Source organism: Amblyomma mixtum, chromosome 6 (genome assembly GCF_055824585.1).
Source record: "Amblyomma mixtum isolate Tamu chromosome 6, ASM5582458v1, whole genome shotgun sequence".
In the NCBI taxonomy this organism is placed as follows: domain Eukaryota; kingdom Metazoa; phylum Arthropoda; class Arachnida; order Ixodida; family Ixodidae; genus Amblyomma; species Amblyomma mixtum.
In genome coordinates, this window is record NC_143017.1 from 74,020,273 (window position 1) to 74,091,884 (window position 71,612).

The 71,612-nt window shown below is 47.2% G+C and overlaps 2 protein-coding genes across 12 annotated transcripts in view; both read right to left on the minus strand.

Annotated features, from left to right (window-relative positions):
• Positions 1 to 7,452: 7,452 nt before the first annotated feature.
• On the minus strand, positions 7,453 to 34,876 carry LOC149339393 (adenylate cyclase type 10-like). Its single transcript, XM_089550465.1, has 32 exons — positions 34,765 to 34,876; positions 31,530 to 31,736; positions 30,037 to 30,135; positions 29,913 to 29,951; positions 29,292 to 29,438; positions 27,212 to 27,429; positions 26,217 to 26,271; positions 26,015 to 26,103; positions 24,825 to 24,972; positions 24,629 to 24,660; positions 24,388 to 24,500; positions 24,224 to 24,300; positions 23,092 to 23,287; positions 21,975 to 22,178; positions 21,596 to 21,785; positions 19,664 to 19,771; positions 18,501 to 18,787; positions 17,316 to 17,502; positions 16,144 to 16,207; positions 15,914 to 16,044; positions 15,578 to 15,777; positions 15,198 to 15,317; positions 14,269 to 14,440; positions 13,762 to 13,875; positions 12,523 to 12,653; positions 11,938 to 12,085; positions 11,364 to 11,458; positions 11,175 to 11,302; positions 10,883 to 10,979; positions 10,699 to 10,814; positions 9,448 to 9,589; positions 7,453 to 7,594 (listed from the first exon to the last, which is right to left on the minus strand). The coding sequence occupies exons 1-32, from the start codon at positions 34,802 to 34,804 to the stop codon at positions 7,456 to 7,458; spliced, it is 4,233 nt and encodes a 1,410-aa protein (XP_089406591.1). The 5' UTR covers positions 34,805 to 34,876; the 3' UTR covers positions 7,453 to 7,455.
• Positions 34,877 to 47,090: 12,214 nt separating this feature from the next.
• Positions 47,091 to 71,612, minus strand: part of LOC149339394 (poly(rC)-binding protein 3-like) — a 313,316-nt gene continuing 288,794 nt past the window's right edge. For 8 of the 11 annotated variants that reach the window (XM_089548160.1, XM_089548162.1, XM_089548159.1 and 5 more), the window contains 3 exons: positions 70,042 to 70,195; positions 67,132 to 67,251; positions 60,224 to 64,676 (listed from right to left, as the gene is read on the minus strand). In XM_089548160.1, coding sequence (XP_089404286.1) covers positions 64,355 to 64,676; positions 67,132 to 67,251; positions 70,042 to 70,195 — 596 coding nt within the window. In that variant the 3' untranslated portion in view covers positions 60,224 to 64,354. Of the gene's footprint in view, positions 56,291 to 58,251; positions 58,309 to 60,223; positions 64,677 to 67,131; positions 67,252 to 70,041; positions 70,196 to 71,612 lie in introns of those variants that run through there. The other 3 variants (XM_089548163.1, XM_089548161.1, XM_089548166.1) reach the window with 2 other exon arrangements.

Below are 71,612 nucleotides of genomic sequence, written 5' to 3' on the forward strand. Positions count from 1 at the left end.
TGCGCTAGAGAACAGCTTACACCCTTTTTACGCCATTCTGTTTAGAGTGTAGGTGCATTCACAGCTGCATACTAGCAAAAATCAAGAAACGTACTGGGTCCATGCAGAACCGCGCCGGCGGTAGACACCTCCGTTCACATACCGTATTTCTGTGAATTTCCTTCATAAGCAATGAGTGACTACTGTTGGAAGTCCATACGATTATTGCGTTCACTTCTGTCCGCGCCTGTGCGTATCGCACCCGTATGTGCATGCGCGCACGAAGGGGCAACGAACTGAACGTCACTCACGCGACGAAAACTTCTTAGGGGGTCGTCATTTACGTTTTAAACAATTCCGTATCACCTGATAAAGTATTTTCGATGAAGGAGCGGAGAAAAAAAAATCTAATTACATGGGTGAAAGCAGACCCCGATGACCTAAACAGGTGCAATACATGAAGTGCAGTCGGCTTGAGGCAAGCGTCGAGCCATACGCAGCGGTTGTGAAATTGAAAAAAAAATAAATAAATACGAGTGTGGTGCTGATGACTCAGTGACCTTCAATGATTTATCATGAAGTGGGAGCGGAAAATTCCTCCTTGTAATCTGTGTTTCCAGAATACAGCTGCCAGTGGTGGTGGTACCAATGGGGATCTATACTGGTATCCCATTCCACTTAAGTGTCCCCCAAGTTCTTCTGAAATCTGAAGGCTACAATCACGAATTGAAAATATATATGTTATGAGTGCCGTTATTTCATATAAAGACAAGAAAAAAATGTGCCTAAAATGTTAGCGTATTTTTATAACGGCTTGGCACGTGTTGTGTCGAATATTATCAGTTCTAGGAGCTCATAAACAAAAAATTGCCCGAGGTGTTTTGCGAGAAGCAGCTCTCGCCTGTTCCTTACCCTATTCCTTGTTGAGAACAGGAATACGCGTTTTGGAAGCATTGGCTGAAGCAGGATGCAGGTGGTTATCCACAAACTCATTTGATCAGCACCGGCCCAGCGCAGAGTATCCTGGGCTCTATTCTAGTACCTAAGCACCCCCCCTCAACATTACGTATCAAAGATGCAGCTGAGAAGGTGTAGTCAGCCGCCTACTCGGCTGCATCTTTGGTGCGTAATGTTGAGGCGTGTGCTGGTGTCACTGACTGGGCTCCGCGCTGGGTCAGTAGTAATGAAATGAGCTTGGGCACGATCTTCCTCAGTTGCTTCCAGTTATACTGTTCTCATTGTCAGGAAACATATTTCCAAACTCTTCCCACTTCCTCTGGTGAGTGCCCTTTTCTGTGGTGAATGCCTAAATGTTCTTCTCTTCCGGGCTTCGTTTTCAGCGCTCGACGTCCTTTTGGCATCTCTTATTGAACCGGAGACATTTGTTGGAATTTTTCGACGGTCAGTCCCGATTACGATACTGCCGACAGCAATCAACGTTATTACACACGTGCGATTTGATGGGCTTCGGGAACATTGAATAAATCGATGTGGTCCGATGCTTGAATTCGGGTCTAAGCGAATGGCGAATAGAGAACAATTCGAATAGCATGTCGAATGTTCCGACTATTCGCCCATCCCTGTCAACCGGCTTTACTCTGATGAGCGGTACAGGAAATGTAGTCTATGTAAATAAGTGTCATGTATGCGTCGCGGCTGCCTGTCAGAAAGCGTCGTTGTTAGCTATCGGGGCGGTCCGCTATCGAAGTGGAAAGAAATAACGTAACGTGACTTGCGGTCACTGCCATTCATGTAGAATTGTTTAAAGAAGTGGGGGAAATTTTTTCTTTCCACAGAGAACGAGTTACGTAAGCGCCTTGACACTCGGAACCAGTTATCCAGTTTCATTCCGAAAGAGGTTTCCTAAGAAGTAAAAAAGTTCTTGCGGAAAATCGAGCAACCCGGAAACATGTCCTTTCCGTCTTACTGTTTCTTTTTCTTTTTAATCCGTGACCCTGATTTTAAAGAGCCCTTTTCCTTGCATATGTTCGTGTGACTATGCGCAGACGCGCCATAAAAACATAGATTGCAGTCGCAAAATAAAGCAAGAGCAAGAACGCAGCTAGCTGACAGCCACTACGACCGCCCAAAGGCCCGTTGTTGTCACTCAAAATCCACGCGGCTCTGGAGTTGATGTTTTAAAACTCTCGGAGAAGACGACGACAGGAAGACAGCTGTCCGAAGCGGAGATAAAACAGACAGCTCGAAAAGAAAGAGGCAAAAAGAGAACAGAAGCACACAGGTGTCCAGTTTGCGGGCTAAAGTTCAGCGTGCTCGTGTCGGAAGCGCAACGAGCTGACATGGTTACGTCGGTGACGTCACACTCCGACACAACGGAATTCTTGCACGCGTCCCCAATGAGGCTTGCCAGCGGCTGTGCGACGCGCCGGATACGCTACTCAAGTTCGGGGGCGCGAATTTTCCGTGTTTCCCGAGCCGACGTGCGTGGCTTTCTTTTCTCTTTTTTTTTTCCAAACCATCGCGCACCGTCGGAAGTGAAACGCGCCCATAATTAAGAAATGTCGCTGATAACCTGAGCCGACTGTAGGAGCGTAACGAGTGCCGTTCGGTGAAATGTCGCGTATAAGAAAGTTCCTTGCACTGATAACCTACGTAGAAGGAAGAAAAAAACAACATAGTAAACTCTATCGGCTATTCATGGTCATTTCTTAAGTGGAAAATGTCTGCCCTCGATAAATGATATGCGACACCAGCTGCTTCGATCTTCCATAATACTGCCGACACTTGAAGTCGCTTCCATTCTGCCTGCATTTTCGAGAAGAAGCAGCGGATTACAGAAAAGGTTAATTTATTTATTCATTTATTTATTTAGAGTATCCCTAAATGACCTACAGATGCTTTAAATATATAAAATAAACGGAGGCATGCTGAACAAGAAATCATACTATGGAAGCAACGGCAAACATAATGAAAGAAAAGAACAAAAGTACTAAGATGCGAAGAGGCGCTGTCCTAGCTGTGCAGAAGAAAAACAAAAAATTGTAAGGCTATACAAAGTGGTATGGTCTAAACAAACTAGCGAAGTACAAAACAAAGCAAGGTCCAAACAACAGGCGAAGGTTTAAACACATGGCATGTCACCGAGCGAAGGGCATGTAAAAGCAATATAGCACGAGGCAAACAAAGGACCATGCTTGAAAGCAAAACATAATTAATCAAAATAAAAAAAGGTTGGAATTAAAAAGGTAGTCCCTGGGCATATAAAGTCTTGGAATTCAACTACAGGTAAGTTTTTGTTGTGGTCTGGGATTATAAGTCGTTCCGCTCTGTGACTGTGCGTGATATGAGGATCTTGCAAAATGAGGTGTGCGACAGACGACGCGTTTAGGTTTGCAGGAATGATCGCGATGCCTAAAAATAACTCGAGGTGGTTGAATGAAGCCTTGACGAAGGAATGTATGGCGATTATACAACTTGTGAGGAAGTTGCGCAGCTCAGACAGACAGAGAAACTTTATTTTTTGCAAGTGAGTTTTAGACCCCGCTGGGTTCCTGGGCCACTGTGCGGTCCCACACTGGTCACGTCAGGACAATGCGTCGGGAGCCCGAGTCACCGCAGCGAGCTGCGATGTCGGGCCTGCAGACGTGAACAAGACCTCTCAGCTCGACATGGCGTGCTGTCTCTGAGGGGAGGATCAGCAGGGTAGTCGAAAAGGATGTGGGAGAGTGTGTGGCGTGAGGGTCACCGCATAGGGAGCATGCAGGGGACGTGCCACAGTAGTGTGATAACAGCTCAGGGATGACAGAGGGCGGGTCTGGAGGCGTCTCCAGAGGATCTGTTGGGAGTGCGTAAGAGAGGGGTGGGGAGGGGGTCAAGTCCGACGCATCAAGCGGGGTGTTTGCGTGAGCTCTGCGAAAGTGTCGGCGCCGTACTTCTCCTTGAACTTCTCGGACCACTGTACTGCCTGTAACTCGGCAATTAGTTTTTGCCCATTTATCTGATGGGTTACAAACAGCACAATTCCTAATCGTGACTTCAGATTCATTATCCATTCCCGGCCACCAGTACTGTTTCCTCAACTGTTGTTTAGTCCTTCCGATGCCTGGATGCGACTCATGCGCCACCATGACCTGTCTGGAAGTGAGGGCTGCTAGGGTCTGTTCAGCATGGTAGACGTGGCAGTAGTGAATGCTACTGTGCGCACTTCTCCGCCAACTACTTGGTTTTCCTTGTTTCAGTTAGGAGGAAGGCTCTTTTAGACACGCTCATGCCGAACTATACACGAGCCGCAGAGTCTTACTTTCCGTGAATATAACAGATGCTGCAACGAAGCCTCTAACTGTGCACTTTGTGTTAGGTTTCTTAGCCAGCTTCACGCGGCAGAGACGTGCAATGAACTTTTTATTTACCTGCTTAGATGACATTGGCCTACGCGACAAAGTCTAATTCTTTCTTAAATTTCACAATTTTGCACTCTTCATTCTTCATCCAGTGAACTTTGTCGTCCCTTTGTAGGACACAGCTCTTCAACACATACCATGTAGCAATACTCGTTGATGTAATTCAGCCCAAAATTCAATGCCGTTTCAACTTTCATTCTTTTCAATACCAGTTCTTGTTTTCTTTTTTCTTCCTATAATAATTTTGCGCGCCTCTCTCCTTCTGTCTTTCTATGAGCAATTCCCTTCCCCATGAAGAGTAGCATGTCAGCAAACTTTTCATGCTAGCTAAAATCTCTCTTTTTAAAAGGATTTTCCTCTCTCTCTCTCTCTCTCAACGAAGCGCACAACTAATTTTTTTTAATAAACATTCTGAGGCAAATATATTATCTTTGCAAAATAGAGATGTCAGTGTTGGCGGACGTCAGAAAAAAGGTGAATCATGTAAGCTAGTAAGCTGGTTACTTAAATTCTAATAGCTAACCAACTTACTAATTAACGTTTCTTTTTCTGCTGTCCACAACCACTGGCAGCATTATTACATACATCGCAAAAGCAAACACTTTGCCTAAAAAAATTGCTGTGGGCTTCCCTGAAACACTTGGTATAAACAGCTGGTGTTTTGCTCTTTATGGCATGGCAAAAACACCAACTGTTTATACCAAGTGTTCGCTCTTTATGGCATGGGCACGTAAAAGAACCCCAGGTGGTCGAAATTTCCGGAGCCCTTCACTACGGCGTCTCTCATAGCCTTAGTCGCTTTGGGACGTTAAACCCCATAAGCCAAACCAAACCATCTTTATGGCATGGCTTATGTGTATCCGCGACATCCGAGAAAAAAATTAATATGAATGCAGTGCCTGGCAAAGTTATCTGCATTTTTATTTCCCAGTGCTTCTTGTCTTTTCTTCACCTCGTGCAGCCAGAAGTCTCGGCCAGTTTTCCTGATTTTCAGCTTTCCCTCAGAACTCGGTTGCTCGAACTCCTGGCGCCCTCGTTTGGCGCTGTGAGAAAGCGTAAGGAACTGCCGCGAAGCTCAAGTTGCGTCAAAACAGCGGCGTAACCTGTGACACAGTAGCAATCACCGGATCGTTGGAACACGAGGAGATGAACGAAATACTCGCTAGCTTTGGTCGACTTCGTTAGACGGCTAGACAGGCAGGGTCGTTCGCCGATTCTGCTATCAGAGGCGGGGGTGACCAAGTAATAGAAAGCAAAATAATTAATTGAGAAAAGAAGTGCTCACGAGGCCATATTTTATAACATATATTTACAACTCATTCTTCAAATCTGTTGGTCAACTCTCTTATTCTAATTTACACCGTACGCTTCGTTTTTTCCTGTAATAAAGGGCGGTACATCCGCGGAAGTAGAATCACTATGCCACCATTCCCGCCGAAGAGGACACCTGAGTGGTCACCAAATATTCTACGCAGCAGAGTATTAACGTGACTGATTTAGAGCAGACGTTCAGAGAAGAAGCCGTGCGCGTAGTCACACCAATTCAGGATAGATCGACAGGGTTTGACGGCAGACGTTGAGCTGTAAAATGATAATGATTAAAACTCGAGTTGAATTGTTTCTGTGAGGACGTAGCATGACCCAAATGTCATTAAGACATGTAAGGATGTGAAGTAAATAAATTACGCTGAAAAGAAAATTGGGGCAATTAGTCGGGCATCGAACCCATGAACCTGGGGTTGCGAGTCAGACACTCTATCCCTAGGCCATTGAGATACTTTTTTTTTCTTTATTGCCTAGTTTCGTTCGTTCACCTTTGGTTAAGGGGCGACCTTGTGTGTCTTGTGTATCACGTGGTTTAGGGTGCCTGCTTATGTATGCTAATGAGTGCGAGTAATTAGAAAGAGGTACTATTTAAGGAAGAAAGTAACAAATAACCTCTAATTCCCCGTAATACCCTTCCCTTATAAAAGTGGTCTATAGACTCTCGACTGACTTCTTATAGACTATTGCCTTCCTATAGACTTTTCATTTTCTCGTCATAGTCTATAAAGTGTCTATAGACAGAAGTCTTTTAAAAGTGTACGGCCATAAATCTGTACATTGACTATAGACTGTCTATAAGGTTTGTATTGCCTATAGACTAGTGTATAGGATTTGCCTATAGAAAGTCTATAGACTTAAAAGACAGAAGTCTATGGGCAGCCTATAGACTATCTACAGATATTTTTGCAAGGGTTCAGGCGGAGCATAAATGCCTTCCTAATTTTGAGCCGTCGCTCTGTACGCGTAGCTTGTACCGCGGTCCGCAGTGGCAGACTTGTGCAGCTTGGGTGAACGTGTTCTGCTGCGACAACCTAATTGGGCACCCCCTTGTGCTTGGAGCGATCCCTGATCATTTTCTCTAGCACTTTCTCTTTTAAGCCTTGGAAAGCCCCTCAAGCTTGCCCCATGAGTTCTATCACAATTCGCGCACTTCTGCGCTTCCACTGTGCACGGAGGTCCATCGTGGGAAGCACAGCTACCGTTGTGCTTCCGTCGGCGAAAATGCCCCTCCCCCCATATTGCAGAAGCTCGATACGGCTTCAGGGTGTCCAATTTTGCCCGTTTCGACACATCAACAGATGGCACGCGGGCCTATAACTCTTCCAGGAACTAGCTGCTCAGGAGAGGCTGTGAGAGTCTGAGGCGACCTCCAAATTTGGCCTACGCCAAGAGGACTTGTCATATTGTCGAAACGCTGGCAAGCAACTCGAGGCTTTTCCGTCCCTTGTTAACTTTGGGCTTATCAAGAACAACCTGCCCAACCTCTCTTTATCAAAGGTACACCGTTGGGCCTCATGCCAAACATGGTGGCTTGCCCTTTGACCTTTGACCTCAAATGAGTTATACGCGGCTGTATTAGGAGCTATACACCATATACACGAGCAATTTAAGGCGGTTTAATAAAACAGTAAAAAAAATACATCCGGTAATAGGCCTAATATTTTCGGCGGGTCAATCGAACGATATTTATTTTTTTCTCCGCCACGCGTACGTCCGCGCTGGAGAGAGACGCATTAGCGTGGCCGCACTCCCGAACAGCGGCAAAGCGACGACGGGGACCGGCCGGCGCCTACTTCCACTTGATCTCGGACAAGTGGCGCTGCGCCCTGCGCCCCCAGTACGAGGAGCGCCAGTGGAACGAGCGCTTGAGCTCCTTCGCCCGCCGCAGCCACTCCTTGCAGCTCTGGTCCAGGCCGCACGACGAGGTCCTGCGGGGGATACGCGCGTCACCGCAAAAAGGAGTTGCACGCTCACATCTGCACTGCCGTCACTGGATAATGTAGTAGTAGTAGTAGTATGTTTATTTGGCCATATTATATACAATATGCCCTCGAGGTGAGGCTAAAGGAGGTAGACCAAGCATGCCTCCTGACAAGGCCTACACCCCGATCACACATCATGGAAACGGGGGCCGAATGGACAAAAGATAAAAAACAATGAGCAAACATGATCACAATAGAAAATAGTTAATGATAGACAATAATAAATATCAATTAACAGTAAACAAAACATTTCATAATATGCACATTCAAAAAAAAAGCAGAACACAAATACACACTCAAAAAAAATCTAAGTATACAGAATTAGCTAAATTTAACCGGGGGGGAAAAGAATCGTCAGTTTTTTCTTGAATACAGACACAATATAACTTTCTAAAGCAATCTGAATAAGAGAATGGTGAGTGAAACTAGAAGCACTAAATATTTACCTGGGACATGAAGAGCACCGTAACGGATGGCTCCTGATTAATTTCTAGCACTGAAATTTTTAAGCTAGTTTCAACCCATAGTGTACCGCTTTGTAGCTGGGTACCCCTACCACCTATCGCCAATGCGCATGCGTACGTGGACAGTCGGGGACGTCTGCGCATGCGCTGTCGGCAGCCGGTAGTAGCGGCATATGGCATCGGTAGAGGTGCACGCTGCTCTATAACACTATTAGAAGCTCAGGGATCATGACGTCTTGCTACCGAAAACAAGTTTGCGGTCGCATTATGACAGACGCAAAACACGAAAACGCATGGCGCTGACATTTCAGAGTGCACTACGTGCCCCTAATTACATATCAGGCGCCTCATAAATGATGCGTGCGTCATAGCCCGGGTGTGGCTTTGGCAGAAAAATCCACTAGCACGAATCCCACGCAGCATTGTTGGGAGACCACCTCTATCATGTCAGTGCACGTTAAAGAACCCCAGGTGGTCGAAATTTCCGGAGCCCTTCACTACGGCGTCCCTCATATCGCGTCATAGCCCGGGTGTGGCTTTGGCAGAAAAATCCACTAGCACGAATCCCACGCAGAATTGTTGGGGGACCACCTCTATCATGTCAGTGCACGTTAAAGAACCCCAGGTGGTCGAAATTTCCGGAGCCCTCCACTACGGCGTCCCTCATATCACGTCATAGCCCGGGTGTGGCTTTGGCAGAAAAATCCACTAGCACGAATCCCACGCAGCATTGTTGGGGGACCACCTCTATCATGTCAGTGCACGTTAAAGAACCCCAGGTGGTCGAAATTTCCGGAGCCCTCCACTACGGCGTCCCTCATATCCTGAGTCGCTTTGTTAAACCCCAATAAACCAAACCTAATCCAAGAGAAATCTACTCTTCCGTCTTTCGATAAAATGTGTGGTTTTAATTCACATGGCTCCGTCCCGGTCACTTTTTGCCGTGCGTGCGTGCGTGCATGAGTGATTGAGTGAGTGAGGTGAGTGAGCGAGAGTGATTGATTGAGTGAGTGAGTGAGTGAGTGAGTGAGTGAGTGACTGAGTGAGTGAGGTGAGTGAGTGAGTGAGGTGAGTGAGTGAGAGTGAGTGAGTGAGGTGAGTGAGGTGAGTGAGGTGAGTGAGTGAGTGAGTGACTGAGTGAGTGAGGTGAGTGAGGGAGTGAGGGAGTGAGGTGAGTGAGTGAGAGTGAGTGAGGTGAGTGAGAGAGTGAGAGTGAGTGAGAGTAAGTGAGAGTGAGTGAGTGAGAGTGAGGTGAGTGGGAGAGAGTGAGCACGCATTTGGCAGCGTCAGTAGCCCCCCCCCCCCCCCCCCGCAGAAGCAGCAGTGAGCGCATACCACATGGCCATGGCCGCGGTGAGGTAGAACTCGATCTCGTTGTTGTGCGTGTACGGGGCCTTGCTGCACTGGCTGATGGCAAACTCCAGGCAGGTCTTGTAGAGCTCCTGCACGTTGTCCAGGGCCGGCACGTCGATGCCGACTGCGCCGCAAGGAGAATTAAAGCGTCACTCAATGTCTGTGGCTGCTATGCATCGATCGTGTGTCCGAAATCTGTTCTAGGAAGCAGGAAGCGGCGCCCGTGTGCTGTGCGATATCAGTGCACGTTAAAGATCCCCAGGTGGTCGAAATTATTCCGGAGACCTCCACTACGGCACCTCTTTCTCTCTTTCTTCTTTCACTCCCACCTTCCTCCCTTCCCTTACGGCGCGGTTCAGGTGTCCGCCGAGATACGTGAGACAGATACTGCGCCATTTCCTTTCCTCAAAAACCAATTTACCAAGCAGGAAGCGCGAATTCTGTCACCATGCATATGCAGTTGCGCTAGCTCGTCGGAACTCAATGCCACGCATTTACGAACAGGGGTGTATCCCGGACTCCAGTTTTATGGGGGGAAAGCTGCGGTAGGAATAAAGCCATGTTATAGAAAAAGAAAGGCGGGAGAGGTGTCGAAATCCTTCTGTTGATAATGATGAAAAGAGGAGGAAGGGGAGGATTGTGAGAATATGTACCACAAGGCTACTAACGGGGAATATAACGCTTAGAACGTCATATTTTGACATGAAAATTTTTTCCCGATGTATGCTAACTACGGTCCGCAATTCATATAGTATGCATTCTCTTTGTGTTATCTGTAGCCAGAGCGCCTCATAAAACGACGGTTATAGTTGGCGCGCGCCATCGACAAAGTGAATTAACAGTTGCCCACTACATGACCGTGCGGTCACACGCGCGTCAAATCGCGTTCTCGACCAAAAGGTGACGCATACGCTATCATGCGTAATTGGACTCCCTTCATTAGCTCGCTGCAACTTTAGGGCGCTTCGTGTGAGTAACCTATCACATCAACAACCTTAACTCAAATTAGCGTGCCACCACTGCAGTCTCCGGTAGCTCCACGGCTCCAAACCCAGCTGATAGTACTCGCTTCTTCAGAAAAACATCGCCAAATGTCACTATATAACTATTTAGACTAGCTGTTGAAATATCATCATCCTTCTCTTCAGGCAAGCAACGAAAAACACATCACATCGAAACCGACCGTCATGCACCATAATTCTCAACAGGTCTATAGGCTCTGCATGTGCTCACACTGATGGACGAGGAGCTCGGCAAGGCCGCCGTAGTAGAGGGCCATGCCCACGGTGTCCTCGGCGACCTCGGCCACGTGCCGCAGGTGACTCAGCACTTCGCGGCACTTGCTGTGACTGCATATGAAATAGGTGTCAGTGTGCTCCCAGCTGGACATCGCATACCACTGCAAGCAGCCACTCACTTCTTGCTGTACAGCAGCGTCTGAGCCAGGTACGGCAAGATCTTCAGCAGCATGGAGGTGTAGTGGACGCCGAGGGCAATGCGGAAGGCTTCGTACCCTGCGCAGCGAATTGTGCCAAGTCAAAACGTTTGTTATGCTTTCCATGTGAATGTGAAGTATATTTGCGTCAAATCACTACGCGCAATTCGAGTCCGTGCGGCCCGATTGTTTCGTGGTATTTAAGCTTTAGGCGCAGAACGCAGTCCTTGTCATCCTTGCATGGAGCTTAGTCGTCACGTGGACCTTCACTCACCGACGTCGACGGCCGAGGTGATTTCTGTGCGCAAGAAGCGCACCTCGACGATCTTGATGAGGGTGTTGAGCACGGCCACCAGGTCGCTCACCCGGGGGTGCTTGTCGACCTCCAGCGAGTGGATGCAGCTGTTAAGGGGAGGCTGGTAAGCACAAGGGCTCCGAGACACCACCGCAAGGAGACACTCACTCTTTGATGGCCGTGTCTTCGAGCTTCTTCTGCTTCTTGTACGCGATGTGGACGTAGTGGCTGCTCTCGATCACCAGCGAGATGGCTGGCATCTTCTGCGGATTGCGAGAGAAAGAAATGCACTATTTTTACACACCGCAACATTCGATGAATGAAGCATCGATATTTTTCCCGATGGCTTTTTCAGAATTAGCTTCAGTGCCTGCCTGCAGGCACTGAAGCTGCGCCGCTTGTCTTACATTCAGTTTTCAGATTTAATTGACTGCATGTGTGCAACTGAAGGCACATGCCTTGGCTGTCTCACCTAAGCTATGGCTTTAGAAGGATGTCCTTAAATTTGCCACATTTTCTCGGCATAAATAATGCACGTCTGCCATGGCAATGTCCGGAACTAGGCATATACCATTCCAGGTAATTTCTAAATTGTTACTGATAAGCAGTGTTCCGAACACCCCCTGTGTGCGAGCAGCGGATTCACAGGCGCTGTGAATATAGGAGCACCACCAGCCCACTTCTCTCTTGTTTTCTTGCTATGCCAATCTTTCGCGTTGCGTGTCACCCTAAAGTTGCGCACCTTGTAGAGCGGCGCGTTCCGGCAGGTGACCAGCTCCCAGAAGTGGCTGGACACGTCTAGGGCCACGCGTGGGTCGCGCCTGTTCAGGAACACGCGCGCCGCCGTCTGGAGGCAGAACTCCTCCTCCTCTATCTCGTCCACGCGGCAGCTGCAATATTGGTAGTCAGTAAGCAAAACCACCAAGTCCATTGCAGGACGAATGCCTCCACCATTTATCCCCAGCTACACCTGGCATGCACCACCCGAAGCTACCGTGTATGAGTGAATTTGCATATCCTTATCTCCCTACCCGACTCTCTCTGCCACCCAAGCCTGCGTTTCCCATTCTTTGAAAATCAAAACAGTTGCTTTTCTGTTTTAAGTGTCTTAAGATATACAATTAGGTAAAGTTTCCCTCCTCTATACTCTGCTGATTTTCTCTTAACATTGCCATCCCCATTTATTTTCCATGGCTTGCTGCGCTGTGCTTAGCTTCATTAGAAGCTTCTCCGCCAGCACCCAAGCTTCGGCAACATGGACGAGCAGTGGCAGCGTACATAGTTATGTTTTCATTCAGTAGAATACTGCATAACGCAGAACACGCACCACTGGACAACGCGCAGGGCGTAGTTGGAGGCGTTCTTGCGGTAGTCCTTGGGGATGTTCCTGCCCAGCCACTGGAACGCTAGCTTGATCTCCTGAAGCGACGCGTCCACATTGCCGTAGTACAGCTGGATCTGCGTGAATGGTCGATTCTTCATAAAGTAGCGAACAGCACTATCAAACTTGGCTTACACAGTGCTACGCGGGAGCGAGTGAGGATACTCTTTTTCGAGCGGCTTATGGTGGCGGTCTTTACGACGTGATAAAGGGACCCTATGTGAACGGAATTCGGCGCCATGAAAGTTCCCTGGTACATGGAACATTCCAAGCACACGTTTCATATTTCGCAGATATCGAGCCAGCTGCGGCGCTTTTAGTGTTCTAAGTCATCATCATCATTATCAGCCTTACTAGGTCCACTGCAGGGCAAATGACTTTCCCATATCTCTCCAATTAACCTTGCCCTGTGCTAGTGAGGCCCCCTAACCCGGCAAACTTCTTAATCTCATCCGCCCATCTAACTTTCTGCCACCCCTTGCTATGCTTCCATGCCCTGCTCAAGCCCATTTCTTCCTCTTAATTTCGACTAGGATGTCATTAACCTTCGTTTGTACCCTGACCCACTCTGCCCTATTTCTTCCTCTAAAGGTTCAACCTATCATTTTTCTTTCCATAGCTCGCTGCGTAGTCAACTTAAGCTGAACCCTTTTCGTTAGCCTCCAAGTTTCTGCTTCATATGTGAGTACCGGTAGGATACAGCTGTCATATACTTTTCTCTAGGGGTTGTTGGTAAACTGTCATTCATTATCTGAGAGAACCTGCCAAATGCGCTCCACCCCATCCTTATTCTAATTACTTCTCTCTCATGATCAGGATCAGCGGCCACTACCTGCCGTAAGTAGACGTATTCCCCTACCACTTCCAGTGTCTCGCTACCAATCGTAAACTGCCGTTTCCTTGCGAGACCGTTTAACGTTACTTTGGTTTTCTTCGTATTAATTTTAAGTCAACCGCTCTGCTCTGCCTCTGAAGCCATTGGTCATGCTTTCCAGTTCATCTTCTGAGTGACTTAGCAAGGTAATGTCATCGGCGAATCGCAGAATGCTAGGGCATTCTCCTTTAACTCTTATCCCCAACTGTTCCGAATCCCGATTCTATGTAGTGCGCGGCAACGACGGATACCGGCTTCATGATTTCCATGTCATGCACTGCGCCTGACAGGTCGAGTTCCCGATCACTTACTGTCGCTCTCATGCGGCTGATCGCGATGCGCTTGAGCTTCAGGTAGCGCTCGTCCACATTCTCCCAGCTGGAGGCCTTGAAGACGTTCTCGCTGCTCTCCAGGTACTCTTCGGCCTGCGGAACGCGGCGCGTGCTTACGTTTACGTATTCCATCGTTTTTCTTAACTTTGTTACTGAATTACTTCTTGTTCACTATATTTTCACTCATCATTCACCGCCTGTGTGCATGGCGCGAGCACACGAAGGGCTGCGCCTTTGAAACTCAAGGAACAGAAAGGCCCAGGAATCAGACACTTGAGGTCACTTGAAGTCACTACTGACCGAAGTATTATGCCTGAGTTCTGTTTGTTGCTGCAAAAATTTGTACATGGGGCCAAGGCCTGGTCAGGCTCTTAGCCTTTAGCCTTGGCCTCCTCTTAGACACTGTCTGAGGAACAAATAAAGAAAAAAAAAACTTTAGCCAGCAAAGACCTATACAGTTTGTGCAATTCACTGAGCAACACCTACCTTTTTGACGTCGTCGACCTCGAGTGAGCACTGAGCAGCCGACAGGAAGGCCTCGAGGGCACGACCCCGCATGCCGGACATGTAGTAGTGGTTGCCGATCTGCCCGTACGCATTCGCCTTCGTCTTGTGGCACTTGCACACGCGAAGATCGGCCTTGTCCGGAGGCGACTGCCTGCAGGCCAACAACCCGCCCACAAGGGGCCAAGGTTACGGTAATCCGGCTGTTTTCATGTACTAAGAAGTAAATTTCAGGTTCTTCTACTCTCCTTGCACCAGGGGTGCCCCGTCGGAGACGGTTGGTTCCAACTGGAAGACTGAAGCTCTTCGCACCAGGGGTGCCCCGTCAGAGACGGTCTTGTGTTCAGTTGAGACGCAGGGGTAAGGCGAACACTTCAAATTTTATGTACAGTATTTACAATAGATACAAGTTAAGGCACTAGAGACAAATTAAAACAGCAAAGGACAAACAACAAAAAGGGTGGAACTGGCTAATACTAGGGGAGGCCCCTACTCGGCGTGGCCGAAGATGCGTAGCACCTGACCTTAGCGCAGAACCCCGCTTCCGGCTCCGGGGTCCGGTTTTAAAGACCTAAAGGCCCAGCCCAGATTTCGTAGCAACCAATCATGTTACACTCCTCACATGATTGGTTTACCGAGAGCATGGCCAGCCCTCCAGCTTCCGTAGGACAAAACGCCCTTTACATTGCACAATAAAAGTGAAAAACAAAGACAAATACACTTTCGCGCCAGCACGTGCGCGAATCGGTTCCGCGGGGCGGGGGGACACCCGTACTTGCCGGCGCGTTCGCGAGCGGCCGCGTTCCAAGAAAGGAGACGCTTCGCTTTGAGCGCCCCCAGCCGCGTTCCGATGACCCCGCGTACGCTACCGATCCCTTACATAAGAGTTGAAAATCAGAGATATGCCTCACATGAGGAACTCGTCTGTAGCCGAAGAGTACACCTCGACGCTGAGGTACTCCTTGCAGAAGCGGCACTGCAACGCGTTTTCTTCGAGGCACGTGGCGATGTCCTGGTGGATCTCGGCTTTGCTGTGAGAGTAAAACGGAGCTAAACATTAATTCACATTTTGGACGGGGGTCGTACGCAACAGGTTGCTATAAGTTGAGGTCTACGCAATGCTGTCTGGATGACTATATGAACTACTTTGTTAATTTGAACAGCGTAGTCACGATTCCTGCACCTAGCCCCACAAAGCTAAGCACTTACCCATCACTACTTCAATACCACAAGAGACTTGATAATTGTTGGTTTGTGTTTATAGGTTTACAAATCGCGAGTGGAGCCGTACCTGTCGTAGGTGAGTGTGCCGTAGATTGTCTTGTGCACCGCCGCAGAGTGGAAGCGCATGAGGGAGCCGACTTGCCCGCACTGCGGGCACTCGGGGGAATCCTGCACCTTTCCTTCCAGGAGGTAGACAAACGATGTCGTCGTGTTGGCCGAACATGTCACGAAGTGCTGCTCCACCAGCTTCTTGATGGCGCCGTTGATCTGTGCCGGGCGAAGTGATGGAATCGTATAGAGCATCTGTTCCGCTATATATCCTAGAGCGCACTATTGAGGATAACAAGTGCGCGAAATAATGTCTGCACGCCGCGTAGTTGCGGAGGTAAACGCGTGTATTCACCTCAGCCGTGGTGATGGTGGGGCTGAGGAGTTTCAGCAGGGACACCTCGAAAGCTTTGCCGCACACGGATGCCTTCTTCAGGAGCACGATCTCCTGCTCGTTCAGCATCTCCATGCGCACCACGGTCAGGGCTGCGCAAAGTGGGGTGCTTGTTTTAGAGCTGTATTTCCAAAACCGCCGCTCTATATTTCTAAAACCGTCGCTCTATCAGCGCATCTTGCATGCCGTACCTTGAAGCGAGTCGGGGACCTGTACATCGTCCTTGAGTCCCTCGCCGACGACGTCACAGATCATCTGGGTAAAAATAATTATTCCATTTAGTAGGACCAGTCGCGACAGCTGTCGAGAAATTGAAGGCACGTCCAATACTTCGGCGTCAAAACTGCCAGTAAACGTGTTACGCCGCCTGCATAACTGAACTTAGCGGGCCTCGAAAGCACCGGACTTGACACAGAGGTAAGACGAACGCTATAGTCTTCAGCAAAGCGTTACTACACGCACACGTAAAATATATTAACTCTAAGTACTCGCAGGGTGCCTTGTTTCATCGAAACGCTGAAACGAAATTTGGAATTGACGCGGTTCGCATTGTACCTTACTAGCAAGGCCGAGCTCTTGAAACAGACTCTAAAGTATAACATCAAATCATGTTCCAGCAATACTTTGATTTGAGCTAGTTGGTTGTAGCATGACATGTTTACGCAAAAGGCGTACTGGCGCTAAAAAACGAAGACAACACACACAACAGGACAGGACTGGCGCACGCCGCATGGACAGGACTGGCGCCAGTCCTGTCCTGTTGTGGGTGTTGTCTTCGTTTTTTAGCGCCAGTACGCCTTTTGCGTAAACATGTCATCAAATCATGAAGCGGATAGCACGTGTTTTACGATTTTATGCATTGCTGCCTTTAGCGGAAATTGGGTCGATGTTATATGAGGCAGAACATAATGATTTATCAAATATGCGGCTTTTAATCTCCGGCACAAAGGCGCGCTTCATCTCCCGTTGCGACTGAAAATGCGCGGCAGGTGTGTTGCACCTGCCAATCAGTGGGTCGGCAGAGACGTGCTTAATTCCTCTACCACAGCACACTGAAGGAGTGTGCAGGAAGGACGCGCGTCATTTCTCTGACTCCAGAAGTCCCTAGCGCTGCATCCAAAATCTGCCCCCAAAACAAGTCGGACCGCCCGGTGAAGTAAATTTAGCTGTGCGTGGTATACCTGACTTCCAGATTTTTGCAATCCGTCCACAGAGTGCGCAAGAAGCATGTTCAAATACTCTTCAGTTTTTAATTTGTGAAAAATGCGTACCAGTGACATTTTTCGAAAGTTCAAAATACGGCAAGTCCCGCAAAGTGCTCGAAAGCGAGCTAAGGCGCACCCTGAGACGGTGGCAGACTCACATATCCTTCTCCCGGCCGATGTTCTCGCAGCTCGTGCTCGTCCTCCTTGGCCAAGGTGAACTCCCGCTTGAGGCGCGCTTCGACGACGGTGGTCGAGTTGATGTTGTGGATGAGGCCCTTCTGCTTCAGCACCTGGAGGATCTCCACCATGGCCGCGGGGTTGCCCTTGGTATACTCCTTCAGCAGGCTGTGACGCGACAGCCTCACTATCAGTGCAAGCGCTACAGTTCTGAACGCGTCGCTGAGCTCTCCCTGTTAGTTTGTTGTGCGCTCTTTGTGAGAAACCGAAAGGAACGCTTGTCACACTGTGGAGTTGTGAATCGCGTTTCAAACTTTTAAATCATGCGCGGTAGGGGTCTAGACCGGATCTGGAGAAAACGCGTCGAACAGTGTGTTTAGTGTGCAACAATGACGCGTAAAAGCAGCAGCCAGCCGTCTGGTATTTGTTCTACGCTAATTGGAATTGTAAGGACAACCCTCCACAATTATCACACGTAGATGAATACAACCTAAACAGAAAGCAAATGGGAGCAAGCTACCCTCTAGCGCAACCCGTTTTATTAAAGGGAGTGCACTAGAGAACAGCTTACACCCTTTTTACTCCCGTATAGGCGTTTCCATGCTTAGAGTGTGCCACTAGTCAACTGAATGTGCTTATTCCATTGTCGGCAGTAAAAACTGGAGGGGGCATTAAGCTCCACCTTAAGGGCATGACGTGGTAGTGCTAATGGGTTGATGCCCATACATGCGGAATTGGTCATTCTCTGCTTCGCATTCACAGATCCCTGGGAGTCCTCATTCCAATCCTGCCGCAGTGGTGCTGCCATCGGTGTGGCTTGTGTGATCTAGGGTTGCTATTCTCGAGCAACCTCACAATCCGGTAACCAGGCTGTGATGACGCCACAAAGTCGCGTGACATAGGCGGCCCACCAGCCACTTAGGTTGCTTCTCTAGGAATTTTTCGTGGAATTTTCAATCCCGGTCAAAGAAGCCGACGCCTATAAAGAATTCCGACGCTCGCGAAGACGGCTTTTCTGCGACAGCGGCTTCTTATCGCTATCGCGTTACTATGTAATAGATCTAGTGGTAACTTCTGTGCGCAATATTCCATTTCCATCGATAAATGATTCACGTTTCTTGCTAGATACGTTTTACAAACATTTAAAGTACTGCAGGACGTCGTACCGCAGAATCTGGTTGTGTATTCCCTTGATCTGCAGCCTCTGGAAGCAGAAGTCGGGAATGTATTCCTTGCTCAGAGGCTGGATCTCCACAATGAGCACGGCCTTGGCCATGATCTTCTGTATCTGGAGGGGCTGCTGGACGCGCTCCGAGTGCGGAATGGACGTCATGGCCACCACGCACGGGTACTGGCTGGTCAGCTGGCCGAACTTGTCCAGCAGCTCCCACGACAGGGTGTCCATGTAGTTGGCGTCGTCCACGGCCAGGACACACGGAGCCCTGCCACACAGCTGCGCGCCGCGGAAGGAGCTATAGAGCTGTCGCTTTTCACGGCCCGCTGGGAGCTATGAAATCGCCACGGAGGATTGATTGAGTCAGAAGAGCAAGCTCATAACGAGGACGGCCACTTTCCAACCCCATTAGTACACGAGTACCGGGTCTAATATATGAACATTGGGATGAAGCGTCCAGTTTTGAAGCAAAAAGCTTCACTACGTGGGTCAGAGCCGAGTTTCGCGTGAGCCGAACTGGTGAGTTATGCGCATGCGCGAAACCGAGTGACGTCACGCGCCGCGCAGGTGGTCGCTCCTCGCCGCTGCCGCAGCCGTCGCCGCCGCCGACTCAGTCGCCTGACCTTTCGGCGCAGCCGCGCGCTACTGCGCATTGTCTCCTCCTCCGTCTCCGTACAGGCAGTGTGTGGATGGCCGTCCAACCAAGCAATACTGAAGCTCTTCGCTTGTATATCCAGGCTTAATCAGAGCTAAGCCACTGCCTAATTTTTTGCACTGCAATAAGCAAGGACTGGCACGTAGGCATCGTCGCGTCCGTCTAGCTAAATGGCCGACAGACTCGCCGCTACAAGCACTCCAAAACTTCACTACTAACAGAGCGCAGTTGGTTGAAAAAGTAAATCGTTGCGTTTTGGGCTTGCTGCCATCTGACATTGCCCCGGCAAGGTCATAGCCATGATGACGCTGAACGGCGAAGGCGGTACATATACAGATGCGCTATTTGTGGGCTGTACTCCCACCGACATTTGTTACCAGTAGCCCATCTGCCACCGCGTTAATTTGCTCTCACTTAAATTTACTCACTGGACCCAAGCGCAAAACTCGCATTGCAGCAAGCTTACAGGCTTTGTATAAAATGTTCCGCGTGCAACATACCCACTCCGCGACCGCTATAAAGTGGTCCTTAGCCTGGGCCAAGCTCTTGTTCTGCCAGGAGACATCCGCCAGGCTGCCCGCTGTCGCCAGTTTGAGGGTCGGCGCATTCTGCAAGAAAAATCAAGAGGAAAACACACGTGAGTGTACAGAAATCCTCTAAAAGAATAAGAAAAACTCCACCCGGCGTGGTGGCTCAGTGGTTGCGACGTTCGGCTGTTAGCACGAGGTCGTGAGTTTAATCTAGAACGAGGCTGCCGCATTTAGACAGAGGCGAAATGCAGAGTCACCTGTGTGCTGTGGGATATCAGTGTACACCCTCCCACTTTTTTAACCTGAACGCGCGAGCGTCGACTGCACGGTGCAGCGGTGCACAGGCGAAGCAGAGCGGAAATTGGGAGAGGGGACGAGCATGTGCGCCGATCATGTCGCTGCAGCTATCGTCGTCTGCTTGGCTGTTCTGCTGCGTGCGAAGCAACCCCTGCGAAGCCATTTGAGGCAGGGTTTTGAGGGCGTTTGTTTCGTGTTCTGTCTGACGCGTGCATATGTCTCTGGGATGGTGCAAATGCGTAGCGTTCCAGGCACGACTCTAGACCCGTCTTGCATTTGCGGGTAGCGTCTCGAGAGCATTTGCTTTAAATAGCGAAATTAAAGCGTCAATAGCGAGGGCCCTCTTCAGTCAGTTTTTTTTAAGCAACGGTTGCCACTGGTTTCTTGGGCATTCTAGGCTGTTCCCAAATATATGCTCTTTTCAGAATCACCCACGCTACATGCAGCGGATAAAATCAATTGCTCGCAGCTTTTTGGGGCTCCAATGCATAACAGCCGATGATGGGCAGGGGTTTCTTCGCACTAATCAGAACAGCCTAGCAGACGAACCTTACTCCAGCAGCATGAATTGTGGGCGTGCTGTTGCCCTCGCAGGCGTTCTCTCCTTCTTCCGGCGCCGCAGCGCCGGGCAGTCGACGCTCGCGCGTTCAGGTTAAAAAAGTGGGAGGGTGTACATTAAAGAATTATACCCAAGGAGGTCGAAATTCAACCGGAGCCCTCTACTATGGCGTCCCGCTCAGCTTTGGGTTGCAATTATCGCTTTTTAGTTTTTCAGAAATCCCCGGACTTGTTTCGGTGTTCATTTCAGTGCGAAGTTTTCAGCGGGGTTTGTTTTTGCCAATTAATATTTTATACGGGTGAACTGCTGGTCTTTTTCGGTGGTGTAAGATGGTATTCCTGGGCGCTCAAAACTCCCTTAGTTTACCCTACAGTCTTTCATTCAGCAACAGCAGTTGATTTACCAGTTAACGTAAAATGGTCGTACTTAGAGCTTTGGTTGCAGAAGCAAGTAACGGAAGTCCAATGATATATAGAGCAGTGGGTTATGCTGTCGCTAGGTTGTTATGCTGAATTCAAGGAGTGTGTGGACATCACGTGGTCTGTGTATTACTGGCAGCATTAGAATTGCCCCAGAACCGTTGAGGTAGCCAGAACATAACATTTTTCGTAACTTTTTTTCACGGTTTCACGTCTGCGATCCTACATGTACTGCAGAAACCTACTCAAGCAACTGACTTCCCTATCGGCTAATGACGCTAAACAGGGCTTCGCCAGCGGAAGGCCAAGAAGTAGAGCTCGTCTGCCTGCAGAGGTCTTTATGTTAGCGGAGCAATGCCTCAAAACTACGTTAATCCAACGGTAGCACAGCCTCGCCACGCTTCTGCCTTCCGTACGTTGTTATTTCTCTCAGTCGACTAAGTTTAACTTCTACTCGAAAGCCAGCTAGCTTTGACGTGCATGTCAAAGACGCGACCTTTTTCATTTTTTCCCCCTTTTAGACCAAAAAGTTCAGCCCTTACTCATTCTCAACGTGTTGCTTCGATACCTTAAACCACACACGCCAATGCTAGGCGAGCGCCGCGACTGCCCTGGTTTGCCATTCACCTTGAGCCGTATGATGCCTTTGTTTATGACAAGCGGCGTGGAGGAGTCGCTCCCGAGTATGTCGTCCAAGATGGTGTTGTTCTCTTGCTGCGGGTTCAGTCCGTAGCTGTCCAGCAGCCGGCTGAGCAGGAAGCACACCGAGCTGAACGGGTTCCGCATCGTGCGCACACTGGCGTGACAGGTGCCCGTCCTGCGAGCACATCACTCTTTTTTTTTTAATGAATAAGGCCTGCGCAGTGACTTCCGAAGCAACCCTAACACAGCACATGACACGTACGTTCAGTCAAGGCAACCCCAGAGAACAAAATGTTTGCGCTAAACACCACAACAGAGACGGCAACCGAGCGATAACAAACGGCGCCCAGCATCGCTGCCTCACTTGAATCCCTTCTTGATGGCGAGCTTGACGGTCACTGCGAGCAGGTGGCTCTTGCCGCAGCCGGTCTCCCCTCGCAGCAGCAGCATGTGCTTGGGCATGCGCCGCTTGGTGAGGAAGTCCGTGAGGAAGCTGTCGGCCACCTCTCTCTCGTGGATCATGCCCATCATGACGTCTGGAAACTCGGCGATCTCGTCCATCACCTCCCTGCAGACCAGGGATAAGACTGTATTGCGTCTGTGGCAACACACTGGACACGCGTAGTTGCGCCTTGCGAAAAGAGTCAGTCGATTGCAAGGAAAAATACATAGTACTGAATGGAAAGTGTTCGTCTCTTAACATTCAACCAGAAAAGCGTCACTTTCAATTGCGAACATTAGGCATGCTGCTCAGTGCTCTTGCCCGTTCATCAGTGAAAAGCCTCCGCTCCACAAAGGGGCTGACAATAATGATTTCGACAGGTTGCATATATTCGGTGCCCACTGGTCGGTTATCAGTCATGTGCAGTGTATTTAAATATCATATTCTTTTTCTGTCGTAAAGTGAAAAAAAAAAGATCAGAGAACAGACGACAGCAAACTTTAGAAACAAGACGTCACCACTAACTGCAAACTAGTGCGTGGTTCTCGTCTCGCCCCATCTCATAGCGCTGCATGTCATCCCACCCAGCCTAATGCATCTATCTTTAGAAAACAGTGTAACGTTGACAGCCTTGTTGAACGCTAGTACAATGCTCTTTTGGCAGACGTCCACGTTACGTACTCTATTGCAGAAAAGCCACTTGATGTACGTGCCACGAACATTTCCCTTTTCTTCTTGAAGTCGAGCGAACAGTTTGTTAGTCGAGATAAAGCTGCCATTTAAAATTGTTAAAATTCATGATCTCGCAGTGGCGGCCACCAGCGATGGAAGATCTCGCGGGTGCTCACACATTCTGAGCGCCACATTCAGTGGCCAAGCAGCACAAATCGCGGAATGAACAAAGCATGATCGGAGAAACGCCATTCTGAGTGGGGCAGAGTTTTTTCACACATAGCAGTCTAGGGACAATCTTAGCAGAGGCGAATTTCAGCACAGTGCGGCGTCGACTAAGGGGGTGGAGCTTAGAAGTGTTACTCACTCCTCGGTGGTGATCTTGACCTGGAAGACGCGGCCCATATGCTCGATACCCTTGAGCTTTCGCCACTCGAGCTCCTTGAAGTTGTTGGGCCCCATGAGGAGCACCGAGCGCTGATAGGTGTCCTCGTCGCACACCATCAGATAGTCCGAGTACTTGCTCATCAGCCGAGCGGCCAAGTTCACCTTACGGCCGATGACTGCAAGCAGGGAGGGCACGCGATACTTACTCAGCATGCCCGCCTCCCTCCCTCTACACACTCTAAACATAAAGGAGCAAAAAGGAAATAATCTGTCCTCCCTTTTATAAAATGGAGTGCGCCAGAGGACAGCTCTCTTTTCACTCCCATATAGGCATATGCGCGTTTAAAGTGGAAATAATTATCTAGGCAATTTCTTCTGGGTTACGACATCATTATCAAGGTATGTCGTAGCTAAAAACTTCTACGTTTCCCGCTGCCCATGGTGGACAAGCTTATCAAAAAAGGCCGGGTGAGCAGGGAACTTTCGAGATTGTGCCCTGTGCGTGGACATGCGATACAGAGGAGCGTGAAAGTGGGCTCTCTTATTGGGTGGGAATAGGATAGCAAATAGCATGTGATAAGGGGATCCCCAAAATACTTTACATTTTTTTCTGCATTTGTTATTTTATTTAAAGACCCGCCGCGGTGGCTCAGTGGCTTTGGCATTCGGCTACTGATTCTAAGGTCGTGGTATCGAATTCAGATGTATTGCAATTCGATGTAAGCGAAATGCGAAAACGCCCCGGGTTCTGTGCGATATGGGCGCATGTTAAAGAACCCCAGGTGGTATAAATTAATCTGGAGCCCTCCACTCTGACGTCCCTCGTAGCCCATGTGTAAAACCCACACATCAATACCTATTTCATTAACAGCCCCTTGTCTGCAAAGAGTATTAGCCTTGCCTTTGTCACCTCACTAGAAAGTATTTTAATTTTGACCAGGAATACAGGTACATGGCAGTGACGACCTCTCCATGCATAAATCTCGTCTGCTTCGTTATTCGTTGGCGGCATGTGATATGTTAATGAAAGCCTGCAGTGGTGACCACGTACGCACGAGAGGCGCGCACATTGGCAACGCACACAACGCCACTCTACAGCTAACATGGCGCACCTGTGTACTCTTGGCGAAGCGGGTGTCCAATGATTCCGCAGAATGTCATGCCTGAGGTGATCCCGGCCGTCACCTTGCTGCAGGAGAGAGTTGTTTTACGTCGTGCTCGCCGTCGGCCTAAGGTTGCATCTCGAAGTGACGCAATACGAGCGAGACATACTCACATGTTCATGGCGCTGACCTCGTGCACCAGCTTGTTGCAGCACATTAGTGCGTTGCATGTCTCGTTTTTGCCCTTGTATCCGGGCAGGCCGAACACGGCCAGGAAGGAGCAGCCCTGCGGGAAAGATGCACGACACAATGCTTCGATGGCAGCACAGTTGCTGTCAACGATCGAGGTGTGGAGAGCAACGACAACCAATGGGTGAAGTGCACGCCTTTGGCCACAGGGGCGAGTGAGCTTACTTTATCGAATGTGATGACCTTGTTGAGGACACCTAGCGTATAGGCAAAAGTGAAAGCATCGTATGAACAACTTGCTTTTGACGAAAGTTACAGTGACCAGACTGGGTTTCTGAGCCGTGTACCCTTTCGGCACACTGTTATATTTGTATGCAACAACTTAAGTAAGCGCGTTGTAGGTCGCCTTGTTTGCACCTACCGTCCGTCTCCTTGAGAGCGGCGCTGACGATTCTGTACAGCGCGGAGAGTGTGGGCAGGTCGATGTCGATGAAGTCTGGCATGCAGACAAACACGATGGTCACGTGCCTCATCTCGGACAGGAAGATGAGTTCCTCCTGGGTCTTGATCTGAAATTAAGAAGTGACACACCAAACTTATTTTGCAAGTGCATTGGTGTGCGTGTAGCTGAGAATGAGCGAGTACGTCTACCACGCAAAATTTGCGAATATTTGCATTTTTTTTTTTTTGCGCCAGAAGTCAAGAATTATGTTAAAAGGAAAGGCCTCCTCTACAAATGAAAGGAAGGAGTAAACATTGCACTATATGTACCGGTCCTACCTGTGGCGTTGTCCTACTGTTTACTATCTGCGCAAATTTTGATCGCAATCAAGAAACAGGATGCTTCAGGAGAGGCGAGTTTGTTTGCTCACAAGGCTCTGTGATGGTGCAGGGCAGCAGCCCAGGCAGGGAGACGTTACATCACAGCTAAAACATTTCCTTCCTTTAGCCCGTTTACGTCGACTGCAGGACAAAGGCCTCGCCCATTGATCCCATCTGCCAATCTGACAAACAGCCGTGTCCTAAAGGTTTTCCTTCCATTAGAGTCTGCTCTGTTACCTTAACGGACCATCGAATACCCTACATTGCATATCACACCAATGTCCATTTCATTAAAGCAACTTCGTTTTCTTTTATGTTACGACGTTTGTAATAAGGTCCTTTGTTTCCTGAGCGAACTTTCCAGTACCCTACATATCTTCCCCACGTCTTACTTCAACCGTTCGGCTCGTGGTCATAGTGGTAAGGTTGTGATTCACCGCCTCTATGCGATAGTCGTCTCCCTCAGTCAAAGCGGAATATATGTTGTCTAGCGAAGCCCTGAACTGCTGCGCTTTTGCCCTTACTGCTAATTCATTTATTTGTTTCTTCCGGACTACTTTTCTCCGCTGGCTTCTCAAGGCTAAGCAAGTTATAGATCTCACTGTCCTATGGTCGCTACCCCAGGCTTTGCCTAACACCTCGACATCAGGTGAAATTCGTTTCATTTTAGCCTCCTCATTAGGCATTTTAAATGCCCAGTTCCTTTCTCGTGCAGATTACTCGCCGGTTCTTATTACAGGCACTACACAGCGAAAGCACGGCATAGCCCACGTAAAACGGGACACTTACGTTGACGACCACGGGCGAGATGAAGCGCTTCAGAAGAGGCGCGTCTTCGAAGTTGAGCGCGTAGAGGGCGGGCCGCACACCGGTGAAGGCTGCAAGAGTGGGGCAGAGTAAGACGCTTCGCCTCTTCCGAAGCCCCCAGTATAATCTGCCCCCTTCCTTGTTTCCCGTTTGGGTGCTCGGCTGTAGCGTACAGTCTCCTTACCGCTTGTGAAGGCCATTCTGTCTTCCTCCGTGACGCCAGGATCAAAGCACAATACCTGTCATCGATAAACCAAATGTGCTTGTCTCTTGCGTATGAACGAGTTTGCGATTACATTTATTTATGTTCGGGAGGTACCACACAGGCAACTAAGGACACTGTGGCAAAGAGTTGCCACACAATTTTTTTTTTTCGAGTCGTGGTTTCATTAGGTACTTAGTATGTTCGAACATGTAGTCCCGTGAGAATGCAGCCACTGCGTTCAAGGAATGACGAGATTATTATTAATTCGTGCAGAACCCAAAAAAACCCCGCAACAATTTAAACAAGGTATAATTATCCACAAGATGGGAGGGAAGAATGAACCGGCCTAAGCATGTCGAATGTCTTTTTTTCAGGTTACGCAGTCGCTGTTCTCCCATCGACTTACACGAATATTCACGAACATGAAACACCTACCCAAGAGACAGTTGACCACCGCCAGTCCTGACAATGGTTTCTGACGTGGAACCCACAGTACGTTACAAATCCAACAGCTAGTTCCTCAGGCGCCAGTGAACCGATATTTTTTAGGTTAAAAGGCGCGTTAATGAATTAGTGAGGCCATTTATAAGACGAGCAAAATAATGAACTACCTCCGTCGATGAGCTTGGTCCCGCAACTAAGTTCCGCAGGGAGAACAGAGCAAAGAATGAAAATAGTTAGCAAGTTCCACACAACTGCGGGCTCATGACATCTCTAAATAACCCGTTGAGACCATAGCTTGTTCGCCTTACTTCTTTAAAAGGGCCTCCAGAAAGAAAAAGTGTGCTAGAGGCTAGGCTGCATCGCCGTTCAATACAAAACTGTTTCAACCACTCCTATTCGCCTGAAAGAGCCAGAATCAGTATTTAATGAGAACAATAGTTGGATGGAGTTGCCCTGTGTGTCCCTTAAGTTTCGTTCACTGGTACCTACACAGAGCATCAGGTGACACGTGAATAATTAAGCCCGCGTACCTTGACCATGTCCTCGGGCAGTGCGGTGTACGTGTACCGGGTGTGGATGCCCTTGCTCTCGAGGTAGCGCCAGGCCTCGGTGGTGAGGATGGTGTCGCCGGCCGTACAGAGCATCTCGGCGTTGCGCACGTACTCCACCACCGTGCCGCTGGCCGAGTAGTGGACGGAGTCGTACTCGTCGTTGAAGAAGTGGTACTCGAGCAGCCCCGTCGCGATCCCTGCGGGACGAAGGATGGTGAACCGGAAGCCACGGGACGGGCGTCGTTGGCCACGCGGAAACGGAAGCATCGAGACTGCATCATATACGCGTATACCTTGAAAACCAAACATTATATTACCACGGATCGGGGAGACAGTGGAAAGCAGGAGCCTCAAGGCGAGTTGCAGTTTGCGCGAAGCGAAGAGGTCCAGAGATTAATATTGAAGTAAGCGGACAGATATTAACTTGAACACACTCATAGACGAAATGGAAACGTGAAACGGTCACCACTGACCCCCTCTCGCGAACATTTTGAAGCGAAAAGCTTCACTAGGCTAGTCAACACCGCGCTTCGCGTGAGCCACACTACAGATTTGACACTTCTGCGCATGCGCGAAACCAAGTGACGTCACGCACGGCGCAGACACTCGCCATGGAAGGAGAAGAAGAAGCAACAGTCGGACGGTGCAGAAACAAGCAGAAGTGCCAGTGCGACCAAGGTCTTCACGGCAGGCTTTCTGAACAATCCGTTCGGCTACGTGTGTGACGTTTGTGAAAGACTATGACATTTGCGGGATCTTAAGCCGGTAAGTGATGCCATGCGGCAGACATTGAGCTTAGCATCTTCTCAGTTGAGTGAAACCGTGGGTAGCGTGTGTGCCTCACGTAGGGCATTTTTAGTCAAGAGAAAGAACATATGTTCAGCGTTTGACCTTTCGCCGCAGCCGTGCGCAGTGCGCATTTGAAAGGAGAGGTATAAAAGGCAAGGTGCTTGCCCATAGGAAGGAGAAGAAGAAGCAACAGTCGGACGGCGCAGAAACACCGATCCAGAAGTGGCAGCTTGAGAGAGAGAGAGAGAGAGAGAGAGAGAGAGAGAAAAGGACGGAAAGGCAGGGAGGTTAACCAGGCGATGCCCAGTTGGCTACCCTACACTTGGGGAGGGGAACAAGGGGGAAAAAAAGGAAAAAGAGCGGCAAGGAAATGAGTCTTCTAAGTGACCAGCGACCACTATGTCTCAGGGACAGAGGGCGTGCACTGAAAACTTAAAAACTTAAAGATTATAGGCGGGAATGCAACCCCGAGTCCCTTAGGAAATTCAGGAGCGCTTTCTAGTTGGCTGAAAAGCAGCGAGAGCTTTTTCGCTTCGAGATACGCGGCTTAACCTTAGCTAAGTCACAGTTTTCGCAACGCAGACGCAGCCCTGAGTTAGTATGATAAAAGTGTTTCTTGGTCAGGTGGACTATTCAGTGGCTGAATGAAGATCAAAATCACGCCCCTTCGGGGAAGTCTCGCGCTGCTGTGAACGCGCCGTTAAGTTATTTTGTTCACGGTACACAGCTCCGACGCCAACTTCTAGAGGAAGCAGGATGCAGCGGCTCATGTAGCGTCACTCAAAGGTACGCAAACGCGTCAAAGCCATGTCAATGTCGCTGCAACAATGGCTTCAAAAGCGCGGAATTCACTAAGGCAAGAATGTTCTTAGAAGCGCTAGGCACACTACAAAATTGCATGGGTAAATGCGCCAAATATCCGCATCTACACTCTAAACTCGAATACACCTATATGAGAGTAAAAAAGGCGTGAGGTTTCCTTTGGTACATTCCTTTTACAAAAGGGCGTGCGCTAGAGGAAAGTTTACTGCCTTTTTACTCCTTTCTGTATAGAGTATCTGTATAGAGTAAAGGAACAATGTTTCAGCAGTTTCTATCCGCCATGCTAGTGATCTAAGGATGCTATTGATTCTCCATGCTAGTGGTCCTCGGGGAGAAAGGAGAGCTGTGAGTAGGTCACGAGATTAGAGTCCATATGAAATACCCACAGCTTCAAACTTTCTGCGAATTATTGCCCAACACCACAACAGCCGAACGCTCGCTCGCTCACCGATTTTCACGCGCAGGGTAACCCCGATGCAGGTGGGCCACTCGCCGTAGTTTTTCTGGATGTTAAGGCTGCAGTCCACCACTGTCTGGATGGTCTCGGCCAGTGTGCTGTCGTCGTCAACCTTCCAGATGCAGAACAGGGCGTCGCCTGCCAAATGCGCGACAAGCGCCGGACAAACGCCAGAACTCTGTATGCGTCAAAAGGGTTCGGGTCACATTTTTATTTTCAAACACAGGACACAAGGAAACCCTGAACTGTGTGAATTCAGAATCACGAATTACTGCGGCATTCTAGATGCATATGCATATTGTATTTTGTGAGAGCGTGGAGAACGCACGCATCTCACAGAACGTACAGTCTTTGTCAAAAGCAACCAGCCTGCATGGTTTGATTCTAGCTTCTGTAGTGGAGCCCTTCTGACTTTCCTAAAGGTCAAAAGTGGTTGGAAGATAAGACCGTCAGTCCTTATCTTTAACAACTATTTTAGCTCCAGGGAAGCTGTAAGGGCTCCACTGTACGAGCTAGAAGCAAACCATGCAGCCTGGTTTCTTTTGACAAAGACTGTACAACCGATTCTACACTGGTTCTACAGATGAACAAAGACGAGAGTATTCGTCTTACCGGCAAACTTGAAAATGTCTCCTCCGGCAGAGAAAATATCTGCGCAAAAGCAACCGCGGGAGTAGGTGAATATTGGAATGCAACTTGACGTGTAAAGAAAATAATCAGACGACACTGTACGTACGTTGAATGATGTGCCCAAAGAAGTGGTTTAGTGTCCTTGTTAACGCCTCAATGCCGAGAGCGCCAGTGAGGGAGTACGTCTCGGTCAGCGCGGTGAACCCTGGACGCATGGATAACACAGCAGCGAAACGTAAGGACATGCGCTAGGCAGCTTAAACACGCAGACATTGCTTTGTTTAGTTCAGGACGGAGCGCATAAATAGTGCGAAGCTGTGTACGCAAAGTAGAGCACGTCTGAATCGTACGAATGGTGCGTTAAAGTTTCGCTCTGCATGTCAAACCAAAACTTTGCGAGACGATTACCATCGAGCCACTTATGCTGCTTACAGTTTGCAGTTAATTCAGCCTTTGTAAGTGTACAGGCCAGAGGATTTGCTCCAGTACTACGATGTGAGGCGCGCTCGCAAAATTGCTAACCTCTATGCAGCTCTATAGAAGACGGTAAGAAGAGCCATGCTTCAAGGCTGAGAAACAAATTTGGTTGCCTGTATGTTTCTGGTAGAGGTTGTGCATTCAGAATTGAGAATGGCTGCAGTAGTTTCGTAGTTATGCAATCTTTTTTTGCAGCAGCGTATCTGCGTTCTCACCGCCTCAAGCTTACGGTGCAGAGGCAGAGAGCAGAGGCAAGCAGGGAGGAGTATCAAGCAAAAGCACACCAAGGGATGAAGGAGCAGATTATCTGCCGCTGTAGCAGTCACTGGGTTCAGAGAGCAGTATGTCACGTGAACGTGGAACGGAGTGGATTCCAAGAGAAAGCAAACGTAGCAGGGGACGGCAGAAAGTTAGGTGGGCGGATGGGATTAAGAAATTTGCAGGAATATGGTGGCCGCGGCTGGCGAAGGACAGGGTTAATTGGAGAGACATGGGAGAGGCCTTTGCCCTGCAGCGGGCGTAGTCAGGCTGATGATGATAATGATGATGTCACGTGACCACGTGTGTTTCCCCATCAATCTTTGCGTGCCTGCTAGCTACGTGAGCATCAACCCCATTTTCCTGAACCGCGGCTGCCGGAGTTTGCGGTTGTACACCGATACTCCGATGCTTTGGCGTTTGTACATTTCTCCAGGGACCCAGAAAAAGCAAATAGGCCAGGGCATGAAATAGAATTCGAGGTGCCAAACTTATCTTAATGCCCAACTGCGGGCCGATCATTCTTTGATGCCACCATTTGCTGTGTGCAGAAAAAAATATCAAGACAGCGAGGATATGACACTTTAATGTCACGTAACTTCCTCCGACCTCTGCTTTTTACGAGAGAACAGCCTCGACCGCTTAATTCGACTTCTCCCGGTGCAGCGAGACCCCTCTTATTCTGCCACTGGATGAAAGTACAGTTGCACCCACTACTCTTCGCCGGCTGGAAGGCTCATGCTCGCCCACTGGAATAAGCTATTAGACAGAAGACTAAATATGTGCTTGATTTCGTGCTCAACCACCCAATGTAAGGGCTACTTTGGAAAACCGTGTGTCCGTGCTGTGCGCGCATGCACTCACCCGAGATGTCGGCGAACAGGACGACCGTGAGAGCCATCTTGGCGAAGGGCAGCTTGGAGAAGGCGCGGTCGTGCACCACCTCGAGGCAGATGTCAGGCAGAAAGGTGCCGTTGAGCAGAGTGCCGCTCACCGTCTCCGATACCACAGGCATCAGGTTGAGCAGACAGCGGGAGGCCGTCTTGTGGTCGCAGGGGACGGCCTGCTCGGCTGCGCACGCAGACAGAGGATGCACCCCTCTTATTGTGTGCCTGCTGTGCTGTTCTGTGCCACATTTTATATTGGACTTATTGCACTAAAACACAATGTACGGTCCAACTTTATATGGAAGGCGTAGTTTTATTTCACGACTGTCGTTTATGCATGCGTTACAAACTCACTTGCGCGTCCCCACATAAAGTATTTCTAGAGGTGCATGTCTCAACAGTAGTATTCTCACGAAGTAGGAAAAACAGTACTAGCTTTTTAGTATAAACCGAACGTTCTTCATAAAATTGGAGTACGCTGTCGGTGGAGCCGTACCTTCGTAATACTAGCTGCTCAAACAATGACAATTACATTTACAAGTACAAGAATTGTTTTTCAATCCCACTGAAACGAATAGGAGTAGAGTGGCCTCTAAAGGAAAGCTATATGTTCACACACAATGAGTAGAATAATTGTGTGTGTGTGTGTGTGTGGGGGGGGGGGGGGTTGCTAGCAAGCATTGTCTTCGTTAGATCGTTCTATCGCTTACATGGCAGGTACGAGGCGTGTCCGGAAAGAATACACCGCGCGCCATCCTGAGAGTTACAAAGCTTGCCGAGAGATGGGAGCACTGCTGCACACTTTGGGCCTTAAAGGGCCACTGACCAGGGTCCGGACATTTTTGAAAAACAAGCCCACTGCATAGATGAGGCATCGAAGATAACCTCTGCAAAATACTAGAGCCATGCGCGCCCCGAAAAGCTGCGAAAATTCAAATCAAAGCCCGTTCGTTCTTTCCTTCCTTCAAAAACGGGCCCCGCCCACTACTCTGCACCCCGCTGACGTCAAGGGTGGCTACTTTCGCTAAAGGCACTCCATTGGTGCATCGTTCTGACTGACGGGAGAAGGTTGGGCGTAGCCTTGGCGTCGCGTCGTCTGCACAAGGCTTTCCGCAGCGCCTTCTGTTCTGGCTCATGCCTCCAAACCCGCATGAAGGAAAAAAAAAAAAAACTGCGGAGGGAGCGTGCGGCGACAGCCTTGAACCCTTCCCATAAAAAGTAAAAAATAGTAAAACTGAGGGAGTTGGTTCGCCCCCCCTCCCCCCCCCCCGCCGTGATCACGTCACGAGAAGCTCTGCGTGGGCGCTCCCTTCTCAGTTTCTTTTCTTCTATGCGAGCCCCCCCAAAACAAGGTTTTAATTAGTAGTGCAGCAGAGCCTTTCCCTCGCTCGTCCACTTGAGCGCTCCGCATAGACACCGCTTATCCTCCATGCATCTTGCGTACGCCCTGACTCCAATGAACGACATGGGCTTCGGAGCGGAGAAAAGACACAAACACACAGAACACAAACACACATGAAGAAAAGCAAACGGGCGGTTGCCGGGTCCGCACTTCGCCGTGTGTTTCGAACAGAAACGACTTCCGCCCATCCGCTCGTGAAACGGTGGGGAGGCCTAAAAAAAAAAATGAAAAGGTGGCTCGCTAACTGGGAATGACAAACAGATGTATGAAAGGGTGCGCTCGCTAACAAGTCTAGGTGGTCGAGCCGATCGCGCCTCTCGATCGTTCAGTGTGCGGAGAAAATGCGACGACGCTGTTTCAGCCCCAGCAGCAAAAACCAAGAAAAGAATTCTATTGAAGGCGGGGCCATGACGTAGCCCCGTGACGCACTCCACAGACACCACGCCTCCGGCTTACATCGGAGAAGGAAGGGGTGATTTTGCCTTGCCGAGCCTACTCGACGAGGAGCGGGAGAGAAGAATTTCGAGGAGGGAATGGAAGGAGAGGAGGCTCGCTGAAAGAGAGGTAGAGAGTGTCTGCTGAGCTGGGGTGGTCCGTGGCCCTTTAAGCTTCTCTGTCCCTTCCGATTTCCGGTTTACAGTTCTCATCCAGCGTGCGGTTGAGTAGCACACTTTACAAATATCTGCGCTGATCCTGACTCCCGCCAAATGTGGGGTGCAATCCTTGAAGAGCCTTCTGAATGCAAGCAAGAGGCGGATCACCAGTGGCCATTCACAGTCTGACCTGTGCTGTTTATAATGAAGTTAAGAATCGACAGAATGTGGTGAGGTTGTGCCGTGAATTCTTGCAAGGCAAAGCCGATGTTCACGAAGAAAAAACGGGTGGGAGCCCGTCTGTTGTCACTCATGACATTTGCAAAATCGAAGATTGAATTCGTTCGAATAGGCGGGTAACGATGGCGCACATATTCCATGAACTCGAACTTAATGCCACCATGCACAATAATTAAATCCGTTGCATTTTTCCCATTTTCAAGATGAACATCCAGAAGTAGCCCAGCTTGCCGCTCTATTTAAGAAACTGTGGAACAGTTACGACAGTGCATTCAAAGCAAACGGAAGGGACTGTTGATATGTGGCGGACGCCTGCTTCATGCCAACGCCTGGGTCCATACTGAGCACGCCAACGCCTCGCTTCTGACAAGATTCAAGTGAAAGATTTCGGAGCATGCCCAGCATAGCCCGGACCTGGGGCCCAGTGACCTCCACCCGTTTGTTCATCTGAAGAAATATCTCGCTGGAAAACAATTCGCTGATAACAATAACAAGAGTCATGACATAGTTTAGTTTAGACGGCAGGCGGGAGACTCCTATGACCGCGGCATCCAGAAGCTGATACACAAGCTAAAAAACGTTTTAATGACAGCGGCAAATATGCGGAAAAATGACAAAAAAAGCAAAATGATAACTTCTGAGTGAAAGTTTTACGGTGTAAAAATTTTCCACAGCCTAGAAGTAAATGCTGCTGCAGATGCAAGACGCTCTTGTGGTTCCTATACTCGTTATTTATCAGCTAACCACACTAATATGAGAACCCGCTGCACAAAAAAAAACACGGTTAAGTACTGTTACAACTACCCACACTTCAATGCGAATAGACATATCGAATGCGATACTCTGCTGTTGGCAGAAAAGCAATGAGGCAAGCCGAGCCACAATTGGACTGTAGGGCGAGATCAGTGGCGTATGGTGATGTCAGAGGCTGACAACGTCACATCAGTATGGAAACAAAGAGGTGGTCGGGAACTTACGTTCATCCTTCTTTTCTTCCTTCTGAAGTAGGTTCTTCATGCTGGCTTCTGAAAACGAAAGCTTATCAGTACCCCACTCAATGAGCGAAGCATGCTCGCCGGTTGATATGTCGAGCAAAGACTGAAAGCTCCCCTCGCATAACCCGCAAGCAATGCCGTCTCCAAACCGCTTCTAAGGTTTTACGCCTGGTGCACACACACACACTAGTCTGTCATCGCAGCTGACAGGAGACACCAAAAAAAGTGACGAATGCGCGAAAACTCGACATAAGCAAGCGTTAAATACGACTCTCCACATGACATTAGTAAAAACCAGAAAACATGCGCAGCCTTTCTTTTCCTCGCGCACGTTTTCCGGCCCGACGGTAAGATTAGCAGACACTAAAGCCTCGGAAGCAAACATCTGGTCCTGCGTTTCGACATGCTGTGTTATGCTGTCAGCGCGGTGATGTCCTTACCAGCCTGTTAGCTGCGGCTCCCGAGAGCCCAAGGCGCGACTCGGAGGAGCTGGCTAAAGTAGCAACCTTCAGCGCAGCTGGAACGCAGGATCCAAAGGTCCACTGCTCGTGCTCGGGTCCGGCTCGTGCTCGTCCCGAGTCGCGCGCACACCAGCGCGCAGCGCAGACCGGGGCGCGTGTTCGCCAAATGCAGCCGGTACAGCCAGCGATGACAGCGCCGCCCACCGGCAGGTAGCAGCCACATTAAGGCTGGTTATAAATATTCATTCAGAACGACGGCTTGACATCGCCGCTATGGCGCAGTGGATTAGCAAAACGGCAACCCGAGCGCCCTCACAAAATTTAGTAGCGGAGGAAAAAAAGTACCGAATCAATTAATAAATGACAGCAAGTTTACTGAATGAGTGAAAGCGTCTCTTCTCGTCGTCGCGAAGCCGATCGCAACCAGCGGCGGCGCCGGGTTCCAGAGGAACAGGAGTAGTGTCCGCCATAGTTCGATGGCACGCTCTGCAGGCGTGGGAACCAGACAGGCCCCGGGACGGAGACCTCAGGCTCCAGTCTGTAGCGTCAATTAATGATTTGCTGAGAGATCCGGGAGGATGTCCGTGCTAACTTCCTCCTTATTTCTGCCCTCACTATGTGTCCAAGCTTGACTGCCCATCTCATGCTCTTCTTTCAGGCGCTTATAGTTATAGTTATCCTTTTCTATTACCTACGACCACTCAAATCTCAATCTGGTATTTTCTGAGCAGCAGCGACAAGTACGGCTGCTTATCGCTATTACCCCGCATCGAAAAGAGGGAAGAGGGAGGAGGCGTAAGAAGATTTGGAGAGAGGAAAACCATCAGGGTTAGTATGATGCGGTGTTTGTTCCTTATGTAGTGATCGGAAGTCATTCAGGCCATTTCATTGCAGGAACAGCGACAACATAACCACGGGAACCAGAACACCAGAAACGAGGATTTCGACACGGGGACAAGAGAAGCGGCAAGATACAAATGAATTCAATTATGAAGCTGTGGGTTTTACATGTATACAGCATACGAAGAGCTGCGTTGCAGAGGAAAACAGAGAAGTGAATAATGTGTAAATACGATTAATAAAAGTGCCACAGACACTATTTTCGCATTCGCGACTTAGCTCAGATCTTTTTGAAGTAGCGAAAGCCACGGTTTAGTGACGTAGTTGTCGCCATCATTTTCCATCTGGACCCTGCCGCCGCGATGGCTTAGCGGCTGTGGCGTTCGGCTACTGATCCCAAGGTAGTGGGATGGAACCCGGCCGCGTCGGCACCATTTCCATGGAGGCAAAATACAAAAACGCCTGTGTGCCATGAATTGCCGGTGGTGGTAAAACTTTATTTAGCAAGAGAATTCGAGGCCCGCAGGACTCCTGGGTCCCCGCACGACCCCACTCACGGTCTAAACGTTCATGTGGTGTTGGTCAATGACGTATGCGGCCCGGCTGACGGCGATCTTCTACATAGCCATGTCCGCTGACTGCAGTGAGGTCTCCCAGGTTCGGAGAGGCACCGGCCCGGCGGCGGGAGTGGACGCCGGGCGTGATAGGGGGATGTGGATAAGGGTGGCTTTGGGGTGGGAGCACAAGATGCATATGGAAGGTACCGGCATAAATTTAGAAAGATTGGCTGGTGTAGGCAGCGTTGGCGTCTGCAGACGGCGCCAGATTGATTGTTCTCTGGTAGTGAGGGATAAGTGAGGTGGCAGGTAGAATAGGCGCTCAGCGCGGGAGTTTGCGGTGAGCTCAGCAAACAAGTGCATACGATCCTTCGAGAAATCCCCCACGAGGTCCGACTGTGCTCGGTTTCTATGGCCCCTCGGGCTAAGGAGTCGGCGGCCTAGTTGCCGGGATTTCCGGAGTGCGCAGGCACCCAGATGAGCTCAGCGCGTCGGGGGAGGTGGACATGTGCAGCAGGCATTGTGCGGGGGGATGAACCCTCTCCTTGGTAAAATTTAGAATGACGATTTTTGAGCCACTAATCATGTAACTGGCATCTGTGTATGCCACATCAATTGGCAGCGGTCGCCTCGGCTTCCTCAGAGGTGGTGCCTGAAGGAAGCTCGAAAGTCAGGGGTGTTGTATGTGGGCTGTGGGCGACTGCATTGGCTCCGTGCTCATTGCAGGCAGCATTCACCAAAACAGCATCGGGCTCATCCTCGTGCCATTCGTGCAGCGCTGCCGCGCGCGCGTTCCTGCGACCTTGGTCACTGTAGGGGTGCATATGTTCCTATAGGTAATGGCTTGGCATATACTGAAGTGGGAATGTGGGTGCGGAGTGCTCTTAGTGATGTATATTTGCAAGGTTAGTGATGCCTAGCTGACTGTTGGTGGAACAGTGGGGCTTTAAACACAATTCAGCCCAGCGTAAATCTCTCCTTTCGTGTCCATAAATAAAAAAAAGTACCATAACGAACAATCTGCGCAGAAGCTCGCTCCCTGCCAAGCAGTAACGTATCCACTTTATCGAAGAGTGTAGTTGTATAGTGGTTTATTTCTGCGTTAGAGAAGATACCAAAATCTGTTGTTCTGATTAAGAACAATATTGTTCATTATAAATGCACAGAATGCTCTAGAGAACAAATATTTTGCCTTCACGGGAAGGACAAAGTCCAAAGAGGTGCTCATTGGTTTCTGCGCAATCAGTGTGTACTATAGGTACCTGAGCACACCATATTGTGTGTCATTCCAGTAAGAACGAAACACGCAAGCCTCTCCTGAAGGGCAGCGGGTATACACTCAGGCAGCACAGAGATGTCACGTGTTAGCGGGACAGACCCATCTGCAAGCGAAGCCGTAGATGTTAACGGCTCTAGGAAGCGCAAGCATAACATCGTTGGTTTCGATGAGGTAATACCAACTTAACATGATGTTTCGTGCATGCAAGTGAAACTGCCTCTGCCCCGGACAAATGAGTAAAACCGTGCTCGGCTCTTCGACAGATCAGTTTCTACGGAATGAACTGCAGAAAGAGAGGCACATATGACCACCTCATCACAACGTCACTTATCGCAAGAAGGCAAACGCGGAATCAGATCAGACCTTTTGGCAGGACGGAATCTCTGCGCCTTGGAAAGTATGCGAGCGGCGATTTTTTTCCCGGTCGTTTTAAAGCGCACGCGGTTAGAGCCGAGGTGAAAAAATCCCAACTGGTTCTAGCTGGCTTCAACCGGAATCAGCTGGTACCATATGGCAGCCAGGTGGTCCTTGTAGGAACCAGTCCGGTCGTGGAACGGAGCAGTGGGTCCGGAAGTGGAACCCGCTGGTCCGGTAATGGTACCAGCTGGAACCCGTTGGTCTGGAAATAAAACCAGCTGGCCTGAACCAGCTGTTCGGAAACCTTGTAGTCTGGAAATGGAACAAGACTACGAAACAGAGTAGACTGGGACTCGAGCGGGGGATTTATGTGTGGTTCATATGAGTTGATACCCACATGAGGTGCTGGTTCTTTATAGAAATGACCTCTGTCCAGGTGGTCTCCGACCGAGTGTGCAAGCCTGCAAATCATACAAACTGATGCTTACTGTGGAAGCCCTAGAGAGGTTTGGCAGAACAAAGCAAAGGCTCACAGTGATAGCTCACACTTCGTTCCACAAAAGTCCTGAGAGAGAGAAAGGAATTTTAATGAGGGAAAGGTGGAGAGGTCGGCCGGTGGTAGCATGGCCCTGGCCTGCTACTCCACACAGGGGAAAGGGAAGAGGAGGAAAAGGAAAGTGCGAATGAAGGCTGATGATGGCATAATAGTCCTTATGGTTATACAACCAGCCAGGTGAAAATAAACAAAACATCTCCTCGCTTGCTTTGCTTTACCATAAGTGTATTTCAAGTTCCCCTCCTCACACCTGAAAACCACACCAGAGGGCCGTACCTGCGCCCTCCGGGCGCATTGTCTCTCGATGTCATCGTCATTGCATCCAGTCATTTCTCTTCCTTCCCTCTCTTCCTGAGTACACGGTCTATTCCGACCCTTAAGTCGCTATCCGACGCATACAAAACCGCACCCTACCCTTTCACCCCAACAGGAGGTCGAACGAGCGGTCGGCCTTTAACACCGTTTTCCTTCGCCGAGTCCCTGGGCAATCAGCGATTGACGGCAATGAGCTGACCCATCAGCTTTCCCGTGACACTCTTTCTTGGGCACCGTTGGTCCCCTGGCCCAAGCCCTCGGAGGACGGTGGAAGACTCTCTCTGCGCCATACCATAAAGGAGGTCTACCACAAGCTTCTCCTCGGCAAACGCCTTTACCCTTCCCCTCATCCATCACTCATCGTGCTGGAGGCTTGCTTTCTTCGACACATCCAAATGAATACAGTCATCACCACCTCCCCCTCTTTCTCTATCGCTATCGATCAGATTTTTCCTGTCCCAACTCCTCTCTACCTATGCAGACTTAGCCCATAGCCTTTTCTATTGCCCGGCTGCTCAGCAGTGGGGATCCTATTCACCCCCCCCCCCCCCTTTCCTTATAAATCACCTCCTGGCACGACTGGTTTGGCGCTGAGAGGAAGAGAATATCGTCATCTGATTGCCAAGGCGGTTGATGTGCTCGGAATGTAAATTATGATTGAATAAAGGCCTACTACTACTTGCACGCTTGCAGCATACAGGGCAAAACCCATGGCCAACTGCCTTTCAAACAGTACATGCTACGTTGCTGAAACGTGAAAAGCTCCGGATGTTTAGTCGTTAAGGGAAAGGAATTGGCTACTTAGGAAAAATATATATACCTGCATCTCCGAAGTGTGCTTCGGTACTTTTGACACGGATGGAACCCGCATAGCATGCTTTCATTCCGGAGTCCCTTATAGGATGAATGTTTAAACACGACATCCCTGGCGACGCCTTCTATAGACCATTGCTCTACTCAACTTGAATCAAACGGCCCCTGGTTTCTTCGCTCGCCAGCAATATTCTTTAATTATGTAGGCTAAACGCCTCTGGGCCGCCAGAGGTTGGTGCTTCTTTTTTAATATCTCATGCTGTTAATATCTCATGCAAAGAATGCACGAGCATTCTTTGCAGCATTAAATAAATAAACTTCGTTTTTTTATTTTATTTCCTGGCAACATTCTTTTACTGCCGCCATTGAAGACCCGTTAAAAGGTGAGGAAAGAGAGGTTACACATCACCTCCCATTTTCTCTTCATAGCTCTATGTTAAATCATCATCATCATCAGAAACTTTATTAACCAGCTGAGTTTGGAGGATGTAGGCTCCCGGGCCCCCGAAAGGCCCCACTGCACTCAAGCGTTTATGTTCCTGCGGTCCATGACGCTGACAGCTCGGTCGGTATAGTGACGGTTTGCACGACCGGGTCCTTGGAGTCCAGCAGGGCCTCCCAGTCTTGCCACGTCTTGAGGTGTTCTATGCCCCACGAGGGAGAATCCACCGGATAGTGATTGATTGCTTGAAAACATCTTTGTTTACTGAATATTCTTGGAACATGTGGGTGGGCCGCCTAGTCCGGTAGACCACTGGTTAGTGCTGCTGCGCTGGCCCTCCCCACCAGCCAGTGCTGACGGTCAGGACCATCGCTGAGCAGAATAGCCTCTCACTGCTCCTCTGAGGGGTTTGGAATGGGGTCAACTAAGATATTAAATTGGCATGCCCACACCATGTGGTAGAGGTTAGCTACCTCTCCACAGTGTGCGCACTGCGGAGAGTATAGTGTAGGGTACCACTGGTGTAACTTAGCTGGCGTTGAGTATGTGTTGGTTTGTAGTCTCCTAAGGGTGTTGTTCTCTTCTAACTTACTGAGGGATTTATGTGGTTTTGGGTACTCCTTCCTGGCTGTTCTGTATGGCGCGAGATTGTCAGAATACACTGCTGAACCTATTAGGTCGCGGCACCCTTCATGGTCATCAGGGGGGTACGCCCGGTATAGAAGAGCTCGGGCATGCCTGTGAGCGGCTGTTTCCTCCTGGTAGTTCCAGGTGACCGGGAAACCAGATGATTGAGGCTTGGTTAAGGCCCATCTCCATGGACACATCCGAGGCGCACGAGCGCAGCGCCTACGCGTACCAGCGTACGCCGGAGCTGGACTGCGCATGCGCGACGCGCCGACGCGAGCCGGCGCTGGCGCTTGGCAAATATCTGTCCATGTCAGATATTCGCGCCTCGCTCGCGCCTCGCTCGCGCCGGCGCCGGAAGTGACTCGCTGGTTTGCGGTCGGTGTAACCAATCAGAGAACGCAGTTCTCTCGGCATCCGGTACGGCCCTTCGCGCCGTTTGCTTCGCCGAGCCGAGCTGAGCGCGGTAGCAGCGACAGGCCATCGAGTTGCATATCTTTTCTGACGCTTGTCGCGGTGCGGCGCTGGGCGCGTAAGCGCTGCGCTGGTGCGCCTCGGATGTGTCCATGGAGATGGGCCATTAGGTGGATGCTTAGTCAGCAATGACAACCCTGGCGTGTGAATTAATCCGTTATTGAAGTTGCGACAGGCGTTCTGGGAATCAGTGAGCACAACGGCGTTGGGGTTAGATGCTACAGCTGCCTCCTCTGCGTGAGTGGGGTTAGACGTTTCCATCACCATCGATCCTGAAGGCGTTAAGACCACAACAGTCATGACTCCATTCTTTGGTCCTGCTGCGTCCACGTAAAGGGTGTTAGGCTGCTTGTCCCATTTCTTCTGCAGGGCTTCCGCTCTTTCTTTTCTCCTCTCGATGTTATATGCGGGATGCATATTCCGCGCTATGGGGTGCACGTTGATGCGTCTTCTCACATCGCGTGGGACCTCTTCCCTTTAGTCTATTGTATAGGGCAGATTAGCATGGATCTTCTCGAGCAGTTCTCTGCCGGGTTTTGTGAGTGCGAGCCTATTGAGTTGTAAGAGATGTGGGAAGCACAATGGATCACCGGATAGTGAGAAAGGAGATGGAGAGCAGAAGCGAGAGGTTCAGGACAGAGAGTACAGGATCAAGTGAGAAAAAGGGGGTGATAGAAGGAATTTTTGGTTGGCATATGTGTCATTAAAAATCCCTTCTTTGTTTTTGAGAATCGGGCATCGAACCGTGTCCAATCGTCCGTCTAAGGTCTGTGCCATTTCTACAGAGAACAATAACAAAACAACGAGCTCGCCAAGCCTAGGCACTCCAGCGTTCGTAACATCTGACGCCTCACCGCAAAACGCATCGGTAAACACACCCATGGCTTCAGGTGATCCAAGGCACACGTCTACCCCGATGGTGTTGTGAAGTCTTTCAGATACAGGCGGCAGAAAAAAAAATTAGAAAGGACAGCGGAGTGCAAATTCGCCGACAAGTCTAACAGCCAGTTCCTTACAGTACCTCGTTCACAGAATCAGTGTAGTATTTGCGTGCATACCAAAATTAGTTTACGACAGAAATTGCGCCACGCTAATGAGCCGACTCCAAAAGTTACTGGTGTCGCAATGCAGTTGTGACACTAACAACCAGAAATTAGAGCAATAATCTGGCGTTACAGATGGCCTTTACTTTAGGCTGCAACGACAATCTTCATGCACAGAAGTGCTCAGGTGGCAAAAATGAAGTCGATGATGATGATGAAAACATTTTAGTGCATAAGTACTTAAGCCCACATTCAGCGATTTCCCCGATCTTTCGGATTTTGAACAAACTGCCCACAGTTGCAGTTCAGTTAATGATTGGTCGCGAGAGGTTGCTCGGGAAGAGCAAACCTGTGTATCACAAGTCCCACCGGTGGCAGTGGCGCATCACTTTCTTAACCTCTGCACCCCTGCGCCAAGAGTGGTATCCATGGGTACTCCCAGCGATCTATGAATGTAACGTAGAGAATGACCTGTTCCGCATATATGGGAGATAACCAGTGTTGTCGGTAACTCGTTACATGTAATGGCGTTACCGGTAACGCGTTACTTTTTTCGGTAGCACTCGTTACCATTTCAGAACTGTAACGAGTAACGTACAGTCTTTGTCAAAAGTAACCAGGCTACATGGTTTGCTTCTAGCTCGTGGAGCCCTTAGAGCTTCCCTGAAGTTGAAAGAGTTGTTAAAGGTAAGGACTGGGGGTTTTCTTACCTTGCAACACCTTTTGTTTTTTAGGAAAGCCACAAGGGCTCCACTATACAAGCAAACCATGCAGCCTGGTTACTTTTGACAAAGACGTTACTTACGTTAACATTTTCCGGTAACATGAGGTGTCACGTTGCTAGTTACTTTTTATTTCAATTGTCCCCCTCCGCCTCTTTTTCAGAAAGAAAAAAAAACGCCGAAAATGATGTTGCAAATAAACAAAATCTACAGGTGCTCCGACGACCCTTGTTGCGGCTCGCATGCATGCCAGAAGACACCTGCCCTGGACGACGCACTCAACTAAAAAAAAAAGCACGAACACGCATTCACACTTGTTTTCACCCCCAAACCACTCACACACACAACTCTCTAAAGAGTTGTGGCATGCCGAGACACTGGTGGCATGCCGAGCCACCAATGAACCATTTGCAGAAATCTGTAAGTCAGTTTCTCCGTAAGCTTGTTTTCCAACCAAAACGTCTCGTTCCCAGGCGACACTCTCGCATTCTTTGTGGAAGCAGTCCCCTCTTCTGAATAAACTCAGGAATGTCGCCAGTTTACTTTAGATGGCCCCAAGAGAGCCGTCCAAAGATTACAATGGTACAGCACAGAAAATTTGCAGTCAACCGGCTGTAGCACCGAAGTAGAGGAAAAAGAAGGAAATGGGCCTTTGTTCCTGTGCCGGCAGTAGTGAGCTACCTCATACGAACTTTCTAAAAATTTTCTGTTCAACAACACTGTCGCCCCAACTTTCTCCATTCATAGTCATACCCTAGCCAGAATGAGGAACAATTAACGCACTCCCCACAGCACTGTGACAAAGGACGGCCTCCCTCCTCGTCAAGCAGAGTGCGACCATCCGGAGTTTTCATTCGCTTGAAGAATGAGCGTGTCGTCAGGGTTTTAGATCTTTTGGTTGGAAAACAAGCCTTGCAGAGAAGACGAGGTTGCAGTTACAGCGAAGACGCACTGATGAAAATTTATGGCCATGGAGTAACGGCAAAGTAACGTGCGATACTTTTTTTTTCGGCAACGGTAACGCGTTACCTTTTTCTTGTAGGTAACGTAGGGCGGTAACGCGTTCTTTTTTTTACTGTAAAACGTATAGTTACTTTTTTTCGGTAACGCCTACAACACTGGAGTTAACCCATCAACACTATCTACAGTGTTCTAGAACACTAACTACAGTACAGTGTTCTAGAACACTGTAAACTACAGTGTTCTACCCCCTTCTAGAACACTGTACTGTAACGCTATCGCGTCATACTCTCCCCCCCCCCCCCCCCCCCCCTTCGCCGATCTTTTGCTTGACCTTGTGAACCGAGCGTCGAACCGAAAGAACCGAAACCGAAGTGCCACACGTGAACCATGCTAAATCGACCGTTTTTTATTTATTTTTTATTTTTGGTGATTGGTGCCCCTTATTCCAGGAGTCCGTTGGATCTGGCAACCGCCATCCTGCTGAGCTTTCAGATCTAAGCTGGACAGCAAGCTTCCTCCGTCCTCAGTCTTCCGTGTCCGCCTTCTGTGACAAGCTACATTCGCCTATTGGTATTTCTTCTTTCGCTTAATTCTTTTCTGTTCGTTTTCTTCGAATATTACTCGACGAAACGACCTGCTGAAAAACACAAAGTGGTCAAGAGGCCCTAGACGCTTGACCAAGCAGACAGTTTCTCCTAAGAGGGTTGGTTAGGTTAAAAAAAAAAAGGCTTTCCGAATTCGAAGAGCTCTATCTTCGGCATAACGTTACCAGCGGTGGCGTGCCTCAGAATGCAGTTAAGAAGTGTTAGCTAGCAGGCTAGATAATTGATATTGAATAGTTAACTTTTTAATTAACAGTTATGCTCCCCATTTACTGAGAAGTTTGCAGGTGATCATGAGTAATATCCACATCAGTTTTCAATTTTCGAAAGTGCCATTCATGTCGCTGTTACAGCGCAAGCAATTTTGGGCTGCATACGGACGAAACCAAAACCGTGTGGCCGCAGACAGCGCTAGCCAACCCTAAGTCCGTCGATCAGCTGATCTAGGTACTTGAGCCATGCCTACAAGCACACATCACAAAGCGGCACTGGAGTTGCATGCTCATTGCACAGCGCCCTGATGGGAGCAGTGAGCGGGCAGACAACATATGTGACAACACGGTGGCTTTGTTCAAGAATGTGGATCTGCTCAGGCCGCTTCTCGGTGTTGGCGTTTCTCTGCTGTCTAGGGCATGCCTATTAAAAGCTTTGAGTTCCCAATTCAAACTGTTACGTGACAATATACAGTCAAACCTCACATAACGAAACTTTTTTCAAAGAAATAATGGACATAACGAAGGAATAGCCATTCCCTTTGCAAGTTCCCAGAGAGGCGCATGTAAACAAAGTGAAATTTTCCTACAAAGGGATATAACAAACCTCCAATGAGCCTCACTGACCATTCCGCGCTGAGTATGTCAATTTGTAACGGCCACTTCAGTACCAGTTCGATGTGGCAGCAGTGTGGTCGCATGGTTACGGCCGTTTGGCAGTGCGCGTGGTGTATAGCTGACTGTGTCGAGGTGGGCTTGTTTCATGGGGCCGAGTGGCGGAAAACAAAAGCGCAAAACAATTTACGCTGACCAGAAGGTGGCCATCATCAAAGCCTTCGGTCAGGCATATACACTGCCCACAAAATATTCATATCAAGTGGAAAAGTGTTGGGGTCCGCATGTTCACGATGGCTCGGACTGCATAAATTCACCTCTGGCCGTAAACATATTTGCAGTCTGCACAGTAAGTATATCGGTGTCAGCCCGATCCTATGCTCTTGGTTAGCGAGCATTCTTTCCAAGCCTTTCGGATCCTACACATAGCTTAGCCTCGCTACAGGCAGCAGCAGATACCCCTCACAATTTAGTCAGTTTGCGTGTGACTTCGGGCTCTGAAAAACGCCGCCTGTTCACCGTAATGTGCGCAGCAGCAAGTGCTTGCTTACTTAGGTTTTCGCCAAGCGGAAAGCAGCATTTTTTTTCCTTCCCGCTCACATCTGCGTGAGCTAGGGTCATGTGGGGCAGAAGTAAATGAAACCTGCCTGCCTCGAGTAAGGAACGAGTGAACTTTTGCACCGCAAGCAGGATGTGGGCCTCTGCAGGAAATGCCTCATGGCAGAATATTGGGGGACACTAGTAGGCCATCACATGTATTTCATCCAGAACAGATTAGTGGTGCAGTTGAGCGATGTGAGGCTGAACTATTAGCCGCACTGCATCCTGAGCCAGTGCCCCTGCTGGAGGCAGCTGCAAGGGATTTCGGCACCACTATGTGTTCACTGAAATGTTCAGGTAGCCCAACTGCCTACAGAATACGCACACACCGATTGCTTACATCCTAAAGTTCCCAAAAACTACGCATGTATGCGAGCTGTCATGTCAATAAACAGCACACTCAGCATGCTACGATAACTGCCGGCCATGGCGTCACTTTTCCCGAGATATGAACAGCGCATCTGTATCCAGCCGAGGTGTACGCCCTAGCTCAGAGTTTGCAAGTCGCTTGTGGATGTTTAGAAAGGGTAACCTGCACGTCAGCTTTTAGTTCTCGGCTCAAGAGGGTAGCTTTGACTCTGGAACGCAAACTAGGTGTTCCCTGTTATATAATAACTTATGCATATACGTGTACTAACTTGATCTTGGTGCTACTCCACTACTCTTAGCGAGACATTTGAGTGAACACTCGCACCTACTTATGTTGAGTCACACGACCTTACCTTCAGCATGTGCTCACAGTTTGTGTCGGCTTGTCGCGCAGCTCTGCAAGCCGCGGCCGCCGTGCTCACGACGGAGCCGACAGAGATTCACACACACAAGAAACAGGGTCATGAAGAACATCTATAAATATCTCCTTTATTACCTCGAGAGTCGAGTAAATCGAGGTGCTCACACGCCTTCATCAGAGTTTATTGCATCAAATAGCGGCGCTGTTTGCGTGTTTCTTTTTTTTTTCATTTTTTTTATCCTTTCACAGCTCCCGATGTAAGTACAATCCACCAGATCTCCGCGCTCTTTTACACCACGCTCGATACGGGGTTTTAAATACTGTGTATATAATGTTTAATGCGCTTTCCTTCTCCGCGTTATACACACAATACGGGAACAACAAGCGGCAAAAAAGTGACAGAGAAAAACCCAAGAGAAATAGTGCATCAACGGCAGAACAGTACGGCTACTATGTATACACGATATATCTGGTGCAAACGAACGCAGGCGGGCTCCGTTACGATCACCGCGCAGGTCTATGTTAAGACTAGTGGCGTCTGCTTCCTGAGTATAACGAGAGACACTTCTATCATGCAGACGACGAGAAAGAAATGAAACAGCAAATAAATAACAATAGAAAACGTCCACCGGCTGGCGCGTCACGCACACACACACAGTCACACACATCTCCGCTGTACAATGAGTGAAACAAGTTCGACAAAAACGAACGAACCCATGTGTTTGTTGTATGTTTATTTCCTCCCCCTCTCCCTCCTGTTTGTGGTTTTACACACTATATTTACTTCTTTTTTTTTTGCATAAATGAGACCTTGGCATCGACGCGCCGACTTTGGCAGACAACTCAGGGCGTCGTCATCTTATTCCCTCGTTTCCCCGAGCCCCGACAGCGATCGACGGCCAACGCGGCACATACTGCACAACCACCGGCTCGCACACCGTTGCAGGTAAAAAAATGCAACGCCGACCAGCCAGCAGTCTGGCGCGGACGTGTTCACACGATGTTACGTCACAATATCGGCGGCTGTTGAGAGGTTACCTACAACTGCAACGATCACGATGCCACACAGTAGCCATGAAGCGAGCACTAGAAAGAATAGCCACACAGATTAAGCAACCTAAGTTCGGGAATCTGCCTACGGGATGCGACGTGTGGCGCACTGGGCCTTTTCTCCTCTCAGTAACTGTCCCATGCTCAACGAACTACAAATCCTCTTTATTCTCCTGTATAACAGCACCCTCACGCGCTAATCAGATACTGAGAATCTTTCACACAGATGTCCTCCTGTTACGGCATAAATCCAGTAGCGTAAACCAGCAGGTTAGCACAAAACATGCCATTTACAGGCGTTTCGAGAAAACACTGCACGTTTTCTGTGCTCTGTGACGTCAGTGAATGGTAAAGGAGGCACAGCGCATGCTTGCAAACCCACTCTCCGTAGACAATACCTTTACCATAAAGCCGCAAGACACAAGACTGGGCACGCTGCTACAAAATGACCACGCATCGACGACATCGCATTTCGAGCTCCGATTACTTTGGCTGTTGACACGCCCAACCACAGAGAAGAGGCTAATGTATCTGGCTCTTTACGAGATATTTTGCGCGGCATGGCGCTGGGAATGGTGCAACACCAGGCCAGCGCCTGCGAGAGGCACCACTGCACTGGTCGCTGCTTGCAGAGATGGCCGCCTGCGTCGGGGGGCGCGGACCGCGAATCGCTGCCGGGGCGCGCGCACACGCGCTCAAGCGAGAGCACAAGCACACTCGACGAGATATGTGAGCAAACTGTGAAAAAAGTGCATGATATGTTTTTTTTTAGTGGGTGTAGAGAGTACACATATATAGATACATATCTATATCTATACACAGCGTCGCGTTTGCTTCGCCGCCCCTCGTCACACTCTTTTTCCCCCTCGCTCTCCCGCCCAAAAGAAAAAAAAAAACAGTCATACACGGTAGTGATTGTTTGAACAAACTTTCCGCCTCTTGAGCACTGTTTTTTTGCTTTTGCACGCGCGCTTCCCTCTTCTTTTTTTACAAAAATAAGAACGCAATAACAGAGTACGATCTAATAATGTACATGCAAGCGATACACAGTCGGGCTACAAAAAGTTTTTTTCCTCCATTTCGTGCGCACTGATGCAGGAACGAAAGGCTTCTTCCTCATATTGCACTGTCCTGCTTGCTTATGCGGCTCCACTGTTCTATACTTTCTGACGTTTCCAGCTGACTGGGTGCGCACGGAGGCGGCGAGAACAACTTGAGGAGGCGTGCTGCCCCCTCCTCTCCACTCATCACACGTCATCAACAAAAATAAACTCAACTGACAACGCGCGCATACTTTAATTCTTTATGCGGCTCCTTTCGTCCGCTAAGTCACGCGAATGGGGGCAACAGCTTTGGCTTTAAACGAGATCTGTACAAGTGTGTATGCGACCCTGTGACTCGACTCATTGTGTTTTTTTTTCCTCAAGTCCCCACGAAGAGACTGCGCCGCGTGCGAGTCGACGGCGTTTTCGTTTCTTTTTCATTTCATAAAACAATCTTGGGTAGTGCAAGACGGTGGTGGGAGGCGGGAAACAAGGTGGGTGCAGAGTAGTACACCTGGTGTGCGGGGTAATTAAGGAGGCGTCACGCTGGGACAACATATGATCTCCGGTTTCACTGTTACGAGCATTTCTCGCTTGAATGCATCTTTTCTGCGAGAGTGACACGAAGCAACACGATCTGTGCACTAGCTTCTTAAAAGATGCCAGCGATCCTCCTCACTTAACGACTAGAGCTTCGTCCTCCTCGGCTAATCGTTGCGGCGCCAAAATTGATCAGTCTGGCGTTTGCGCGCCGCCTGCTCCCGCAGGAAAAAAGAAACTGGATTCTTCCAGCTTTTTCGCCAGCAGCGATCGATCGCGGACTCCATGCGGTGGGAATATGAGGGAGGATGGCAAAGGAAAAGGCAGTTGCCTATAATCTTCCCCGGCACGTGAGTCAAACAGCTGAGAGGAAAGCTCTGGACTGAGCAGTCCAGCGTCTGGCGTCGCGGGCAATATGCTGGAAAAGCAAAGGCGATCGGTGAGCGACAGGCGACTCGGTCGCGGACGCCGCTTTTTGCACGCACGGGCATGTCCTCGCATGTGCGCGGCTTTCTGTGCATGCAGTAAGTAAAGCATGCATGAAAAGAAAAATTAATAAAAAGCACAGGCCGGTGCGCGGTCACACTACACATCATGACAAAGTGCAGTGTTAAGTGGGGACGTTGACAATTTGATATCTCTCAGTAAGGACAGAGAGAAAGAAAACGAAAGCGCTGAAGATACTCACACGCGTTCGTCACTGACCGTGGCACAATGTCAACAGATAAGCTTATGCAACACTACGTGACAACAGCACTCACACACGACGCTCATATGCACGGACACGTGTGTAAATCCACTGACTAGATACTCAAGGCCTCCGTCCCTGTCATGTACGGAATGCCTTTTCTGCGCTACAACCTTCTTCTGAACGTCGCATTTCACATGCACATATCGACAGATTTACAAGAGCCGAGAAAGACTTTTTGGCCTTCATCTTGTTTCGCCTACAATGTTAAATGCGACGTTCTGGAAATGAAAAATGCACAGTCATTTGAGTCTAGAAAAAAATAAAAAGTGGGTAAAAAGCTAGCCTTCTCACTTGTGAGTCTACTGAACTATCTGTAGCTGTGTGTGTATAAAAGTGAAGGGTTCTTTGAGAGGTTAGTCTGTGCCACGCCGAGAATCAGGGAGGTCCCGTGAGCACAGATCACACACAGAACGAAACACATTCACGGCAACGAGCGCCACAACCAACTCAAGCATACCCCTCTGTTTGCACTCAGAAAAAAAAAAAAAAATGTTTAATTGTTGCCGTTTCAAAATAACAGATACGAAGGACAGCGTCCCAGTAAACTTGTTATCACAGAACGATTAAATATATGTGTAAAACTGCACACACACGGCAAAAAGACTGATGTGCACTGCGACAACAACAGACGTCAATCAGCTAGCGAGCACACGTTTGAAAGAAAACATCGCGAGAATTAGAAAACGATGGAGCAATCAATGTTGAGCATTTAAGAGAGCCACTGAATACAACCTTAGCGCTTTTTAGGCCTGCGAAAAATCTGTATCAAAGCAAAAAAAAAAAGCACAGAAACAGCATGAGCACTTGAAAGAAAAAAAGAATAAAGTAAAGGCAGTCGAGTTCGCCATGGCTGCCTGCAAAAGTATGGAATGCTTTCCCGCAAGAAGTGTGTGTAAGTGGCAAAGACGGCTTTCAAGGGAGAGGCATGCGTCGGCTCGTCGGTTGATACCTCAGAAAAAAAAGACTGCGTGCATTCCATGTTCGCGTAAATGCCCATGTTAAATTGGCAGCTATGCGCCTGCATAATTCGGTGGTATAGAAAACACCGCTGTGTCTACCTTCTCTCAGAAGCAATCGTACGCAGCTTGAACCGTACCTCTGTGACCTCGCCACAACAAAGCCATCTTGTCTTCCTACGGTGCCATGCCTCAGTGGCTCTATCATGCTAACCGTAACTACAACACACTTACACAAGGCTTGTTTGGGGCGCTTTCTCACTCTCTTTCTTGCGCGGTTCACAGAACACAGCGGACGTACGCATTCGACTGCTCTGTAGCACGGGCTTACCAAAATTCCACATGATTTGCAATCATGGCCACGTATCCACTACAGAAAGTAGTGCTACTATTGCTCTAGTACTTGCTACACGGGGCAGAGAAAGTAGTTATTTACTTCGCACACTTGAAAAAGAAACAAACAGCATACGATATCATATGTTAAGTAACAAGAAGCCCAATCACAACTACAAGCAAATGAAAGCATCATCCTATGTGTATTGCAAGTCTGTGCTGCATAGTATGTGATATGTTATTGACTGAGTGAGGGAATAAATGAACACAAGAACATGACATCTGCGCATCGTAATAGGCTTTAGCTCACTAAGGTTTCCTGCCTGAGATCAAAAAGTGTGTTAAAAGCTACGAATAATCTGCTTTATCACAAAACTGACAACGCAGGCGAGCCTCAAAGACACGGAGTGCAAAAATGTAAAACGGTGCAGTTAACAATACTCCAGCATGGCTCAAACATCACATCATAGACTTACATATGCGGCAAGAAAAATGGTGTATATAATCCAGGAGCAAGCATGCGGCAAGGACCCAAAGGTTAGTCAGAGCAAGAAGAAAGTATCTCCAGAAGTATGATGAACAAGAAAGCCTGCAGCTGCCACAACACTTCAGCCATTATGTTTTGAAAGCATAAACCACAAGGATACTTTGCCAGTGAATGTACTATGAGATGTAACAGCTTTGAGCTTCTGAAAGCACCTCCTCTGAGAGGAGCAGCAAACAACCAGCACAAAAACTTAATGCTTCCTCTATTTTGTCAAAAGCGACAATTTGTTGACAAAAAAGGACTCTAGGTGAGAGAAAAAAAAAAGAACATGCTGACACAAAGCTGCACCAGTCATTAGGTATGGCATATTAGCGCACAAGACAACCTATGAATAATCTCTTGGCATTTTATGAGATCTACTTCTCTGTTAGCTTGAAATGGCACACATGCATACAAATATGCTTGAAGACAACTAACTAGACAGCGGAGCAAGAGCACTAGTTACTAAGTAGCACTTACTCAGCTCACTGGTTCTTTGAAACAGCATGAACCATGCTATTCTTTTGGGAGGTGTGGGTTAGATTACTCCGGAACTGTTGCCATGACAAATCAGAAACAGGGACTAGAGTAGCAACATTTTTTTTTTTCTTCAGTGATCAGCATTTGCCTTGGAGGGGTCAGTATGACGTTGCTCTAGCACCATAAAAAACAAATCTACATATGGTCCTCATCTGTAGAACTGCTGGTTTGAGTGCACGCTACAACAACAAGGCATACACTTGGGCCAAATTCGGGGCTGGCATTATCTGCTGACACAACACACAACACAGTGATATTTGGAGGTGGCCACTGCAAATAAAACAAAATGCAAAAGAAAACAATTCTCCAGCAATGCTAGCAGCCAGACTAGGCACCTGCTTCTATTTTTACTCTTTAACTCACAAGACTCACTACTAGCATCATAACATGTTAACCTTAAGAAACTGTGCAGATTTGACTCCTTTGGAAGTTTACTGCCGAAAGAAATTGGGAAAACCTAGCAGAATAACAGCGCCTAGTTATTGGCAGGTAATGCTAGCAATACTAGATGCTCTTGGATGTAAGAAGCTACTTAGCATGCTGGAACATTAAAAAAATAGACAATAAGGCAATTTCAATTTCCCTCATGCTAAGGTTTGCTTAACCAAACATGCAGATGCACAAAAGAAAAGCAAGTAAGTATACGACATGCAAAGCAGGTTTTGAATTCTACAGAACATGCTGCCCGGTCTTGTATCTCTCATTTTGTACATTTATGAAAGTGCATAGTTTGACTGTAGTGACGTTTCCTTTGTATACATATACTATCTCATATATATTCATATATATACTTCAAGTGTATAGAAAATTTACATGATGAAGGGTGTTTTACCGACCAACAAGGCCATCATAGACTGAGGAATTATGCCAGTACGAGATTAAGGAGAAAGCAAAGACATGAAAGCCAACGTCATTCTGCACTTGTTCCAAGGATATGCCTTTTGTTCGTTAAAACATGGCCCACATGGTGTCTTCAGGGTGCGGTATTTCCCTCATGCTTATGTTGACACAGTCAGGAGTACTTTGTGAATATTCATAAAGCAGCAGTTGCTTACAACTGCCTCTCTTGCCATCTTTGAGCTGCCTAACAACATATGATTACCCTTAGCCTTCTGATATGTGCTTTTTTCAGTCAAAAACTGATGCTGATAGTGTTCCCTGTGCAACTTAGGAAGGTTTACAGTACGAATAGACTGCACCATTTGGAAGAAAAAAAACAAGAAAAGATAAGGCTAATAAAGGTACTAAGGATGTACTACGCTTGCCTGGTACATGGGAATAACTGTGTTTCTGAAATGTTGCCTGTGCCTTTACTAATGCAATACGATAAATGGCAAGATTTTTGGCATCACTTGAGTTGACTGACATGTACATCAAATGGAATAAAAACCATGACCTGATACACAAATTACAAAGGGTTTCTGGAAAAACTAGTCTGCTCTGCTCTACCTTGCATTCCGGACAATATCTAATAGCTACACAAGAACAGAGGCACATTCTTCTTACATGCAGAGTCATATAATACATAGCCCAAGTTGGTTCATATTGAATAAATGACTTTGTTTATGTTCTTGCTTGGCATTTAGCACTTGATATGTTTGGCTTTTAAACACCAATTTTTTTTTGCTAGCGTTAACGAGACTGAACAGATCATCTGTAGAATGCACATAGTATCACTTGTGCTTCAACATTACGTGAAAAAAAAAACCTCTTCGAAACACCCAATGAATTGCATGTGGTGTTCAAAATGATCATGTAGCATGATAAAAGCAGCAGCATGACAGCAGCAAGCTAGCACATGTACCCTTTGTAACAAAAAATTGTGACCACTGTATTCAGAGAAAACAATACATACTGGTTAGCCCTATCATGCAAATGTGACTAAAGGTGCTGGTGTGATTTGTTTCAAGCAAATATGCTTAGATTTATAAATAAAAGGTGTAGTATATGATGAGAATGCAAATGCAATATGACCTATGTTTTCTGATTTTAAAAAAGCTGGCCGGAAGCATTAAAATTCGTAATAAAAGCTGTTACACTGTTTTGAACATTGTGTTCACAGTCTGTGTATACACAATTTTAAAGTGGCAATGTTTGGAAAACTGGTATTTACTAACATAAATAACATAATCTACTCTGATATATATCGAGCTCAATGTTTTATCATTTATCATGTTCATAGAGCATAATTTACAAGCAAATAAAGATAAATGGCACAGATAAATTGCCACTTAAAAAAGTCCCCGCCTTCTATTTACCTCATGTATGAAAAACCATGACCTGGTATTAAATTTTTATAAAGACATTTTGTCATGACCACATTGGAATTTGAAAAGAAACAAATAACAGCAAAAAGCTCAGCAGTACTTTCAACCATCGACATCAACAGCAATCTCAAAACCAGCTTTGAGATTTGACATAATTGTGAAGGATTTTATAACAAAGTTTACTTGAGTATTTTTTGTGCTTCATAACCAAAGGTGCTGTTGGCACCAAATGATTCTACAAGCGTTCTTCCTCAGGTAGCGAAAAAAATTATCAGGTTAGCTGCAACAACCGCCCATAAGGTCAAGTGTTGACGCTGAAGACAAAACCATGAAAAGGTTATCAGCAAAACCTAGGCACCAAAATCTAAACTGTAACAAATAAATAGAAACACCTCTTTGCAAGATGCAAACTACACATTACTTCTATCTGCGTGTAAAAGCTGCAGTATACATGAAAAGTTTGGCACCGAATGATGAACTAACTGTTTTTGTCTACCCACACTATTTGCACTGGTTTTGTGTAATGGCAGCAAGAAAGTAGCAAAAATATTGAAGAAAAATTATTCAATGCTAGCTGAAACTTTCAAGCTGATCACACGACCATGCTTAGTGGCTTGTGTGTACATGGACAATGCACAGCGACAATGCATTGCTGTTTGGGTATTCACAAACCTTCCCAGCCCTGCTGCCACTACAGGCCGTGCTTCTTCATCATCTGTCTGACACTTCAGGACTTGCCTGCATGGTGGCGTCTCAGTGTAGATATCTGTGTTGCACAAAACCCGTATCACATGCACGCACAAGAATAGGAGAGAGAAAAAAAAGAAACACATATACAACTCTTGTCCTTTGCCTCCTTCGAGAGTAAGAGCCAGGAATAAATTAAAAACTCACAGTGGCAAAAATACGAGATCGGTCTCTAGTGTTGCAGCTACAATGCAGTGCCGGTTTGTCAGAGAACAACAGTGTGCAAGGAAAGGTGCTTCGCACTTGCTACGTGCGGACGTGTATGCTCGGTGCAGCGAGTGACAAAAAATACATGCTCAATAAGAAGAGGTGTCAAGCCATCGCGACACGCTGAGTTGAGCGCGTTTGCTCGCGTCTGTCGAAGGGGGAACGGGAGGTTTAGGGTGGTGTGTGAGTGTGTACAAGCCTGGTTGCCATGAGATATGGATCTGCATGTCATCCACTTGCTTTGTGACAGTGCTGGGGGTCTTGCTCCTTTCCTTAAGTAGCAGAAACAGTAGCGGTAACCTCTGAAGCTCCTCCAATGAGAGGCACAGAGAGAGATCAGCTGAGGAAGAAAAACAGTAGTCATTCAGGCACGCACTGGCAAGGTAAAGCCTGGCACTTGCGGTTTTCACATGATAACAATGACTTTAGATAAAAATTGACGCAGCTCTTCATGCAGCGAAACGCATGTGGACATATAATGAATCTGCTTGAGGTAGTTAAGCATTTATGTGGATTTCCAGCAGGTTTGGAGTCAATGAGTTAACCTCATGCTGGTTACGCGGGGAAAATACGCTGTCTGAAATCCATGGCTCGACGGAAACTTGTCTGATTGAGAATGTTCATGGCAGGAAAGTATCCAGCACCGACCAACCTTGCAACCTTGTTTTGAACAAGATTGGTCGGTGCTCGATACTTTCCTGCCATGTGCTGTTTGTAAGTGCAAAAAACATATTGCAGATATTGAAATCAATACCTGTGGTGAGCTGGTATGCATCAGCCAACCTACGTCAGCGATAACTCACAAGGAGCTTGTTATCTGGACAAGAGCTCAGCAACACATTGTTAATTTTTTGTTTGTTCGTCACTTACACACATGCACACGTATATGCCCACATATTCAGTATTGCCTGCATTCAGAGTTTAGCTATTTGTCGAAGAAAACATACACTCGCCAAGGTTCAAAGAAAAATAAAAAGAATTGACGTTTCGGCGCCCGTATGGGTGCCTTGATCACAAAGAAGCGAAGAACGGCTACGGGCGCCGAAACGCCCGTAGCCGTTCTTCGCTTCTTTGTGATCAAGGCACCCATACGGGCGCCGAAACGTCAATTCTTTTTATTTTTCTTTGAACCTTGGCGAGTGTATGTTTTCTTCGACAAATAACTATGAATTTCCCTCGCCAGAGGGGATTCCGTCGAACCCTAGACTTCAGAGTTTAGCTGAGAGGCAATGATGGGCATGCATTTCTTTGTTTGGTTCATCGTCCTTTGTGCCAATTTTAAGTTTCAATATTACAGAGAACTGCACACAAACACTCCACAGGTCCTGACACAGTGATGAATATGCAGACCATTTAGAGTAGCCGAGATGTAGACACCAAGAACAGGCCCTCAGATTATTTGGTTCCTAGTCACCTTCACAACCTAATGCAAGGCCACATCAAGAACGTGGCGGTCCTGCTGGCTTTCAAACATCTCAAAGTGGCCACTAGCTCTGTCCTCCTTCATCCAGACTTCTCTACTGCTGTTTCGCTACTTTAGCGAGTTCTGTCTTGGTGCCATCTAAAATGGCCAGTTTTCCTTCTCAATACTTGCTCTGCCTAGGAAATACTACAGAAAAAGAGGCACATGGCGACAAATTTTTGAAAACTGCTAGCACTTAAAGGTGCACTGAAGAGGATTCTGAACATGCCTTTTTGCCGCGGGAACTCGATCTACACGTTCCTAGCATTCTTAGAAACTGCAACTTATTGCCCTGTATGGCCATTTCCCTAATTAAATTGAATTAACGTCCGGCTTCTGCCTTTTTTCTTTTAATTCTGCCTCGTACGATGGGCGGAGTCGACCAACGCGTGAAGTTCCTTTCAGCCAGGTCCGTGGAGGCTTTGCTTTCGCTTTATTTTGCTTTTTAGGTTTCCATGAATAAATAGTTTCATTCGCAGATAATATAGCCGCAAAATAAGCCCGCAGAAATAAAAATACGCGCGGACTATTTGCTACTATGGACTACTACGTATTACTCCGCCGATGGCAGAGCGGCAAGCCGCCACGGGACTGGGTGAAAGGCACTCCACGCGTTGGTCGACTCCGCCCACCGTACGAGGCAGAATTAAAAAAAAAAGGGCGGGAGCCGGCCGTTAATTCGATTTAATTTGGGAAATCGGCCATACAGGGCAATAAGTCGCAGTTTCTAAGAACGTGTAGATCGAGTTCCCGCGGCAAAAAGACAAGTTCAGATTCCTCTTCAGTGCACCTTTAAATGCATACTAAACAATATCAGCAAATGAAATGCAACGGCTTACTTCAGCGGAGCGACGGCCATGTTCTTCCAGAGCAAAGGTAGCTGAGCATTTTGAATGCTGCGGAGCAGAAAAGGACAAAGAAACATTTTGTACTTCACTGCTGCACTTGCCTGCATCTAAAGAAATTCATCCGCCAGTGAAAAAAAAAAAAAAATAAAGGCTGCAATGTTGAGAACCACAAGACAACCAAAATACAGAGATGAGTGAACACAAGTAGCTCTCTATTCAATAAGAAATCAGCATCTCGCTTACCATCCTTTGGCACTTGCTACTCACTTCACTAACAGCAACTGATTTACAAAGCTAAAGTAAAAAACATCTAGATTTGCACTTTTGGCTCATTGGTGATGCACTTCCTCAGAAATGCATATACTGCGAAGTCCCGGAATCGCAGGCTCAGCAGTCATGAAAGGTCCCAAGCCATGGTTTCATAAAAGCTGTTTTTCAGCTACTGTTTTAACCTGTGCTGTCACCAAGCAAGTATGACTGGAGTCATAGCGTTCTCCCTCTTCAGCAGCTTCCAAACAGTCGGAGTAAGTGCAGGAACATTTTACGATAGTAAAACAGTAAAAACAGTAACCAGAAAAAAATTAAGTACATTTCAGTGTACAGTAAAACTTGTTTACGCACCCCTCAGCACTTGAAACAGTGCTACCAACACACAGGAACACACACTGCAAATATAAGGGGTCCAATTTTTCCACATGCCTCTAATATTAAACATTTTTCTGAGTACCTGATATTGCTCAGCACAAATGCAAAGTTCGGAATGTAGCAAATGATCATTCAACTAAGATTTTGCATCTGAATTATCGTAACCTAAACATTAAAAAAAAATTCACTATCTCATGCTATCCTGTGTGTAAAAGGAAGCATAAAGGAAGTATAAAAGCCTTTTTTTAAATCCCTGCCTCTTCAACCTCTTCCTTAATCCCTTCTTTCCCAATAGCCCAGGGGTACACTCACTGTAAGACTGCTACAATGCCTTCCTTTATTGTAACCTCTACACAGACATGACAGACTACAAGAGGTGTTTTGAAGCACTTGGCGGTGTCCGGCAATGACGTGTCCCATCAAGTGACAATGAAGACTGCACAAGGCACGAGTCATGGGCTGCCACCATGGGGTGGTCATGTGATCAGAGGAAAGAGCTACCAATGGTTGGCAACGGTCCCCTCTTAGCTTCTATCCTCACCCATGGATAATCTCTCATCCGTGTTTCAGGGGACATCACATATACATCACTGGCTGTAAAACATAGTAGCCTGTTGTACTATTAGCTATGCAGGCTGGGGCTTATTACCTTTTTTAGGTCAACCACTAACTATAACATGTAAAACATAGGCTTGCCAGTTGTGCCCGAAGGGATGTGGGCAGGGCAACTTTATTTTTATTTCTTTTTCTTCACCCAACTTAAGGTATGTAAAAACATAGGAAAGCAACTCTGTGTACCAGATGACAGGAAGGTAAGCTGGCCATATGTTCAGAAACATTGTAAAAATCTACTGCTGCTAATTTTACATTCTTTGAAGAAAAATAAAGGAAGAAAATGCAGACATTACATAGGAATAAACCTTGTTCCAGGACGTTGTCCTCAACTCATGACCAATTAAATAACCCAACTTCATCGAAAATGTGCGATTTCAGGCTGGCAGAATGCAGCAGCAAATAAATATGTTGTGCCTTGATGCCTGAGCACATCATCTGCTCACTATTTCATGTACAGTTTAATTTGCAGAGAGAAATACATATTTACTGCTTTTATGCCCACACCCTCAAATCTTGACATAAGACCATAACCATGTCGACATTTAGTATTTACAGCAGTTTTCATCTGACTAAAGATAATTACCATGCAACAAAAGTTTTGCTAACTGCTTGCGAAATGTGACAATGAGAACAAGAAAACATGCTCCAACTCCAGGCAGGTGCCACAAAGTGAAGCAAAGAAATGATGACATTGTACACACTGTGATATTAGAGCATCTTTAATAATATGCTTCAGAAAATGATTATTCTACAATGGAAGGGTATGGTTTTTCATTGAAACCTGTTTGGTGTTTTCACAGGTTGAGTTCATGATCAGTGCAAATGTACTACAAGGATTGAGGCATACTTAATAGTATCTCTGGTCCTAATGACAACAATGAGAACAAAAAATAAACCAAGAGCAGAGGAAACAGGGAAGGCTCAAGATTTACAGCTAACTACACAAGCTGCCTGCGACATACACCTGAAAAGCCCGCCTGTGGTTTCACACGTTTTTTTTCACCGTTGCTATTTTGCTACAGGGCCCAAAAAGCACGCACTTGGTGCAAATACATTCTGCCCAATTTCTCTGCAGCTGTGGAGGAATAATAATAAAAAAAAAAAAGACGCAAGCTCCACAAGAAATTTCATCTACTGTCAAGCAACGTTAAAACGAAAGGAACTAAAACGCGATGTGTGCAAGAGATGCCGGAACATTCGTAAGCAAAATGACTTGATGAAGAAGACAATGAAGCAAGAGACCCTGAGGCTGTGACAAAAGCAGGACTGCTACACTGCCCAAATGACAACTGCAGTGTGTACGCATGTGTCAAGAAAATAAATATTGCACATACAACATCCAAGCTACTGACAGGTCCCTTCATTCCAGCAGATGTGCGGAAATGCCGCTTTGCTGCTGGCTAGCTTTTTACCCAGCCCACTCAAGAACTCTGTGCTTGGACAACCACTGCAAGGCTCGTCAAGTCAATGTCACAAACAGCTTTTCAAGGAGATATGTTTTGCTGCATATAGTGATCGTTTCACACATCTACAGATTTACAAAACACTCAATTGACCGACCACATCACAAGTGAGCCGCTCGCGGCCCAAATTCTGCAGAGATGAGTTGTACAGACAGCACTTGAAGAGCAGTGCGAGTTGCCGCTACAGCTAGGTGGCCTCATAATCCTGTCCGCAGCAAGAAATGTGCATTGAGGAACTGCTTGCGTATGTGCTCTAACCAGTCCACATGCAAAAGCTAAAGGTAGATTTTTTCTACCAACTTTATGTTCTAGCCAATTTCAAGTGAATTTTCGCTACTATAACACTGCCATAGTGCCTCTTCAAGGAATGATGAAAAGACTTGCACCGCTTCAGAGTTCAGCTGACAGGAATTTCATGGTTTGTATGGTGCGAATTACACATAATGACACCGAGAGAAATGTAGGAGAAGATGCTAGGAGATCCAAGTGTTGCATATAAGCTTGTGGGCTTTGTTTGAAAGTTGTAGCTGACAGCAATAATACAGCCTACAACTTACACAACCCATAGCCTAAGTGAACTCAGCAGTGAGCGACAATTTGTGCAAACACAGGTTTAAAAAAAAAAAAAGGCAGGCCAGAAACATCAGATCATCGCAGTTTGTCATAGTACAAGTTTTGATTCAGTGAATCACTATTCCATTCTGTCATGAGGCTAGGCCAGTACACGTGAAAACCTTGACGAAACCAGTAAGAGACAAGGCTTTTAGGACCACCCTAACTGACTCACAAACAGAAATACTGAAAACTCTTCCCTTCCATCTTTGATAGGTTGTACCTAGCGTACAGAAAATGAAAATGGGAGGAAGATAGGAGAGAGGAGGGGATAAAAAAAAAAATGCATGCTATGTACATAATAATAATTATAATAAAAAGACAGAACGGAGCTCCTCCAACAGTGTGAAATACTACTCACATCAGAGTGCTGGGCAATTACCCTGACTTGCAATATCAAGACACAGTTAGGAGGACGTCGCACAAAAGGTATCAACCGTACAAGGATATAGCTCACAGATGAGAGTGCAGGTTAGCTTAACACACCGAGATATCTGAGGCATGTGACTTAGAACATGGATATTATTACAGCTGTTGAACAGACTATGATACAACAAAGTTCCTCTTCTCCAGATATCAACAACGAGAATAAGACCAACACCTACCACTAAAAAATTCATAAAAATGCACAACTCTAGTGCACTGAAAACTAGTACATGCACTTCATACCTAGACGTCATATTAGGCCGAAAATAAAATCTGGACTAGCTAACACTTGTACCTCAAGAATAAAAACGAAATCATCCCAGGTTTAACTTGATTGCTTACTGCATCACACGCTGTTGGCAAAAAAAAAGATGTTGAAAATCTGTGGCTTCTCTGTTTTTGCCCATGCTCGCCACTTTTTACAGCTGTGTGGCCACCAGAGAGATAATGCCTTGTCTCCAAAAACCATGCTGCTGATATGTCTACAGCACTGAATGCAAGTGCCCCAAAACATCATCATCTACTTCTGAGTCGTCTAACTGCAGCTACATCACTATGTTGGTGGTCATAGTACAGTGTTTTGTCCCATAAGCTTGAGAATAAGAATGGCACAATATATATATATGTCTGGACATTTCCGAGTCGATGAGTGAACAAAAAAAAAAAAGGAAGTGTCAAACAAAAATGCTAATGCCTTTGCTGGGTGAAAGTGTGGCTGCTGGTACCACTGAGTCATCATTTTCTCCATGGCAGCAGAAAAAAAATAAGGAAAAAAAATGGACTCCAACCAAAACAGGGTTAAAAGCACATACCAGTCACGTAAACACATGGCAAAAGGAAAGCTGTGTCTTAAGCTGCAGGCAAATGCATTTGCTTTCGTGCCTCGATATAAGCTGGTCGTACAAGGACTCTATCAGCATAGTGTCATCATCCTCTACACCAGAATAAAAAGATCTTTGGTGAACAACAACAACATAAGAAACAAGCAATACTGAAAGAGTAAGAAAAATGCCACAGCCATTGCACAGGGAAAAATGACACCCTCTCCTGCCCTCCTCATGGAGCAGCCACCGTCCACACCTATGCAGTGTGTACGCCCCCATCCTCCCACACCAAAACACAACCACCACTCGCGACGGCGTCACGCCAACAGTCCCATCCACCACCACCACAATATTTTCTTCTTGCCACACAGTCCTCTTTGCAACAGTCTCTGTGCAAGCTTCAACAATGTATACTACTCGTCACATTGGTCAATCAGTATAGCACAGACCAAGGGACACCCCACTGCCTGGTCACTTCCTGCTGCTTCTCGTGAGCAGCAAAAAAAAATAAAAAAGGGCAGGACTGTGCTATGTGGACCACATTCGTGAAAAGCACAATTTCCAGCTCTGCCCTCATTCTTTTTGCTGCAAACTCGCTCCTTTCTAATGCACCAACAGTGTCTGTTGCGACTTTCAGTTTCTAGCACTACTAGTTACAATCAGTATGTGCAAAACAATGGTTTCTACAGAACCATAAAATGAATGCTACAAAACTCAATGACAAGAGATGACTGCAAATGATTTCATTCACTATGAAACCTAAGTCAACAAAAGGCAGACTGAGGAAATCCCTATGCTGCATCTCAGCTATTTGCTGCAAAATACTCATCGAAGGTAAAATTGGTTTTTCAAGTTTAACTTCATTAGTGTGCTACTCATGGGAACGAACAACACTGGATGCAAGAACCACAAAACCCCTGTCTGTATTTGGGGCTTTTGCGTCCAGTGTTGTTCATTCCAGTGAGCAGCACACTAAGCAAAGCCAGTGAAAGCCACAAACAGATACAAGATCCAGCTGCAAGGACTTGACTAAGGCAAGGATAGATAAGAAAAGTTGCACTGACTTAAAATGTGCTTCCAAAAAGCACTAGTACGACACATGAGAAGGTAAAATGCTTAGGACCGAAGTTTACTCATGCCTATGGCTCAAATGATCGAGAACGTTCCTTGCCTCGCTGCTTGTATGTCCATCTGCGGACAGCTCTGCCAGAGGAGCAAAACAGAGAGAGAAGCACGCCGGCAGCAAGAACGCGCCGGCAGTGGGGTGCATTTCCCTAGAGAGAGAGTAAAGCTCCTGGTTCCCCGTAGGGCCCTTCACCTTCCACCATTGGCCTCATGTGCCTCACAATGTGTGTTCAGTGTCGAGAGAGGGGAGCAGGTAGAGAAGAAGAAGAAGACGAGAAGGTGGACGCAGAGACGGGACAGAGAAGAAAAAAAAAAAGACAACAGAAGGAAAATTGGGGGACAGGAGGAGATGGGGAGAGAGAGCTTGACCCCCCTCTCTCTCTCTCAGTAAGGGGAGAACTTGTTTCGCTCAGACTTCTTGCTGCCATTATGGGAGGAGGCGGCGCTGGCGGCGGCGGCAGTGGTGGCAGCCGACGCGGAGGCCCGAATTTTGGCTGTGAGGCCCCCCTTTCGACCCTGGCCCGCCGCCGAGGAAAGGTTGTTGAGTTCGGTGGCCAGCAGGGCAAGCGGGGCAGCACTGGCGGGTTTCACCAGTTGGCTGAGCGGGATTGCCAGGGGGCTCGGAGGGGTGGGCGAGTTGGTGGGGGGCCCAGAGGCCGGGTGGGTCGAGCTCAGGTCAAGGGTCAGGTTCTTATGCAGTTCCATGCTGCAGAGATGGAAAGAAAAAAAAAAGAAGGGGGAAAAGAAAAAAGAAACGAGACGGGAGAGGAGAGGAGGGGGGAAATGACGGTTCAGGAGCGAAGGGGGTCAAAAGCGAAGGGGGTCAGAATGGAACAGAAAGAAAACAAAGAGGAGGAAGCAAACAGGGCAGGAGTGTAATAGAAAAACAAGAAACCATGGCAGAGAAAGGTGAATTGCCAAAACAGACAGGAAAAGAATGAGGCATTTTTTTATTTTTTTTTTTTAAGGAAGGAGCCAGAGCAACAGGAATATCAGTGGTAGAGGACAGGGCATTAGCGAATAAAAAAAAAAAGACCAAGTTAAAAAAGCAGAAATTAGCAAATCAAGTTAAGAGAGTTTAAAAAAAGAGGAGCGCAGTGATTGCATGGAGAAAAAGGAGGGTGGGGGGGTAGGTAAGATGGGAAGAAAAAAAGGAGGAGTTTCTGGATTAGAGAAAAATCCGGATGGTCAAAAAATCATAAAAAGGATGACAAAAATAAAATCTAACCAAATAAAAACTAATGGTGATGGCTGGCAGAACTCATGCATACACAGACACAAATGCATGGACATGTAGTGGTAATGAAAACAGGAAGGCAAGTTGAATATAAAGGGGCCCATAAACTGCCTGATGCCAAGCAACGAAAGTTGGCATGGTGAAATATGCTTGCACTAGAGATTACTGCTGTGTTTTCCTCACATACTCCATGATCTTTATCAAGTAAGGATGTCATGACATTTGTTACATATGTGGAACTTTCGCTCACAGTAATAAAAAAAAGTGTCTCGTGCACTGTGACTTTAAAATGTTAAAGTATAACTGTGTATACTGACGTATAAGGACGTTAAGAAGTAAAGTTTACATTTGTGAAACACATTAGTGAAGTCTTGACTTTAGTAGTGTTATGATTTGCAATTGTTTTATTGATCCAGAGAGACGATGTTGCAACTAGAAAGAGATGGAAATTTTCACTCAAGGAAACAGTAAAGAAGACTACATAAAAACTGCAGCTGTCGTGGACACACATTACTGACTACAACTACTCAGTGCTACAGAACCTTCTTATAAGAGGACAATTAAACTTTCATACCATTTCGGTTGGCACACGAAGTGCTGGCTACAAGTACACTGTACACTAAGTGCCCTTACGTGAACAAACTCCCCATACTTTGCTTAAGCAAACACTGTGCACGGATTGATGTCAAGTTGTCTTTGCGTTAAGTCAGCTTAAACCGGCCTAAAATGGTTGAAAGACATAATGGACTTAATGTTATACCTCATGACATTCACAGCGAAGGGAAGCTATTTAACTGTAATGCACATGCACACACACACGTAAAAAAAAAGAGGAGCGATTTCCTTGATGATGTGCCTGCACAATACAGCCCACGTGCTCACTCGAACGCTAGCTACAACAAAGAAGGCTTTCGCTCTTATAACAAGGTTCCATTCTAAATACTTATCTGCACGGTGTACAGTTTTACACTACGAAAGAATTCTATGCAGGATGTAGAAGGAGAAAGGAGGTGGGAGAAAAAAAAAAGCAAACAGAGCGGTGTCGCAGGAAAAGTAGTACTGCACAAAAAAAAAAAGAAACTATATGTACACAAGCAAAAAGAAAAGAAGGGAAAAAGACAAAATAAATATACAACAAGAGGGCTTAGAAGCAAATGAGGAAAGGTGAAAGCAAGGGGATGTGTTTGGGGGGGGGGATGAGGGGTACTGAGTGCCTATGGGTTTGGGAAACACGGAAGGAGTCAAAGGGGGCTGCAAAAGGGATTGGGAGTTGGAAGGGTTATGCCAATTGGAGCAGGGGGGGTGGGCTGTGTGAATAAAAATCTGTTGTCATAGGAGTGAGCCTACTGTGAGGCTGAAAAGAGCACTGGACAGATAACTGTTGCAACCATTAAGGCAGAAGCTGCTGCTTTATTCCTACCCAGAAAGTCCACACTCTTTCAACAATGAGGCACATGAAGCCAAATGGATTATGGTACTACCTATTTGAATATAAGCATTAAGAAAGTCAAGTGATAACACACTGCTGTGACTGGAAGGATAGAGACAGAGGCTGCTACAAAAAGAAGAAGGTAAGCAAGAAGGAGGCTTTGCAACCTATCGAAAAGACCACAATTACACTCTTGCAAAACTTGAAAATTTTCAGGTGTGTCAATGGTGTTTTTTATTTATTTATTTTTTTGCAGTAAGGTCTTTCAAATTGGTGCAGTGCTTACTAAGCTGCCTCTGATGTGCAATAATCTGAATCCGGCAGGGAATTGATACCTGGACCCAACAACCCACCATTCTGACTAAACATCACAACAACATCTGTTTCAGCTGCGCGCTCAATAACCTGAAAGAATATCTTGCGTAAAGTAGGCCACAAAAGACTGCTTCCTGAAATCAAACGTGATTCAAATGATGCTGCGATCCTCACACCCACCTTGTGTTGATGAGGTACTGCGCAAGGTTGATTGCTTCCGGCGTTCCTGAGATGGTGACTGTTCTGTCTTTGGACCCCTCTTCAGAGTTGGATATCTTTATTGTCGCTCCAGAAAGCTGCCTGCACGCCCAGAAAATAAAATGTTACGCTCATTTCAGTCAGTGATTATTTCAAGCCTTTATCTTGAGCAAAGAAACTATCAGCTTTAACTCCAACATCGCATACAGCAACATGCAACTGATGCTGCATGTTCCAGCAATGATACCACCCACGGTGGTATCAAGTAAAAAGTCCATATATCGTCCCATCCATCGTCCCACCCATCGTCCCACCCATCGTCCCACCCATCGTCCCACCCATCGTCCCACCCATCGTCCCACCCATCGTCCCATCAGTGGGCGTACAAGACAAGAATGACTGAAACTGAAATATCAGCATCGCATCATTCAGTTCCAACTTTGTGATGGCAATTTATATCATGGGATGTATAATGTGATCAGCAGACAAGCCCACTGTACATACTATGATAGCATGTTTTATGAAAAAAATCCAATGACATGATGACTATGACAAATGGCTGATGTTAGTTTTTCATGCATAATAAGGTTTAGGCTTATGAGATTTAATGCCCCAAAGCGACTCAGGCTATGAGAGATGTCATAGTGGAGGGCTCTGGAAATTTTTACCACCTGAGGTTCTTGCACCGACATCGTGACAACAAGCTCTGACATCACATTACACGGGCCTCTAGCATTTTGCTTTTATTGAAATGTGACTGCCATGGCTGGGATTGATCGCACGTCCTTTGCATCAGCAGCTGAGCACCATAACCATTGAGCCACCGCAGTGGATTCTGAACAAGCACCAGTGAAGCAATTTCATGTTCATGGCTGTGGTTCACACTGCACTGGTTGGTATGCTGTTTTCGAATGTATGAAGTGTTCAAAGTAAAAGTACCAATATTAAAGAAGATGGAGGAGTGGAAAAGTTCCAATGTAAATAGTCAAGCTTGCGATTAATGCCATAGACTATACAATCAGAGGAGTGGTATTTGATTTGTTACAATGTGTACAACAAAGGAATAGGAAGCATTAGATTGTTATGTAAATATAAGAACTGGGAAGCACTACAATGGTATGTAAACACTATTTATTATGCATTAGCAATGAAAACAGTTGCAGAATTAAACTGAATGCAAAAAGAATGAACGATGAGTATGACAGGTGCTGAATACAAACTCAACTCAGGAGAGAAAAAGTGTGAGGTCACAGCTGTGCATTCAAATAATGGCTTTTTAACACCCTGAAGTCAGAGCCACACTGCTACATTACTGGTCTGCTACGTGAACCAGTCAAACAACTTCAAATTAAAGATGACCTCTTTTTTATGTCATTGTTAGCAAGAGACCAAGCACTTTGAACTGAAATTGGGGTTTGCATTTTTCCAATGCAAAAAATGCAAAAAAAGAAAGCTTTCCCCAGTAAAGAAATGCGTAGTCTTAGAAAACATATTCCTCTTTTGCTCTCTCTTCACCAGAGTCATGTCGCTGAGGTACGAAGCATGCAGGCATTGAAACAGATATCCACCTCAGCTATCAATAACCACAGAACTTCATTGTTGTATCGAAGGGAGTTCCACAATAATTTCAAGAGTGCTGCATAGCATGGTTATTACTATGTTTCTAGTAGAGTAGCCAACCGAATATTGGGGCCCCTGAATTTCCTAACATGCTTGATTTTTCAGACTTCTTCGCGGCACCACCACATGCTCCATAGCACCAATACATAAAAGCGACTGATATCCTGAATGCATTGCAACTGATTTCTCAACATTTTGCACTCACTACAGCACCGCTGCTAACAGCCAAGCAGTCAAATAATTTGTGCAGTGGAACATCGTTAATTAATTCAAACTACACTAGGACCAAATCCTGGCCCGAATATAGTGGGGTTCAAGTTGGAAGGGAGCCTCTTAAACAGCCGGGCTAATACCACATTTACCCTAATCTAAGGCAATAATTTTTATGGAAACTGTGGACACGAAACTCAAGGGTTGGCTTCAGCTCAAAGATACGGCTCCACCGACACAAATCGCAGCCATTATGCATGCTATCGTAAGGCCTGCATGTTCGTGCCACAATTAAGTGCAGCTTAGGTGTATTGGTGGTGTGCACTGTTGCACAACTCGACAAGCAAGTGGTGCCACTACACCGCTGTTTTTCGGGTAAAAAGTTGCTTTAGCAGCAAAAAGATCATGGGTGTTTAACATCCCAAAGAGACTCTGGCTATGAGGGACACTGAAGTGGAGGGCTCTGGACAATTTCGACCATCGTGGGTTCTTTAAAGTGCACCGACATCGAACCGTACGCAAACCTCTAGCACTTCACCTCAATCGAAATACGATTGCCGGGACCAGGATCGAACCTGCGTTTTTTGGGTCAGCAACCAAGCACCATAACCGAGCGAATGATAAGCTTAAGCGACTTTTCTTTTTCGTTGTGAGGAATTTGACTGTTGGGACTGCCTGATTTTTTTTGTTTTCGTCGTCCCTAAAGAGGCCACAAAATGAGTTGGCGACTTATAACCGATCTTCTATTTACACTTCCTTTCTGCGATGCCTGCAGGCCTTGAAGGCATCTGAAGGGAGTAATTCAAAAATTCGTGATAGCTGCAGAATGCACAAAATTTTTTTGTTTTCCTCGGGAAAGAAGACTTCCAGGCAACTACCCCTTGTTATCATAAGAGCCATTCTTGCTCTAGGGTACAGATGAAAATTTTGCACTAAAATCAAAAGCAGCACATTAGTAAGCAGTTCAGTTTTGGTCACGAGGTAATGGTGCAGCAACGCCCTGTCCTGCAGCATTGTCCCTAGCAGCATTTGCATCTAGGCTGCTCCAGCAGGGATGCGTACCTGATTTCATTGATTTTGGAGCCTCCCTTGCCGATGATGCACCCTATGAGGTCATTGGGGATGGTCATTTCAGTGGTGGTGGTGCTGGCGGTGGCAATGGCAGCAGCTGCAGTGTTGGGCCGCAAGTTGTTGGTGGTTGCCAGCGCTGCAAGCGCTGTCACAAAGCAGCACGCAAGTAAGCATGCCAGCAGAGCACGGATTCCACACAAGTGGCCCGCCGAAGCTCGGGGCACTTTGAGACTTTAGAGAGGTCAAAGAGAGGCAGACTGATCAAGTACATTGTTATTCATTACTTTCTCTAAATTCTTTCCTAAAAAACAAATTTTGAGTACACACTTGCCTATGAGGGAATGAACGGAGCAATTGCTCATAAGCATCCAAGCGAGCACAGTCATTAGCAAAGAAAAGCTATCTGTCCTGGCCTGGGCACTGAACCTGAGACCACTACCGGTCTGAGGTAGTCACTGCCCAAACTAATCTAATGATGACTAAGCACGGTTTATTTGGTTTATTGGGGTTTAACGTCCCAAAGCAACTCAGACTATGAGGGATGCCGTAGTGAAGAGCTCCGAAAATTTCGACCACCTGGGGATCTTTAACGTGCACTAACATCGCACAGCACATGGGCACTAGAACTTCGCCTTCATCGAAATTCAGCCGCCGTAGCCATGATCGAATCCACGTCTTTGGGGCCAGCAGCCGAGTGCCATAACCACTGAGCCACCGCGGCGGGTAAAGCCGACTAAAATCTTTCTTCAAATGCTGTTTCTGATCATTTGTAGCCATATGCTGTGTTCAGGTGTGGATGCTAATGAGTGCCATTACTCCCTTGACTGAAATCTACTCCACCTTAGGGTGCTCCTTGAAACGCACTGGTTACCAGAATACCTTTGGTCTTCAGGACACTTGTTGCAAGGTACTGCTAAACCAGTGCATATAATAGTTAACAAATTTCCAGATGAAGTTTTGTTTTTCAAGCTAGGGAGCCAAGTTTTACTCAGGGAGCCTTGATTTCAACTTAGCAGATCAAGAGACCGTATTCTGCCAACAAACAAATCGTAGGTGCCTTCTCATTACAGAAATACTTCGAACATGACGAAATACATATTTTGCAGTAAAAATGCATATGGCAACAAGATTCTGTGCAGCACTTTTCTTCTATTGCACCAGAAAGTAAGAAAAAATTTGGGGAGTATTTTTCAACTACACGGAAAACTATACAAATACTTACCATCGTTAAGCTGCAAAAAACGTTACGAGAAAACAGCACGAAACCAGTAAATGGACCAGGTAGATAACGCTACAGCAACATCAACTTACTGGTAAGACAAAAATTTTTAAAATTTTTTGCTTTCCTGAACAATGCAAGCAGTTACCAGATAAACGCCTTATAGTCATACAAACAGCAAAAACAGCTACGTTCATCCCGTCCAGAAAACCTGACTGTTCTAGAGCATAGTATGAGAACCTTTTGGCATTTTGTACAATGAAGGTTACTGTATTTTTAGGTATAGCTACCAGACCAAAATCTAATTTTTCCTTCAAAAGAGTCAACATTATGAAATATAAAG

Coding starts and splice junctions, on each gene's coding strand:
- LOC149339393 (XM_089550465.1), bottom strand. CDS start 34,804: ATGAAGAACCTACTTCAGAAGGAAGAAAAGAAGGATGAAC. Junction 30,136..31,529: donor CCTGTTCGCCGACATCTCGG/GTGAGTGCATGC, acceptor CCATGCGTCCAG/GGTTCACCGCGCTGACCGAG. Junction 19,772..21,595: donor AAGGCATCATACGGCTCAAG/GTGAATGGCAAA, acceptor TTTTTCTTGCAG/AATGCGCCGACCCTCAAACT.